Consider the following 70,261-nt stretch of genomic DNA (forward strand, 5'->3'; position numbering starts at 1 on the left):
CAAGGGTGATCGGACATCTGGTGTTGAGAAGGTCAAGTAGGTCAAAGGGTGACCGGATACTTGACACGGAGAGAAAAGTCTAAGTGGGTCAAAGGGATTGACCGGACACTTAGCGGGGAATCCTAGCAGGTCAAGGGAGTGACCGAATGCTAGGCGCAATGTACCAACAGGTCAAGATTGACCGGATGTTGGTTTGGACTTGGTTTGGACGAAAACCATGAGCTGGATCGATCTGGAGATCGATCCAGTGATCTTGAGAATATTCGATCGGTCGGTGACCGATCGCTATCGATAGCATCTTGTGTGTTAACGGTGATCGGTGACCGTCGAGTCGTCGAGCGAACATGATCGGCGCAGAGGGGCGATCGGTCGGGGCCGATCGGCTAAATCTGATCGGTCCCGGACCGATCAGAGAGGTTCTGATCGGTCCATGGACCGATCGGGATGGAACAAGCGAAGGCTTCTTTCCTGATCGCTTCACCGATCGCAGGATGTTACTGATCGGTCCGCAGGCCGATCAGTTCTTACGCAACGGCTAGTTTCTTCACTGCTTCTCCTTCACAGGTATAAAGGATCGAGGGCATCTTCCGTGTTACTTCTTCCTTCTTCCTTCTCTTCTGCTGAAGATTTGTGGGCTGCGATAAGAGCTCTGTTGAGTTCCTTCCGAAAGCTTCGCGTGAGCTTCCCCGACTGGAACAGCTACTGCTGTTAGGGTTTTTGAAGCTGCTGCTTCATCCGGACTCCAGTCGACGAGAAAGCAAGTTTGGTAGAGTGCTTGTGTATTCTTACTGTATTTCTTGCTTATTCTTTGTTCTTGTACTCCTTATTGCTGTTGCAAAGATTGTGGTGAGGTTTCTCCACCCAGAAGGAGTATATTGTATTAGCCGGTTCTCCGGGGACTCATCCACCGACGGATTGACTGGACTCGTCCACCTTACGGACACGCCGAGGAGTAGGAGCCCTAATCTCCGAACCTCGTTACATCCTTGTGTTAAGGTTTGGTTTTCTTCTCCTTAGTTTCTTCCTTGTATTTCCGCTGCGACTAACCCTAACTGTAGGAAGAACGCGAGAATTTGGGGCGGCTATTCACACCCCCCTCTCTAGCCGTACAAAGGATCCTAACAGAAAGATCTTCAACTGAGTCATACTTTCACCTTATGGCTGCTAGCACATGGGGCAACTCCTTGCACACACCCGATAGGAGTACCTAGAGGACAAATGGTGCATTTTCTGTAGACAGGAGGAGGAGACACTAGACCATGTGTTTTTCAGATGTTGTCATGTCTGCCAGCTTTGGGGGAGGGTCAGAGCTTGGCTATTGATGTGTCTGAAGATGGCCACAAATTGGTGTATGCTGCGCATATTTAGACTTCAGTATCAGGGGACCTCCACCTTAACCAGGGCACACTACCTCTCTATATTAGCATTGGTGCATCATGTTTGAAGGGCGAGGAAACACAACATGTTTGAGGGGATGCCATTTGGTGCGGAGTTTATCTTCGGAAAGATACATATCCATGTTTACAGGACACTTGACATATACTCAGATCATGTACTCAGGCAAATGTAACATATTTTGGGGGCATGGAATTTTTTAATTACTGTTCCATTATATACTCATCATACTCTTTACACACTCATACATTCCCCCTTGGAAGCATACACTTTGCTATTCATTTAGGTTTAGCTAAGATGGTGAGGACATGCATTTTGGTAGTCTAGGAGTGAATCCATTTGGTAACACATAGACAGAGAACATGTATTTTGTAGTTGATAGATAGCATACATGTAGATAGAGAACATGCATGTAGATAGGCTTCCACTAGACCCCTAGACAAGTTGGGAGACCACATCCTACATACGCATGAAGTTTTGTAACCAAGCTCACATTGAACATTTTGTTACTTCACATAGAGGTCTGGAGAGCGCACACTTCTTTTATTTTACATTGTATAGAACTTGGGATGTTACTTAAGGTTGAGTCTGTGTTAGCCCTAAGTAAGTGCCCTCGGTCAAAAAAAAAAACCTTAATTGGTACCTAATTTGGAGGCTTGAGGCATCTTGACAACATGGATGGAGCTTCATTAGCTTTGGTTGGAGCATCATGTTGGGAGGAGTACATACATCTATGTGAGAGTGTGCATCTTGAGCCTGTGAGTGAGAGATGAGTAGAGTCGACCCTAGAGCAGTCAAGGTGGGGTTGGTGCATAGGGCCCCGCCTGAGGCGAGGCCCTCTTTTTAGTAATTGTTTTATAAATATTTTTTTTTAATACAATGACTAACAAAATAATCTCATGCATGTTCATTGAAAAAAATTAAATTTAAAAAACTTAATTATAAATTCTAAAATATTATAGATATTTTTTAAAGTTTCCAAAAAAAAAGAAAAACATTCATGAGCGGACCTTATCTTTCTCCTTCATCGAACTTTTCCTATTTCTGTCTCCCTAAATCCTAATATTATTGAACCCACTTTTGCTCACTCGCAGACCCTTCACCCACGCTGATAGCCATCATCGCCACCTTCCTAGTTCTCACATTGTGATTTCCAATACCATCATTGTCACATCATCGTGTTTTCGCATCGTCGCTTTTCCTATTTTTATAGTATCAATTTTATTACTTTTTATATGAATATGAAATATTCATTTTTTTCACCGGACCCTTCAAAGTCCAAGGTCGGCATTGGAGATGAGATTATATACAACTTGAGATGGTGAGGAGTGAGAGTATACCACCAGATTGCGAGAGTATACCACCAGAGTGTGAGAGTATGTATACATTGGTGAAGATTTAGGTGAATAAATTCACCTTGAATGATCTATCTAGTTTGTAGTAAATATCTCACTGTAAAGATGTTCCAAATCCGTTTTTGATTAAGGCTTTACCAAAAAGACTATGAGGGTGAATAGATTTATTAGAATGATCTATTTAGTTCGCAATAAATGGTTCACGGTAAAGACATTATAAATCCGTTGATAGCTGACCACTTACTAAAAGTGTGCAAGAGATGGTAATAGTGACTTATGTGCAGTTGACGCTGTTGGTGAGGACATGACTCAACTTGACTCATAGGATGCTGAGATGCGAGCTTATTCACATCCTTCGGCTTCATTTTTGGTCGCATTGGAGACCCGATGAGCTATTTCCAGAGGAAGATGGATAGTAAGGACAACAAGTGAGGATACTGGTTGTATGCGACATGGCAAAGATGGGTGGTGACTGTTTGACATCGATGGCAGAGACCGATTGATGCTTGATCTCTTGTGGTTTGTACGGAAGATAGGGTATCAACTGGAGCACATTTGATGGTATATGCGATGAAAGAGTTGGTACACATGAGAGTACATGTGCGTTGTAACTCAGAGACCCTCTCAAATTTGACACATCGTCAAAGATGACACAAGGGGGAATTTATGATCACTATATGATTGTGCATACTTTTGATAATATATATTTACTCTTTTCTAAATAAATTAAAAATAAAGGATTGAGTTGATTAAAATATTTAAAATGTCTTTTAAATGTTTGTATAGACTCAACTTAATGCTTGTAGGTGATCGATTATGATTTTTTTTATGTGTCCAATTTTTATGATACAATTAATCTTGAAGGGCATTGACCCGACCCTATAGAGTTTCCCACCCATCTTAAGGTAAATCATGGAAGTGTTGCAACAAGTCGTCAGCAATAGAACCCCACAGTCTTTGCGCCCCTATAAGACTGCCCAATGTCGAATCAGTACTTCACTTGCGAAGGCAAGCTCGTGAATTTTTTCCACCCAAGGGTACTTTGTGTTGGGTTACAATGGTTGCAAACAAAATTAGACATTGAAAACATAATGTGTGGAACCATGCAGTCTTTGTCGTCCCTGTAAGACCGTCCAATGCCAAATCAGTACTTCACTTGTGAAGGCAAGCTCGTGAATTTTTTCCACCCATGAGTATTTTATTTTAGGTTGCAATGGTTGCAAATAAAGTTCCACATTGAAAATACAATATCAACAAAAGTCTCCTTTTCGGTAGAGTCCAAAAATAAAACCATGAGAGTTTAGGCCCAAAGTAGATAATATCATACCATTGTGAAGATATCTTAATTCTTTGTCTTAACAATTAGTATTAGAGCTCGGACTGCCGGAAGGACTAACTGTCGACTGTGTACAAGACCTCTAACGAAGGAAGTGGGGCTCTTATATCTGGATCAAGACCACCAGACTCCCGACAGAGAAGTTCTAGTTGCGGCTAGACAAGAAAGTCCTAATAGATCGGATGGACCAAGGGATAAGGAAGTTCTAGTAGGTCGGTTGAATTGAGGAGAAGAAAAGTCCCGATAAGTGAAGAATCAAATGACATCAAGCGGATAGACTTGAAAAAGAGGTCCTTCATTTGAGGGAGGATTGCTGGATTGCAATAATTGTAAATAAAGTCTCATATCATGGTAAAGGAAATATATCTCCATTAATATAAATCTTTTTAGGTAAAATTTAAAATTAAAATTACGAGAACTTAAATTTAAAATAAATAAGATATCTTAATTATTTAGTCCTGACACTTCGATCCGCGGCCATCCCATTTATATTTTTCCATAAAATTTAGTGCTAGTAGAGGATCAAATCGTGACATTCTTTTTTTAGCTACGTTAGACCTTAATCGTTGGGTCATATCCGTGGCGGCACATATCTAAAATATTTAAAAGAAAGTGGGTGGTTTAGTAAATTGCCGTCATTTATTTGTCCAAATATATCTCCATTACCGTGGAAGCCGTCAAGCCGGCTGTATGAATCCATTTCACTAAAATTGGAAGAAAAAAAAAAGGAGAGTGAGAGGAAGACAGAAAGTGTCTCGAATTTATAGAAAGCGCCAGCATTTTTGATCCTGACGGAGGAGGAAACGGGAGGCAGGGATCGGGATTGCCAAATGCAACCCTAGGGCGAGTGACTTGGTTCGTGAAGGTGGGCGTTGGGGGCGGCAGATTGAGCGACAGGAGGAAGAGGAAGGATGGACGAAGTGGTACGATCTCTTTCCTAGACGCGTCGTCATTGAGGTCGTGGTACGGAAGGATGGTGGTGGCCGACTCCAACTCTTTCAACAAGGTGATTCGTCCTCCCTCTTCTTGTTGACGCTTCGATCCGTTTGCTATTTTTTGATCTAAAAATCTAAATGAAATAAGCCGTATAATCGAACGATTATTTGTTTTCGAGCTGAAAGTGGGCATTCTTTTTGGTTTTAAACTGGCGAAGGAAATGTGAATTCTTTTTTAGGTTATTAGCAGTTTTTTTTTTTTTTTTGCATAGCATCGATATCGAATGAACTTTGGTCCTGGTTCTTTAATTTCCACACATGTTGATGCGACGAAGAATCATAACATCGTTCGAGAAATTCTTTTCGGCCTCAAGATTTATTAGATTGGTCCGTATCTTTCTTTTTGTTCCACTTGTCATGATTTCTACATTGTTAAAACTTTCTGTAGCGTTTCGTTTCCCCTTCCTTTTCACTAGCTCCTAAATAATGCATATTAATTTTGTTCAACGATCAAATGAATTTCAAATGAAAGATATAACGATCCAATGAACTGAGATCAAATCTATGTCTATATAATTTGTATTCATAAAACATGCGAACTTATTGGAATAGTTTCCTATGAACCATCTCTCCACAGGAAACGCTGATAATCAGGCATCCAAAGAAATATCCACTTAAGTTATGGGTAGCAGTTGTGGGATTATTCATGTTAAGTGGCATCTACATATTCTCCCTATGTCTAAAGCAAAGAGGCTTCCTAGTTATACCGAACCAAGTGAAGCTGAGAGCAAGGAAACAATCTTGTCATGATCCTAGCACCCTACATTTGGAGCCTCAATATCTACATTATCCAGAGCCTACATCTTACAACAGGTAATGAAGTGTGATTGTTGCAAAAAACTTCTTATCAGCTCCCTGTCTGATGGACACTTGATTTTTGTTGCAGGAATGAATGTGCTTGTACACCTGTTAGATTCTTTGCTATTTTGTCAATGCAGAGATCTGGAAGTGGATGGTTTGAGACATTATTAAATAGTCATGTTAATATCAGTTCAAATGGTGAAATTTTTTCTGTGAAAGAGAGGAGGAGCAATATTTCTTCTATCACACAGACACTCGATAAAATCTATAATTTGGATTGGCACAGTAGTGCATCTAAAAATGAATGTACTGCAGCTGTTGGTCTGAAATGGATGCTTAACCAGGTAAAAATGCTATATGACATGAACTGTTAGCATGTCTAGTTTAGATAAACTCCTTAACAATATAATCATTTTTGGTTTTATAGCTTTTTTAGATTCAGCCGAAGTGCAACATTCAATGAAGTTACAAAGTCCTGTTCATTTGGCTAGAGGCTATTTCATCTAATTCTGACTTGATTACTTCTATAATAAGTTAGCTTGTTGTGCATTCATTTTTTTAATCCATCTACCCTTTTGCCATTTCAAATTGTAGAACTAGGGTTTCAAGGGAACAAAGTTACATCACTGCAAATTGATCCATCAAAAACAACCATGTTAGTTCTAACTATTTTAGGTAGTTTTAGTAAAGCTTATTCCTATATTATTTGTAGATGGAATTGTATTTATTAATGGGAGTAAAAAGGTTGATGTATTTGGGATGAGAAAGATGGATGAGTGAAATTACTAGAATGTATATAAAAGACACTAATTTTTTTGTGTGATAGTGAATTGAAACTGAATGAGAGAAACTAGGTTGAGAGTTGAGACAATATGAACATGTTAAAAGATGACTATCAAATTCTACAGTCAGAAGAACCAAAACTATTAGAGACCAAAGGTGTAAGGGGTAAAGAATGACCATAAAAATCATTGACTTAGATAATATAATGAAAAATGATTTAATTAATTTGAATATTACTAGTGTTATAGCTTTGCATAGATATCAATGGAGGATAGGGTTATGTAGCTAAGTCAAATAATTGCGATAAACACAAGTGATGTTGATGATGATGAAGAATATTATCCTCCATGACCTTATGCAGGCTATATCACTCATGTGGCTTGATTGTTTATGTTTATTTTGTTTCCCTTATGAGGATGATGGCAAAATTTTTGGTGAGATCATGTGATTTTCAGATTTGACTGCGTATGAGATGATTTATCTTTTCCATGACACAACTTGAAAAGATATGGATTTACCTAATTTTTACATCTTTGTTTATTCGTCAAAATTTTTCACTCCCTTGGGTTTTGGAGGAAGCTCAAAGAGAAATATACATTGGAAAGTAAGGTCTTTATGCCGATGTATGTTTAAGTCGGGATCATGCACTTTTATCTCTCTATGGTTCTCTGGTTTATGAAATATCCCATGTGTGATATGGTTTACACTAATCATGGCTAGTGATGTGGTGGTCACTATAGTGACCAAGCACCATAGAATATGCTATCAATATTTTTTAGCAGAAGGTTTTATGATAAGCTAATTAACTATATAATCTACAATGTTTCCAATGTGTTCTATTGTAAATCAAATTGAACTTGTGAAGTCTGTACCTTAATGTTGATTTTTGCCTCAATGCTATGGCAATTCCATTATCTTATTGCATTTGCAATTCAACTTCAGACTAACTGGAATCCCAGTGAAATATGTTGACTTTACTACATGTGATTCTTGCTTCTTAATTTTTAATCTAGTGAGATATCTTGAGACAACTAGTTAGTGTTGAACCTGTATGGTTTAGTTTGCGCGTCATACAAACGTAGCGTCCTATTAAGCTTAGTTAAAGTATTTCCTAGTTATGTTCGATCATGCTGCACCACTGTCAGACTTTTTTGCTCACATACCAGACATAAGTTGTAGTTTTGGTTTCTTGTTGCATGGAAATCTGATAACAAGTTTATTCTACTGGCTGATAATTCCTGGAAGTAGAGGATTGTTTACCGACCAACCTTAAGATGCTTGAAGATAATTTAATTTCTTAGAAAAATGTTTTGGCGATATTCATCTTAAGAAAAACTGAAAAAGAAACTAATGGGCAAAGTTGTGGGCATCTGGTGGACTATTACAGAGAGGCTAAACCCTTTTCTAAGTCAACTCGAATTTGATCTAATGCAGGAGTTGACCAACTTCTGTTTGAGGAAATGCTAAGAATACGAGATATATCTATATCCATGCAGTTGTGAGAAACTCTAAAGTTGTTATCTCACCAAATCAACAACCAATTAGGAATATGACCAAAGAGTCCTATAGTCTGTGGTAACTTCTTAATTTAGCAGACTTTACCATTTGAAAATGGCAACTAAGGTTGCTTGGAAAAAAGCTTTCCTTCCATCTCGCCAAATCATTGACAGGCCTTGGAATTCCCATTCCAGTTTGCCAAGCATTGCTGGGTTGAATATTTTTGAGTGCATCTGCAAGATCTTATACAAATCAGAGATTCAAAATGTTAATCCTATTTTACTTATGCTACTACCAAGAGGGAAATGGCGATGGACTATATTGCCCTATCAGTCTATGCATTGTTGTGTATAAATTTCTGTCCCAGGCTTGAAAGGTAGTAGAAACTGTATGATGACTAAATTTAATCTTGAAAAGACTTATGACAAGTTTAATTGGAGTTTTATCAAGGATAATTTGATTCTTGTAGGTCTTTGAACACTACCTGAATTTAATTTTGGATAGTAAATGCCTCTTTGGGTTCTCTAAAACTAACACAGTTTTAACTTTTAAGTCTTCAAGGGTAGTTTGAAAAAGTTGCTAATCGTCCTCTTATTTGTTCATTCCTTGTCTTGAAAGTATCTCAATCTATCCGTGACAGTGCCTGAATGTTCAAGGAAGGTGTTTAATGTTAGTAGGACAAGAACAATTTTAGCTCATTTTTTTCTTGCTTACAACCTATCACATGCATATAACCGTCCCACGTGCTTGTCTTTTAAGTTACTTTCCAAATTTTTAGTGTCATCTGAGAAAAACTAAATCTGAGCAAATCTGTCATCTTTGTTCCATGGAACATGGTAAAGGAGTTGAAATTGTAAATAATACTAAGCTGGATTCAAAGAAGTGATGAATACCATAAGTACCTAATAAAAAGGTAGATCCACTACCTTAGCGGCCCCCCTAGTGCCGGCCCAAAACCATAAGTACCTAATACTTTCTACTTCATATGGTTCATGCACATATTTTGTATGGCAACTTGAGGCCTATTATACAAGACTAAAATCAAGTTCAAAGGTTGAGCTTCTAAAATATTGTAAATGGCAGGTTGCATCAAATTAATATAGTCAGTTGTTTCCATGTTTCTGAGCTTTCATATACATGCTCGTCTGTTTCCTTTTAACATCTTTAGTGCCATAGAGAAGTTGTGTTGACAATTCTTTTGGGGCAACATAGGTGAAAGAAGACAAATCCATTTGGTAGGATGGAACAAAATATTAGAAGATGGATAACTGGAGGACTCGCGTTCAAGTGTATAGTGAATTTCAATACTACTCTACTAGGCAAGCTTTATAACAGGGTACTGTCTATTGGACAAAATGCTGAAGGGAAGTATAGGAATTTTGGTCTGGGAATTAATAATCATCTTCGGCAGATTCACAAATTTGGTGTAATGTTTGCAGTACATAGAGGAAGATAGCTCTTGGTATTGTTTGGAAACTAGGCAATGGCATATCAACTAGTTTTTGACATGATTATTGGTTGAACAGAAGTGTGATCCTTACTATTTTAGATGTAACTACTACTATTCTTGCAAATTAATTTAGAATCTCAATTGCTGAGACAGTTAATAATTAAGGATCATGGAATTGGGAAATTTTATACTTTCTACCATAATCAGCTTGGTTTTGATTACTTAAATGATTTGTTGACAACAAACTGATATCATGAATCTACTCCCCTTTTAGCCCGGCTTCAATTGGGAAATTTATAGCGCTAAGTTTGGTTGCAGTAATCATTTGGATGACCAACCTTCAATATAGCGCCTTGGGGGCATCTATAAAGATCATAATGCTGCCTTTATTGATGTAGTTTTGTTATGTACAAGCCCACCGAACATTCTTGATGTTAAACAAGTTGGCCTTAATAATGCTTGGCAGATGACCTTAATAAGGGTTGTAGAGGTGCATTCTTTTATTTTGCTAATTAAGTTTCATGAATAAAAGTTTGGTTGGACTTGAGCTCCTTGTTGACCAAAAAATAGTATAAACCTAGAATGAGCCAATGGAACTTATTGATTCAGTCATTTGTCAGATGTTGTGTTAAACTAGAATATATTAGTTAGGAGTGTCAGCTGATCCTGATGCTTGTTGACATACAGGCTATAGAACTTTGTTCAAACTTCCAACTAATGTTTCAGAAGGGACTTATTTTCCAGATTTCTGTCTCTACAAATCCATTAGAAGAACATAGTCATAATGCACCGAGAGACATGGTTGTGTTATAATATCACTGGTGACCAAGTTCCAAAAGATGTTAGAATTGGGAACAAACTTTTTTTTTTAAGATTTATTTAGTAGCTTTTCACCTTGAATATCATTGCCAACTTCTCTTTTGAGAACCAAACACTTGGCAATTTTAACAAGATATTTTTTGTTCCTATTTTGCATGTAGTTGTGCTGCCTCTGGTTAATCTTTTGTGTAATGTTTTGATAAACTTACCTGCTCTTTCAGGGTGTCATGCAACATCACAAAAGCATAAACGAGTATTTCAATAAGAGAGGAGTTTTTGCAATGTTTCTTTTCAGAAGAAATCTACTCCGTCGTTTAGTTTCAATACTCGCAAATACTCATGATCGCAACGTGAAGCAACTAAATGGGACCCATAAGGCTCATGTGCATTCCAAGGATGAGGTATCCTGTTATTGTATATTTGTCCTACTTGAGAAATGTGTGAACTATAGAACCCCACATCTCCCACAAACTAGAATTTTAACAGTTGTTGCTTATACAATATGCAGGCGGACATTCTTGCAAAATATAAGCCCACAATCGATATAACATCATTGATCCCTGAACTAAAGCATGTCGATAAATTGGGTACTGATTCTTTGGGTTACTTCAAGAGCTCCCATCATATTATACTTTTTTACGAGGATCTTGTCAACAACAGGACTGTAAGTTCTCTATTGTTCTTCCTTGTAAATACATAACTTAATACAGTTCAGGCCAGCTCAACTCTAATAGTCATTTGTTATGCAGAAGCTGATGGATGTTTTGGATTTCTTAAAACTTCCCAAGCAGAAACTTTTCAGCCGTCATGTGAAAATCCACAAGAAGCCATTATCTGATCAGATTGAGAACTGGGGTTCTGTCTATGCTACGCTGAAGGGAACACAGTATGAGTCTTTCCTAAACGCTGATTACCAATTGTAGGAACGTATCGCTAAGTTGTTGTAGATAAGTCTCTTAATTTTTTGTTTTCCTTCCCTCTCTGAACACAAGCAGTGTTCACATCCAGCAATCTGTTGGATAAGTTTTGATCCTCTGATTCTCACAGATTCCTAGGTGATTTATTCATCTGTATATCATCCTAACTTTAAATGTTTTTTTAATCTAAATTTACTACGATTGATCGCTGGATCTTGATGGCTATTCAGATCATCATCTTTTCCAGTGACTTTACATTGTCCAAGAATCAATCTCTCGTCTAGTTTTTCTGTTCGTTGTACTGCACAGACTTGCAAACACCACCACCGTTGGTTTTCTGTTCTCTCGTCTGGCTTCGGAATGCGAGTCAATCAGTTGTCCTTTCCCTCATAAAACAAGAAGGAATCCACTGTGTTCCGAAACAAAAATCAAGAAGAAACAAATCTATTAATTCACTAACGACGAACTAAGGATCGCACGCAAGATTGGCTTCGACGGACTCGTTCGAAAAGCATATGCATGGTTAAACACGGTCCGCGAGTTTGAGTTCACGTGGGCTCCCGTGCCGTGTCCCATCGGCCGGGAGAAGGGGACGCCAACGGCATGGCGCAGCGCCAGCGGAGCTATCGGCTGCGAGGGAGATAGCGACGCTGTCGCCGGCGTGGGCCGTCGTCTCCTTCCTTTCGTTGCGCCTCCAACACGTGCTGCACGCCGTGCCGTCAGCTGCTCAGCGTCTGCGTGCTTCCTTCCGAAACAGAGTGTGATTTAATCGTAACGTTATTTGGAAATTAATTATATAAAATAGTGAATCGATCAAATATGAAAACAATTGAAAAGGTAAATGGGAATTTTTCGTCACTCTACTTCGACATGTCAGATTTTTATGCGGGGTTTTCCAATAAAATTGGAGACCGTTCCCATGTGGATGAAAAAGGAATTTTTTTTTCCCGCAAATATAGTAACCAATTCCAAATTTTGTTTGAGGAATCGCGCTCGCCTTCGTCCTATAAATACCTGCCGCCTCTTCTCTCAAAGCCACAAGTGCCGGATCGCAGATTTCCTTCGCTGATTCTGTCCGACGCCTCAAACTTGTGCCTTTGATCATCATTGCGAGGATGATTTGCTCCGTCCGAGCTGCTTCTTCCTTGTCCGTCGTCGCCGCGGCGTCGTCCAAAGCATCGATGGCTCCGACGCCGCGATTCAGCGTGCCACTTCGCTCCTCCCAAGATCCAAGTTCTCGCCTTAACTCTGATAGGCCCCTTTACCTGGCCACTCGCCACGGATTCGGCTCCGAAAAGCCTCGGCGGTCGTCATCGGAGACCAATGCGTACGAGGCAGACCGGAACCCGTCCATCTCCTTACCGGACCAGGACGAGCTCTCGGCCGCGTCTCAGAGACTCAAGATCGGCGTCTACTTCGCTACGTGGTGGGCGCTGAACGTGGTGTTCAACATCTACAATAAAAAGGTGCTCAACGCCTTCCCCTACCCTTGGCTGACCTCGACTCTCTCCTTGGCCGCTGGATCCCTCATCATGCTCGCCTCCTGGGCCGCTAGGGTTGCCGAGCCGCCCAAGACCGACTTGGATTTCTGGAAATCCCTAGCTCCGGTAAGTAATTCTGAATCTTCCACCTTCCTCCGCGATTGAATTCCAACAACGAAGACTCTCGATCGGTTGTAGGTGGCATTGGCGCACACGATTGGGCATGTGGCAGCCACGATAAGCATGTCGAAAGTGGCAGTTTCCTTCACCCACATAATCAAGAGCAGCGAGCCGGCTTTCAGCGTCCTGGTGTCGAGGTTTCTTCTCGGAGAATCTTTCCCTATGCACGTCTACCTCTCCCTGCTCCCCATCATCGGTGGCTGCGCCTTGTCTGCCCTAACGGAGTTGAATTTCAACATCACCGGTATGCCATCGGAATAAAGTTTCCATTTTTCTCTGTTGATCCTTATCACGCTGTCTTCTTTGCTTACAGGGTTTATGGGGGCGATGATATCGAACCTCGCATTTGTTTTTAGGAACATCTTCTCGAAAAAGGGAATGAGTGGGAAGTCTGTCAGCGGGATGAACTACTATGCCTGCCTCTCTCTGTTCTCCCTGTTGATCCTCACTCCATTTGCAATTGCTGTGGAAGGTCCCAAACTGTGGGCAGCCGGTTGGCACAAGGCAATCTCACAGATCGGCCCCCATTTTGTCTGGTAAGCAAGCACGAAATTGGTAGTCTTTATTCGAATTCGAATTTGAGATTTTCTTTGTTTTGATTGCAGGTGGGTGGTCGCCCAAAGTGTGTTCTATCACTTGTATAACCAAGTATCCTATATGTCATTGGATGAGATCTCACCCTTGACATTCAGCATTGGAAACACCATGAAGAGGATCTCGGTCATCGTCTCGTCGATCATAATCTTCCACACCCCTGTCCAGCCCATCAATGCCCTCGGCGCCGCCATTGCTATTCTCGGAACGTTTCTGTATTCTCAGGTAGACTCTTCCCTTGAATTCTACCCAAACTAGTATATCAAACTAAATATGTGCATCTCGTCTGTTGCAGGCCAAGCTGTGAATGGAGTATTAGCAGCGAAGAAGGTTTGGTTTGCCCCATAATAACTGGACGACGACTGCAATTCTAATCAATACCAGAATCATCGGTCGATTTTCCGGGTGGCAGCGATCATCTGTATAATATTAATGCTAGAGATATTTGTGGATGGAAGTTTAGAGGACTGTGCAAAATTTTGTGCCTCGTGTTTATTTGCTTGCATTATTTTGATTGTCTTGCATGTGTTTCTATTGTATTTTTGCAGTGGATTTGCTCAGCTATTTCATAGAACATCCAATTGATTGTCTTGCTGTCGAATCGCAGGGTTATCGAGGCGTAAATTTTTGGACCCGATATATTTCACCCCACTACTATTTGTCCATTTGGCTATCGTGATTTATCTTTTTCGTGATGACCTGGGGTCGGGTGCGATGGAAACATTGGAGACGAGCGATTTCATCTTTTACCTCATGAGGGATCAATCACCGCTTGGGCTCTGTCGTCAATGTCAAACAATTATGTCCTGTACACGTCAAATTAGATTAGGGTGGAAACTTGTCAATCCGATATGATAGCGGCTCAACCCATCCTACCTCATCATATCATATGATGAGTCAGTCCGTTCCATTGTGACAAAAGGTGAGACTAACATGGAGGAGGTAAATCACGGGTGACTATTAATCTTTGGAATAGTGATTAGCATATAAGGGAGGTATTTACCTCGGCTTTATCGAGATTCAAACCTCAAACCTCATTATAATAACACCTCATATGTTTACCACTAGACTCATCCGAAGGGACTGAATCAGTCCGTTCCAGTACTACGAGTTGGTTCGTCTAATAGCAACCGTGTTAACCGAATAACCTTTTTTAGCGAACTTTGACGGAGTTTTTTTTTTTATATTTTAAAAATAATAGATGTAAAATTCGAAAATTTTCAATCTTATTATTGGCGCACCGCGCACTAGCAATTTTTAAATAATAATAATAATAATAATAATAATTATTATTGATATCATGGAGCGAGAGCGAAACGAAGACCTGATATTTTGTCCCATCCTCGCTCCTCTTCTCTCTGCTAGATTCCGATTCCGGTGTCATTGGCCTCTAGCGCGGACCAAACCATCGGCGACCTCGTCTCATCCCTCCACGGCGATTCGTCGCGATCAGGATTCCCTCTTGTGATGGAACTCGGCGCCGACGCCGGCGATGACTGTGACAGGGCTCGGATGCTGGCCCAGCTATTATGATGATCCTTTGCTTTCTCCTCTTGATGCTATTCGCTCGTGTAAATAGTCAGCAAGGTAATCGAGCATGCAGCTTTCTACTCCTCATCTTGGTTTCGTGTTGATTGGGATTTTGTTAATTTGGCCTCTGATTTAAAGAGCACATTCTTCCTGCCGATTGTATTTTTTAAAGAGTCGCCTCTGATGTGTACATAGTCAACTCATCTTCTCTGCGGGATCTATGTCTGATACATAGAAGTTGAACTGTGGACAGGCAGGGAAAACACGTAACTTTTCTGAAGTTGATAGAGAAGATTACGATTAGAGCCCTAAAAGCTTGGTTGGATGGTGTAAATCATTGGTTGCCTAACATTTAATAGGTTTATTTGACTATTAAATGATAAAATTCCATTATCGCATTACCATTGAATTTTTGTAAAATTTGGCTTATGGGGAAAGAGATTATGGACGACTCAATAAATGTAAGTGATTCCGCTAGGGGCTTTTCAGAAGGAACATTTTAGTGTCCAAATTTTCTTTCTTTTCTTCTCGTCTCTATTTGAGCTATTCATGGCCATCGAAACAACAAAATGATTAATTAACTTTTTAAAAAATCTTTTAATTTGTGTCATTGATGATGTCCAGCATTGGCTGGGACGACAGACTATTCTTCAATATTGGCACATGCTAGTTAACTTAGCTTCACTATGTAGTTGGATTTACTTGTGGTTGCCAACATTGGGCAAATAACTGAACAGCCATAGAAGTTTTTTACTCTAAATAAAATTAGCTATGTATCATCCAAATATGCTTCCTTTAGTATAAGGAGTCAAAGAGAACCTGATCTGCTAATACAAAACAAAAAAAGAACATCTATCTGTTAGTTGTTTCTAGGCTACTTCCATTCTTAGAGCTTATTCCAATATATTCTTTTACTTTCAATAGGAATTATAACTAGACATTTTCCTATAATGTCCACTAAATTAGTTAGCTTCACAATACCCTTATGCATGATATTATAGAGAAGCCTCCTATAATTTCTTTAGCATACTCACAATACCTCTTTTTTCCTGCAAATAAGACAAATTGATTCCTAAAGGTGATAACTCAATTTTGGCGCCTAATAATTCATGATATCTAGGCATGCCATCCAAATGATATCCTTATTTCGGTTATATCTAATCTTTGAGATACTAATTCTACATGGATCATAAAACTTACTATTAAACGCAGTCAACCTTTAAAGTGTAGGATTGTGTGAATAGATGGTGTGCACCTACTAAAGAGGAGGGTTGAATAGCTGTGGCCTAAAACTGATATTTTCTTGCAAAATAAAGACAATCAAACTTGCTAGATTTAAGTGAGGTGCTCGTTTGTGAGTCATTTAACCATGTTAAGTTGTACATGTAGCAAAAGTATAACAAAAACAATAGAAAATGCTAGTATAGTTTGGTTTTATGTGTTTCAAAAAATCTGCTCCTGATCCATGATCTCTGACTCATTAGGTGAGAATTACAAAGATCTTGTAGAATGAATCATTCACTTAGATTATAAGCCCTTGGATGTTGTTTCACTTGATCACTTGGCCACAACAAACTATGAAACAAGTTCGTTCACCTTTAACCTCCCAAACAACCTACGGATTTTATAAGTAAAGTTTCGACGGCTCTATTTTGTCTGTTTCCAGTAGACTACTCAAATAAATTTAGTCATTGAGTGACTAATGACTCTCTGGGTAGTCAATCGGAATTCTTGTATAGTCAATTGAATAGAGCCTTCAACAAAAAAATATATTTTAGAGCCTTCAATAAACAAAAGATATTTTGTTCTTCGAACCATTCAACTAACTCTAGAGTTGACTAAACTGTTTAGTCATCTTATCAGTCAAGTTAACTCTCTAGTTGACTCATGAGTCAACTGAACTCTCTAGTTAAGTCAGAGTCAACTGAAACTCTTCACTTGCTTTGATTCTAGCCAACTGAATCTACACAAAGATCCTTCCTCAACTTATCCCTTGTAAGCCTATACAAAGTACAATATCGAGTTGAGGTACCGACTACAAACTGAGACCTATTGTCCTTTGATTGAAGATATCTTACAGGCCACTAGGTGGTCTAACCCCTATCAAGTTGTACACATCATCTCCGACGATATTGCTCAAAAGCGAGAACCTTAACATTACACTCCTTTGTAATCTCTCATACCTCACATGACTCCACATCTTAAACCATTGTTGATTCTCTTCATCGTTCTTGAGTTTGTCTCGTATCAGGCTCTCAGTCCCTTGGATGCACTATGTCATCCTTCACCCCTCGCCTATGAGTCCACCTCCTTTGGACTGCCTAGAGTATACCTTGCATTAGGTGTCCTTAGTCCTTTGGACGCACCAAGATCTCTAAGCTTATCCACGCATCATCCTTCATCCTTTGCCCTTCACAAGTTCAACTCCCATTAGGCCATCGAGCCATCAGACTATCTGCAACCAAACAAGTTACCACTCTGAGTCAACAAACTCTGCAAGCTCTGTTGTACATTATTTCACTGTAGACTTAATGCACTTATTAGCAACATTAGGTCAAATATAATTTACCACTTAGTCAAACCCAATCATTTGGGAGCATTTTTGCATCAATAAAAAGTTGAAACCATTTTCATTACTGGTCTTCTTTATTTGCTTGAACAATGCCAGGAGTTCATAGAGCATTTCCACTGTAGGGAGCTTACACCTAGGTGGTTAACTCGTGAGATTAGTTGTGTTCTGTTGAGAAGCAGTTGTATCTATGAGTTAGTCATGCACGTTCTTTAAAGTACATTACATTATCCATTGGCCAAGCAATGCTCTTTATATTCAGAACTTGTAGCTATTTGACTAAATAAATTTCAAATAGGGATAGTATGTGGTTACCATTGGTCAAACAATGCTCTTTATATTCAGAACTTCTAGCTATTAGACTAAATAAATTTCAAATAGGGATAGTATGTGGTTATCAGATTACACCTTTTATCTTGACTGACTGCAACAAATGTTTTGACTTCCTGTTGTTTCCTTTTTTATTATGCTTACATAAAATATCCACAGCTGCACAAACCCGTTCACTGGGATGTTGCTTGTCCATCCTCCTGAATTTCGTTTGTAAACAGTTGGCATCCTATGGTTACACAATATCAAGCATTTCAACTACAATAATGAAACTAATTTTTTAGTGCATATATGCTAGGGTTTCTTCCTAGTTGGCATTTACTACTTGCAAGCATCTAAGCATTTCCTTTGTTTTACTTTTTGTTAGGTGATGTCAAAACAGAGACTTATGTACTGGATGCAGCAGAGCAGCTTAAGAATGAACTTCTCAGGTCGAATCAAGGAAACAAAATTTTTGCAAAATGGTTTGGGGATCCATGCTTCCCTTCCCCATGGCAAGGCTTCCATTGTCAAATGTTAAACCATTCGTTAACTATCACACAACTGTAAGTGCTTTTCATTCGAATGGTCAACAATTCTCAGAATCCTCTTAATTCCTCCACATGGAACATTCTAACTTGCTATCATTTCAGGAATCTCTCATCAAACAATTTGCAAGGATCAGTTCCAGCATGCATCAGTGTCTTATCAGAGCTAAAGGAGCTGTATGTATCACTATTTCATGGATGCACTGCGTTTATTGCTTAATGATATTTGCCTTTCCTCCTTTTGAGTTATGTGGATTCTTGTTTATCAGGTATTTACAGAATAATAACTTCACAGGGTCCATCCCAGAATCTTTTGTGTCACTCCGCCAATTATCAAAGCTGTAGGTTTATTCATTATGGCATTTGTATTTCTTACATCTACTTTGTTGATTAATTCTTTTACCATGCATTCAATTGCAACAAGTCTTATTTCTTCATCCATATACTTGTCATCTCTTCTTCATATATACCCTTCACATTTAAAATTCCAACATTTGTATTATTGTTTCAGGTCCATAGAATGCAATCCACACTTGCAGGATCAACTTCCTCTTGGTTTACTAAGAGGCAATGTTACTGTAAGGTACACAAATTATGCTATGCTTAATCAAAGTTGCTATAACTCTTTAACTGATGTGTTAGTCTTCATTTGACTGTGATATTCAGTTCTGGAAACTGTCCCAGTACAGAAGCTTTCGAAGCCACTTCTCATAACAAAGTTTATTTCATACGAGCTGGTGGATCTCTTTCTTTCATTTGTGCACTTGGTACTTTCTTCAACTGTTTCTACAAACGGGCCCATCGCTCTAGAAGAAGAGAACACCTGGAAATTGAAAGTATGTTTTAAAATTTTCTAATCGTATGCATTTGGTAATGATTTTCAACACATGCATGAGAAATGCGGTCTTTGAGATCTGAGAAAACGTTTCTAACTTGTAGTTTTTGAAGGGTATATCAACAATGATCATGCTATTCCATGAACAAGGACATAAGCTAGTAAATTAATTGAAATTGTAATACCATAGAAATCATGCCCTCAAGTCAACAAGATATAACAATCTCAACTTCATATTTGAAAATTTCTTTAAAGAAACTAATTGAATAAATATTGTACATGGAGTGTATGAACTAATCATTAGCACAATTTGAACACATGATTAATTCACATGCACAAATTCAAATTTTAAATATGAAATTATATAACCAATTTGTATTGTAGAATGGATGTTTAAAAAAAAAAATACATAGTATTGCATTTCTCTCATCATCGTCGTCATTGCCATCATTACACCATGCTTGTCTGCGCTTTAGCGCAAGTACATTGAGCTCTCATTCTGTATCCTATTAATATCTTCATCAATATTCCCTTCATCTTGATACTGAATCTAAGATATTAAACTTTTTACCTATAAGAATACTATACATTTTAATTATTTCATTATTTTTTTTCTGAATATGATAATTACATTTCATATGTTTAATTTTTATTCTTCATATCTTAAAACCTTTAGTTTCTATTTGGCAATAGTCAACTCAATTCATATTTTTAGTTTTTATGCTCAAATGATTCTATTTGGTAATAGTCAACTTGGTAGATTTTTATTCAATTGGAGGCTTGAGTAACCAACCAAAAAAATCAGTCGACATGCGATATAGTCGTTATCATCCAACTATCACATTTGAACATCTAATTGACTGGAGACTTTTTCCACTTTATTGGAGGTGATCAGAAGTGAACTGAACTGTTGGAAGCTTTGTATATAAACTCTTGGTAAGCTTTTAGGCACTAAGAACTCATGTAAACATCTTAATTTCCTGTGCTCAAGTGATACAAGTTCCCCAAAAATAATACAAGATCTTGGAGAAGTATTGGAAGGCTTCAATCATCAAGCTCTTAATAATTATCTCTTCCTTAGTCCTTTACTTTTATCTTCGTACAAAGAGGTAAGGATTTGTTTGAGTGAAGTCCTTGTGAATGGTTAAGCTTATGATAATTTTTTATATCAGAAGCTTGGTTCAAATGTTATCCTTATTTGAGGTTTACCCTGTTACCTTTTGTGAAGGGGTGGTTTGATGGAAATTATTTGGAGTGACACACTAGACGTGTTATAAGCCATGGAGTAGGAGTGGGCTCTTTGAATCATATTATATTTTGTGTTAGCATCATATTCATTTTGTATTCATTTTATTGTCTCTACATATATACTTAGACATGACCAACCAAATACACACGAGCTCACACTACTAATCCTTGTCTTATGCTTTTATGAGAGGAATCAAATTTGTGTGTGCCATCTATTCACTCCCCCTCTGGCCAGGCCACATAGATCCTACACGTTTTTTGTTCCTTATAGATACTATATTTTGGTATAACCAATATTTTACCCCTGTTAGCATAACTTGTTATCTTATAAGATTATGCAAATAATATATTGTGTATTTTTTCCATGACAAATGATGTTAACAATTCTTAATGTTATACATGTTCCCATTAGCACAACTTCTTTCGTAAGTTATTTATATTCTATTAGATTCTGTCATTGTTCCTCTGACAAATGCAGATCCAGTTTTCTCAGAGTTTAGCTTTCATGACCTTTCAATAAGTCTGGTAGTACATCAGTTTACTCTTAAATATATAGAAACAGCAACATGCAACTACAAAATTTTGATTGGAGAGGGTGGTTTTGGATCTGTTTACCGTGGCATTCTCCCACATGGTCAAGAAGTTGCAGTAAAGGTTCGGTCATCCACATCAGTTCAGGGAACTCGTGAATTTAATAATGAGGTAAGCAGGTACAGTTTTTTTTTTCCTTATAAGTTTTAATATGACCTGAATTTCTACTTTCTGATATTATAATCAATATCAGCCACTTGTATTAACTAACTGGATACAATTAGCTTTGTTGTAGTTGGTTTCTCATAGTTTCTAGTGCTTCATCCTCTTTTGGAAGACACCATTCTTCTAATGGAATTCATTTTGTATAAACCTGAAAGAAATGGCAATAACTGAAGTGAAGTATTCCTAATAAAGTTTCAATCTTAATATGGACACACGGTTTCAATAATTTGTCCCCATAAATGGATATCGACACCAAAGTTGTGCTTTTCTTGTTGTAAGCAATTTCTCTTTCTTTTTACAGGTAAATCTTCTTTCAACAATCAGGCATGAAAATTTGGTACCGCTTCTTGGTTACTGCTCTGAAAACGATCAACAAATACTTGTTTATCCTTTTATGTCAAATGGTTCTCTGCAAGATAGACTATATGGTAATTATTTACACAAAACACTATGTTTTCCATTCTCTAGCATCTTTCTTTTCTTTCTCATTCAAAACATGTTTTGTAGGGGAAGCAGCAAAAAGGAAGACTCTTGATTGGCCAACTAGACTTTCAATCGTGCTTGGTGCTGCCAAAGGCAAGTATCACTGTCTCAATTAAGAAGTTGTTGAAATTGGAAAGTATTTTGGTAGAGCTCTTGAGGAGAAATAGATAGTTTTTCTTGATTCTTAAACTTTTGATTACAAAGCCTTTATATAGACTTGAAAGAAACTTAGGGGGCAAGTAACCTAGCAACTTAGGGGGCAAGTAACCTTAGAAACTTAGGGGGCAAGTAACCTTAGTGATGAGTAAACTTAAGTGATAACACATTAACTTTAACACTCCCCCTTAATGTGTTGTCGGATTCCAAGTTTGGCTCGGAGCTGTTGAAATCTTTAAAGTAAACTTGCAGCATACATGAGATCAGGTCTAGTTGCTGTGAGATATAACAAATTACCAATGAGGCTACGGTAATAAGTGACATCCGCTGCTTTTCCTCCATCTTCCTTTTTCAATTTCTCCCCCATAATGAGTGGTGTAGAGACAGGATTACATCCCAGCATGTTGAATTTCTTCAGAATCTTTTCTGCATATATCTTTTGGCAGATAAAGATTGTCTCTTCTTCTTGGTAGATCTCCATGCCCAAGAAATGTCGAAGTAGACCCATATCGCTCATTTCATACTTTTGAGCCATGTCATCTTTGAACTCTTCGATCATCTTCTCGTTGCTTCCAGTGAAAATTAGGTCATCAACATAAAGAGTGACTATAAGAACATCATTACCTTGCTGCTTGACATACAAAGTTGGTTCACTCTTGCTCTTTTCGAATTTTGTTCGGTTGAAATAGTTGTCCACGCTCACCGCACCAGAAAAGCAGCGGATGTCACTTATTACCGTAGCCTCATTGGTAATTTGTTATATCTCACAGCAACTAGACCTGATCTCATGTATGCTGCAAGTCTACTTTAAAGATTTCAACAGCTCCGAGCCAAACTTGGAATCCGACAACACATTAAGGGGGAGTGTTAAAGTTAATGTGTTATCACTTAAGTTTACTCATCACTAAGGTTACTTGCCCCCTAAGTTTCTAAGGTTACTTGCCCCCTAAGTTGCTAGGTTACTTGCCCCCTAAGTTTCTTTCTCCTGCATCTTGGCATTTTCGAAATCCTTGAGTAGTGATTGGAGCTTAATCGCTCTTACTTTCACATCTCCTTGAAATTCGCTCTGCAAGATCTCCCACGCATCTTTAGCCGTGTTGGCTCGCATGATTCTGGGAAATATAGCCTTAGTGACTGCTCTTTGAAGGATTGAGAGAGCACTTGCGTCGGCTTGTCGAGACTTCTCTAATTTCTTCAGACCGGCCTCATTGAGGGCAGTGGCCTCCTCGGGCTCTTGTACTCCATTCTCCACAATCTCCCATTGGTTAAGAGATCGAAAGATGGTCTTCATCTTCACGTACCAGAAATCATAGTCTTCGCCATTAAACTCTGGAATGAGATGGTTGATGTTTGTTAAACTCGAGCTGGCCATGGATTTGGATTGGTAGAACCTGGACGCTCTGATACCAACTGTTGAAATTGGAAAGTATTTTGGTAGAGCTCTTGAGGAGAAATAGATAGTTTTTCTTGATTCTTAAACTTTTGATTACAAAGCCTTTATATAGACTTGAAAGAAACTTAGGGGGCAAGTAACCTAGCAACTTAGGGGGCAAGTAACCTTAGAAACTTAGGGGGCAAGTAACCTTAGTGATGAGTAAACTTAAGTGATAACACATTAACTTTAACAGAAGTGTTGACAAATATATCAATTATTTTCCACTATGTTATTTATGATAACTTATCCAGAAATTATCACACCCTAAATTGTAGAAAGAATCTACTAATTGGGAGTCAATTCCTCTTTTAAGAAAAAAAAAATCTGAACTTGAAATTTCAATTGAAACTTAATGCCATGATAATTATACAAGAAGGGATGATACCATGAACACATAGGTTTAAGCATATAATTCGTTTGGGTTTTAGTGCCATTGCTTGATTCTCAAGACCTAGATTCATAAGTCAGTTTAGTTCTGTTATGTATGCTTTACCAACAAAAGAAGTTCTAATCTACATGTATCTAATGAAACCATTTCAGTATACCCTCCAGTTATGGGATGATAGTTTTGAACTTAAACTGGATCCTGAACTCACCATCAGCTGTACTCTACATAACATAGTATCATGAAACTTAGGGCTGACCAGCTAATACTAATTAACGTAATTTTGTAAGGTTTAGTAATAAATTGGTTTTCAGCTATTTTTAAATTCTATTAGATGTTTCTTGTAATATTGTTTACTTCTGTAAAGAGAAAGCCCCAACTTTCTGAGTATCATCGATGTATGGCCTAGTAAGCTTTCTCTGGATATGCTATCTATCTTCCAGGTTTGAAAGGCTCATTACCTCATTTTCATCACTATTTTAGGTAATGAATGATAGTTACTATTTATTGACACTAATTTCATTAAACAAATGAGAAAACTTAACCACTCTTTTCATTAATCCTTGACCATTTTCAAATTTTTTACTGTCTTTCACGTGTCAGTTTCAAACTTTCAATCTCCTATGAGAATTTCTTAATTTCATGGATTCGTTTCATCACCTCCTTATTAGTTTTTGTTTTTTTGGAAGATCCCATTTGTTTTCTCTTTGTTCAAGATATTGCTTGCACAATTTAATCTTGTGATATGGAAGAAAATTACCTATTTAACCACCTATTCTCTCAATTTGCATCCTAATTTCCTATAAAGATTTGGGATCGAAAATGTAAGGGGTTGTGTAAGACTGACAGACTAACAGGTAATATAAAGCTATATAGAGCCTAGAGTGTGTTTGCATTATATACATTTGTAGATTAGAGAGTATTATATCAATTAAATTCATATTGTGCAATCTTTATGTCAAGCATGTAGTTAATGATCATTATTTTTCTATATCATATTACTTCATTTTGTATTTTGATTTGCAAATGAAATATAAGTATTTATTTTTATTTACATAATTGTGAATTCTTAGTTAATTCTCCTGGAAAATTAATCTATTCTATGTAATCTAATTATTTATGTATTTTATATTTTTATAGTATTTTAGTTTAGTTTTAAATATTATGCTATCCCTACTTGAAAGAATTCAGAAGATGAGATAACCTAGTTAGCTCTGCAATTTTTGTCTGATAGTTCAACCTCTGTGAGCAACATTAGTAGTATGACGCGCGTGCCAAGTCAAATAATTTCATCCAGATAGCTCTTGTTGATTTCCCCCTATTAGGAAATTAAAGAGAGTTGTCATATCTTATTTTCCTTTCTGTATGATTTAGGTTTGTTGTACCTGCATACTTTTTCTGAGCGGTGCATCATACATAGAGATGTGAAATCAAGCAATATTCTTTTGGACCATAGCATGTGTGGCAAATTGACTGACCTAGGTTTTTCTAAGTACGCACCACAAGAAGGAGATAGTGGCGCTTCATTGGAAGTAAGAGGAACTGCTGGATACTTGGATCCTGAGTAAGTTTGTCAATACTTATATATGTTTTTTGTTATTTTTCTTCATTTAAACTCGTGTGCGTGGCAATATTTGTATTATCATCTTTTTCATGTTTTCTGATGATCAAATATTTTGTTATCTGCAAGATTTGAATTGAAATAGTTATGTGCATTAACTACCAATGGTGACAACAGATTTGCATTACGTTATGATGAGATAATACAAAATTCATCAATAAAGGTTATAAGAAAGAAATAAAATATTTATGCTCCAGTGGTAGATTGAGAACCTATACAGTATTCGTAGAGCAACATATTAGTTTGAATTGATGCATTAGAAGAATCTAAAAAAAACAAGAAAAAAAGGAAACATCAACATATAGAATAATAAAACAAAAGGCGATTCTAGTTCCAATTTCTTAATGTGTATAAAGCTCAAATTTCTTCCTCATCTTATTGTGCCCAATGAACATAACATAACAAGTCTTTGCTACATGGAGATATAGTTTAGCTCAGTACGTGTCATGATGGTTTATTTCCATGCTTGTCTATGTAGCATGCCCCTGATGTTCACTTTTCCTAGCTATGTTGCGCTATGAAAGCGTGAAATGTTGTCATAATTATCCTTCACGTATCTTTTCGTTGATTACATATCTAATGTACTGAGTTACCAAGCTTTTTTTATCTGTTTCTTTTAAAATTTAGTTTCTGTATGGATACGAATTACATTGTTATGGAGCATATCTATTTTCAAAAATATTTTGACATTATTATGCTACTATGTGATTTTTACTTCTACCAATTGATTAATTTATTTCACATCAATGCTTAGGTACCCTACCAGCATCATGTAAATATTAGTATCCTTGTGAAATATGCATTCAATAACTTTGTTTTGGATATCTACTTTCATCCATTGAAAAAAACTAATATTCTTATTTAATATTGGAATCAATGAATCCGTTGGAGGCTCTATGCCTCTTGTTAATCATTTTAATTTTAAAAAAAAATGATATTGAGAAGGGTCAAGCTGCTTGTAATATAATGCAACCATTGAATTAAGTGAACAAATGTTTCTAAGTGTTTCTCTTAACGGCTTTATGTAAAAAACCACCCGTGTTTATTCATTATGATTTTGTGTATGCTGGAAATCAAAAGCATTGGCATTTCTTTATTGCAGATATTACTCAACTCAAGTGCTATCGGCTAAAAGTGATGTCTTTAGTTTTGGGGTGGTTCTTTTAGAAATCGTCACAGGAAGAGAGCCTCTTAACATACACAGGCCAAGGAGCGAGTGGAGCTTAGCTGAATGGGTATAATCTCTATCTAATGTATTTTCATGACAGTCTATTGTTCATGTGGGTAAAATTTACTTAGAAAGATATAGATTAGGCATAATCATTCCAAATGGACTAACTGCCAGTGACAAATTCGGCATGACTCACTATATAAAAGCAAGGACATGAAATATCATTTTAGATGAGGTTTTTGCACAATTGTATGAATGTTCTTGACTTTTGGAACATCACCTTCTTTTCATGTGTGTGAACATGTCCTGGCTGATGCAATTAGTCTTTGAAGGAAAAAAGAATAAGAAAAAGAGAGAAAAATGAAGATTGATATCACTAACATCTCCTACATTTTACATTTCAGTATGATTCATAGCTTGTGCGATAAGATTAAATTGACTTGAATAGGATCATAACATACTCTGGCAAGAATAAATGAACATTTAATGTTAGCATTCGCTATTACCATTTTTTCATGCACTTCCAGGAACTTGCATTATATCCTTTGACCATCTTATTTATTTTAGTAAGAAGAAAGAAAACACTAAATGTATCAATTCTCTAGAGCTCCATCTTTATAACCGCCAAGCTAACAGCTACACCATTCTCAATAAAGAATCCTTAATATGCATAATTATGTGGGAATGAAAATTTTGCTATTTAAATTTTGCAACTCATACGCTTTCAGTTCTCCGTTGATCTGATTATTTTTGTTATGTTCATAGGCGAGACCATATATAAAAGAAGCGAGGATTGAAGAAATTGTCGACCCCAATATAAAGGGACAATATCATTTAGAAGCAATGTGGCGAATTGTTGAGATAGCATCTTGTTCCGTTGAGCCAGTTGGGAGCTTCCGACCGAATATGATTGACATCATACGAGAATTAGAAGATGCACTTATAATTGAGAACAACGCATCGGAGTATATGAGGTCAATTGAAAGCATGGGGTCTAACCGCTTCTTGTCACTCGAAAGAACAAGAAGCAATGCTTCTACAATTGTACCAAGCTCAGTTCCAAAGTGAACCATCACCAAATTTTCGCCCCATATCTGAAATAAATAATTCAACGACTATTAAACAAGGATCAGCAATAAATATATGGAACTTGAAAGATTCCTCATACTTTTCCTGTGTTTTGAGACTAAATTAATAGTGTCTTTTGTCTCGACAAGCGATGTAGCTTCCTGCGAGTTGAATTATATAGATGGATGGTTTTCCATGAGTTGTTGCACGCTAAGGTATCTTTTCGTTTGTGGATTTTCTATTCTTATGCCATAAAGAATTATTGAATATTTCTATAGCTCATTTGAAGTATCTCTCCCATGCTCACTCATAATCTTTCCAAGTAGAAATTCATCAAAATGGTGGGAATTCGAACAAAGTTTTTATGTTAGGTTTTTCTAATGCTGTATTCTTATTCTAAAAGTTCATATCTCATCGTTTAAAAAAAAAATCTTAGTTAATTATGAAAATAATAATTATTTTCTTGTATTTTTACTTTAGTGAATGAGAGCCTTAAAGCAACAGTTAAATTGCTACCATGTCTTATTACTTTAAGACAATATATAATAGATTTAATATGGACCGAAACTTCAGAATCTTTATGCATTGAGTTTGCCCTTTGCGTTATTACTATAGTATTTTAACCATTACCATCACTTTGTCCAAGTGTTTTTCTAACACTCTAACTTATTTTAATTGATGACTTGACATTTATTTCACCATGCCCTTAATGACTGTTAATTCTGTCCGAGCACTGGATCAACGGATGTTGGGGACGTGACATGCTCCGCTGTCTCCGACTGGTGGTGTAGATCTCAGGCGAACCTGCAAAGAAGCCGAGCCGGGAGGGGTTTCCCGGCGACGGCCCTCCGACGCTCAAGTCAGGTAACGAGAAATGAGAGAGACAACGTAACTGTGGTTACAGTGAAGATTTGCGCATACCTTCGTCGACGTCTGAGGGTCCTTATATAGGACCCCGGGGAAGCACGGGCACGCTCCTCGATGCGTGCACGCTTCCCCAAATATACTTTAACGAGCTCATGTCAGAAAAGTACCCCTGACGTCATTCCACAATCGTTTGAGCATATCCCGGATATGACGGTGGAAGCTTCCACCGTATGATCCTGTGTACGGCTCGGCCGCCAACCCTGCTACCTGTTGGCGACAGACGTCTCGAGGATAATGTTATTCTCTGTCTCCTTTTGTCCTCTTGCGCCTCCTGTCTGTTCCAGGGCCGAACGGATCGGTCGCTCGGCAGGCATATCACTTCTGTCCCGGTTGTAGGTATCAGTCCGACTGGGAGGACTCCCGGTCGTATGCTCGGATGAGATTGCTCCTGCCTATCTTTGTTGCCTTGTGCCCCGGCCGAACGGGAATCCCGCTCGGCCCTGAAACCTTTTTACCTTGAGCATCGGAAACCCGACCCCTAGTCGGGTTGTCTTTCCTTCGGCTCGGGGGATTCCTGGCCGGTCAGCCTTCTCAGTCCGGTCGCTCGGGTGGCCAGTCGACCCTCTCAGTCCGGTCGGTCGGGTTTCAGGGTTGAATCTCTTGACCTTTGACCTTCACGTGTCGTTGACCTTCCGCCAACGAGGGTCCCCCGTCCTTACCACCGGATCACATGCCTCCCCCTCAAATCTAGTCGAAGGAGGCGCTAAGTCTGACTGACTGGACTGCCGGTCGGCCGGAGTGACACCGCTCTGCCACTTTCTAGAATGTTCCTCCTCACGGCCGCTCGGCCTCTTACTGCCGCTGGCTTTGCTACCGTGCCGACGGTCAACGCTGACGCCCTTCGGATCTCCTCGGGATTCGTGCAAATCTTCTCCATTAAGATCGGGCACGCGTGCTGCGCGCCGTAATGGCGCTCATTGTTGGAACCCCAAGGTTGTTTTGGTGTGATCAACAAGTTAAGTTAGGTCCTGTATGTTTCTAACCTTGTGTCTAAGTGTGCAGGAGCTTAGGAACACAGGTAGTCGAGCGGAAAACGCAGCTAGCGAGAAGGACGACAGTTCGAGGGACGAGGTGCTGCGGAAGAGTACCCCAGTGGACGAGAAGGAAGTGTGCGGTGGTTCCGAGGGACGAAAGCCGGAGCGGAAGATTGCTGGGGGAGCAAGAGACGCAGCTAGCGAGAAGGACGGCACGCGGTGCGTCTGAGGGACGAAGACGGTGCGTCTGAGGGACGAAGACTGCGGATGAGTACGCCGGCGGACGAGAAGGAAACACGCGGCGATTCCGAGGGACGAGAAGCCGGAGGGAAGCCCGCTCGAGAAGACCGGAAGTTGGGTTCGGGTGAGCCCTTTTCCGGATGGCAGAGATCACCCAAGTGAGCGGATCCTGAGGAGAAGAACCGGATCGAGGCGGGACTGAACCAGAGAAGAGGTCCCGGACGAAAAAGTCAACGGTTGTTGACTTTGGGCTCCGGGGCGCCCGGAACAGTCCAGGGCGCCCGGAGCAGCCCGGGGCGCCCGGAACCCTTCCGGGCACCCGGACCCAGTATTTTCACCAGATCGAGTCAAAACTCGATCTGAACGTTGGGGGATAAAATTTATCCCCCCCCCAGGGCGCCCGGAACCCTTCCAGGCGCCCCGACCAAGGCTATAAATATAGCCTTGGTCCAGAAGCTTTTCATCAATTCAGAAATCACGATCATTCTATTTCTAAACACTTGTATGCTTTAGTTGTAGTTAAGCTTCTGTTTTCTGTGCCTAAACGCTGTAAGAGGCTTCTCCGCCTGAATGAGTTTTTGAGCTTAATCTTCCTTGGATTAACAACCACATCGGTTGTAACCAAGTAAACATCTGGTGCCTCGTCTTTTCTTTTATGCTTTTATTTATCTGCTTAATTCATTTTACAAGTGTTAGCTTAATCGTTCGAGGAAGGGTTGTTTGTGTTTTGATTTTTGCAGGACTATTCAACCCCCCTTCTAGCCGGCCCAACGGTCCTACAAGTGGTATCAGAGCCGAGGCGCTTCAGGAGGACTAACCACCGAACGAAGCAACGTCATGGCCGGACCAAGCATCCATCCGCCGAAATACGAAGGGGAATTCTCTACGTGGAAAAAACTGATGCAGGTATTTCTTACAACAGATATTGAACTATTTTTAACAATGAAATTTGGCTTTGAAGCTCTAGAGGACAAGGAAATAGATAAATGGACAAAAAAGGAGCAGACTGACTTCATGGCGAACAGCAAAGCAGAGTACCATCTGCTAAGCGTTCTTCCGCCTCAAGAAGTCAACAGGATCGGTAAATACAACTCCGCAAAGGAACTTTGGGAGAAGTTCCTCGAGCTGCACGAAGGTACGTCCGAAGTCAAACTCGCTAGATGAGATCTGCTTCGCAATCAGCTCACTAGCCTGTGACTTGGGGAAGACGAGACAGTCGCACATCTGCACTCCAGAATAAAAGAAATCATCACCGGACTCACGAATCTCGGAGAAAAGGTAAGTAACCGAGATTCGCTCAGGTACGCCTTAAATTCATTTCCAAGAAATTCAAAATGGGCATCACTAGTAGATGCTTTTTACATTTCGAAGGACTTAGAAAAAATTTCATTAGAAGAATTTTTTTCAACATTTGAAGTGCATGAGACAAGATGTGCAGGAATGAAGGAGCCCAAGAACAACGTCGCCCTCAAAACTTCGAGAGACGAACCTGAGTCGGAATCTTCTCTCGACGACGAGGAAATGGTAATGATGGTAAGAAGATTCAAGAAACTTTGTAAATCCAGATCTACTAACCATCCGCAGGGGAAGAAGAAAAGGACGATCCGCTACTACCATTGCGACGAAGAAAGGCACGTCAAGGACAATTGCCCCAAGCTGAAGAGCAAGAACAAGGAAAAGGGTAAGAAGCCTATCCAAAAGCGAAAAGCCCTAAAGGCGACGTGAGATGATATGTCGTCGGAGTCGGAAGTCGAGGCATTCTCCGGACTTGCTCTAATGCCAAGTCATCAAAACGACGACTGCGAGTCAAGCTCTTCCGAAATGAGCATCGAGAGCATCGATGAAGGGGGAGCGTCGTCAGAAGAAAGCAGCAGTTCAGGGGGAGACACGGAAAACGAACTCGATAAGGTAAGTCAGGTACATTCTCTTCCTCCCGATAAACTTTATAAATTTGTTAAGTTATTAACTAAAGACTGCTGTAAATTAGAAAAAGAAATAAAAAATAAAAAATAATTTTAGCTAAGTCTTGCCCTCTAGAAGAATTAGATAAATCAAAATTGGAAAATGAAAAATTGAAACTTGAAAATAATGACTTGAAAATTCAAGTAGATAATTTGAAAAACCATGCATGTTCATTTAAAACCAATGGTAGAAGATTTAATAATTTAAATTGGTACTTTAAATATCACCCTGGACAAATTAGGAACATTTCAAGAAAATATATTCCTAAAAACGTTTTAGTTAATCCAATAGGTTGGAACCTATATTGGGTTCCTAAATCATGCTTAAACTGAATTTTAAAATTAAAATTAGCGCTTTAAGTGAGAAAATTAAACAAAGAATTTCTTTATGAGGCTTTGTCAAGGAAGTGGTTGTTGCTCCAATAACCAAGAAGGTCTCGTGCCTCGCCACGACCTGGAAGCCAAAATATTGAAATAAATGTTTAATTAACTTACTAATGAAGCATTAATACAAGGATTAATTAGTGCTTTAAAAAGGGTTATTCAAAACATTTTATTTCAATTTAGAAATTGACTTACTTAGAAATTTTTAATTGACTAAGTCATTTATGTGCTTAAAAATTCTCAAAAATCATTCTTTCTTAAGTTAAAAGATTTTCTGAAATTAGAAATTTATGCTCAAATTACTTAGAAATTTTTTTTAAGTTAGAAATATTTATTTTTAAAATATTGGCTTAGATTGTTTCTCTTGGAACCCCATTTTTTTGTGAACAAAGGGGGAGAAGGGAAAGTATAAGTCTAGGGGGAGGTAGATAGATTTAATTTTTTTGTCTATCTTTTTTACTGAGGTAGATAGAGTTATTTTTTTCTATCTTTTTGTACTTAAATTGCAAATTAAGTTAAGTTACTTAATTTTATTTAAAGTCTATTTTACCCTAGCTTAACTTGGGTTGATCACACCAAAAAGGGGGAGATTGTTGGAACCCCAAGGTTGTTTTGGTGTGATCAACAAGTTAAGTTAGGTCCTGTGTGTTTCTAACCTTGTGTCTAAGTGTGCAGGAGCTTAGGAACACAGGTAGTCGAGCGGAAGACGCAGCTAGCGAGAAGGACGACAGTCCGAGGGACGAGGTGCTGCGGAAGAGTACCCCAGTGGACGAGAAGGAAGCGTGCGGTGGTTCCGAGGGACGAAAGCCGGAGCGGAAGATTGCTCGGGGAGCAAGAGACGCAGCTAGCGAGAAGGACGGCACGCGGTGCGTCTGAGGGACGAAGACTGCGGATGAGTACGCCGGCGGACAAGAAGGAAACACGCGGCGATTCCGAGGGACGAGAAGCCGGAGGGAAGCCCGCTCGAGAAGACCGGAAATTGGGTTCGGGTGAGCCCTTTTCCGGATGGCAGAGATCACCCAAGTGAGCAGATCCGGAGGAGAAGAACCGGACCAAGGTGGGACTGAACCAGAGAAGAGGTCCCGGACGAAAAAGTCAACGGCTGTTGACTTTGGGCTCCGGGGCGCCCGGAGCAGCCCGGGGCGCCCGGAACCCTTCCGGGCACCCGGACCCAGTATTTTCACCAGATCGAGTCAAAACTCGATCTGAACGTTGGGGGATAAAATTTATCCTCCCCCAGGGCGCCCGGTGTTGGTGCAACATTCCTCAGGTCAAGGTTGACATGGTTGACCAAGCTTGAGTCTTGGTTTGGATTTCGATGTTTGACAATGCAAGGTTGATTGAAGAAGAGTCAAGTAGGTCAAGGATGACCGGATACTTGACTGGGAAGTCCTAACTGAGATGTTAGGCAGGAGGAAAATCCTGGTGAGTGAAGCCAGGTGAAAGACCTAGTGAGTGAAGCTAGGCAATTGGGAAGTCCTAGTGAGTGAAGCTAGGCAGGAGAAAAATCCTGGTGAGTGAAGCCAGGTGAAAGACCTAGTGAGTGAAGCTAGGCAATTGGGAAAGTCCTGGTGAGTGAAGCCAGGCAAGAGAAATCCAGATGGGTCAAGGTTGACCATACATCTGGTGAGAGTCCAAGTGGGTCAAAGGTATTGACCGGATACTTGGCACGAGGAAGAAAAGTCCAAGTAGGTCTTAGGGAGTGACCGGATACTTGGCAAGAAGAGAAAAGTCCAAGTGGGTCAAAGGGATTGACCAGACACTTGGTGAGAGAGTCCTAGCTGGTCAAGGGTGACCGGATGCTAGGTCTTATGTACCAACAAGTCATGGTTGACTAGATGTTGGTTTAGGGGGCTTTGGGCAAAAACCAAGATCTGGATCGATCCACCGATCGATCCGGTGAGTCCCCGCGAATAGAACCCCTCTGGATCGATCGGTGGATCGATCCAGAGGTCCCAATCGATCAGTGGATCGATCCAGAGGTCCCAATCGATCAGTGGATCGATTGGGACGCTGCTGCTTCGCGCGATAAGCGCTGGATCGATCCGTGGATCGATCCAAAGCCTCCCCGATCGATTGGGAGCATTCCAATCGATCGGGATTCGACCGTTAGCGTCGATTTAAGCCGCAGGCGTTCATTTCCTTCGGCAGCACTTCACCGATTCATTCCAGATTCATCACAGCTCCTCCCCAGCACTCTCTAAGCTCCTCACCGCCAGTTCTTGAAGGTTCTTGGAGGTTCATCCAAGTCAAGAGGCGAGTTGCAACGAGAAGAAGAAGAAGCTAGGGTTTTTACTGCATCTCTTGTAAGCTTTTGCTTATTCTTTACTACCCTTTCTTCTACTTGTATTGAGAGTCTTGTAGGGCTTCTCCGCCTTCGGTAGTTACCGAAAAGGAGTGTTTATTAGTGGAGGTGTGTGTGTGTGCGTGGATCCTTGGACTAGTCACCTCTTGTGAGGTGGATACCAAGTAAAATCCTATTGTTAGCATTGTTGTAGTTTGTTTCTTTGTATTCCGCTGCGCATCACTTTGAAGAAACAAGCAACGAAGCTCGACGAACACGAGCTATTCACCCCCTCTAGCTACTTTTCGGTCCTAACAAGTGGTATCAGAGCGAGGCCGCTCTTCACCGGAATCATCGCCGGAAGGGTCAAGCATAACAAGAAGAGCTAGAGGGTGAAGAAGTTGAAGCAAAATTGTCAAAGTCAAAGAAATTCAAAAGCTCAACTTCTACAATGGAATTCCGAGATGGGCTCGGATTCGACACGAGGGTGGCTCCACCATACACTTCCACGAGCTTCGATTCTTGGAAATCAAGAATCGAAAACTTTCTTATGATGGAGATAGAGCAATGGTTTGCTCTAATGGAAGGATTTGAAGCTCCAACAAACTCCAAGGGCAAGCTTCTCAAGAAAAGCAAATGTTGCTCGGAGCAAGTCCAAAGGTGCGAGGCCAATGACAAAGTGACCAAGCTTTTGGTAAATTTATTGCCAAGCACCATCCTTTGCAAAATTGGAGAATTTGAAGATGCAAAGGATTTATGGAGCAAATTGGCCAAGCTTCATGAAGAGATCCCCTCCACTGTACAAGAGCAAGAAGTATCCAGAGAGGGTGACTCTTTGGAGCAAGACCAAGAGGAGGACTCCAAGGTTGAGAGATGCTCAACCTCCGAAGAAGAAGTCCAAGAAGAAGTTTCATCCTCAAGGGAATGCATCGAAGGGAACAAGGAGGGAGCATACTCCTTGTTTCATATTCAAGATGATGAAGCCTCCACCTCTAGGATTGAGGGGGAGCAACTCTTGGTGACACCGGATCAAGAAGAAGGAGAATCCTCCACATCCGGGTCAAGAGAAGAAGAGGATGAAGAAGCTTCCACCTCCACAAGTCAAGATGAATCAATTGGAGGAAAATCAATTTCGGATCAAGAGGAAGCCTCTACATTCATATCAAATGGAGGAAAAGATGCCACCCTTACAAGCAAAGGTATAAATATTTCAATTAATAATAAAAATTATATTATATGCTTTGAATGTAGGGAACATGGGCACTACAAGAGCAAGTGCCCCAAATTGGCCAAGAAAAAGGGTCAAATGGCACAAAAAGGCAAGGAGAAGCTCAAGGAGACCATCCCCGGAACAAAAAGGAGCAAGGAGTGCATTGTGTGCTTCCTGTGCAACCAAAAGGGGCATTACCGAAGTCAATGCCCCAAGGGGAAGAAGATGATCAAGGCTCAAGGAGGCATTAGTCAAGGGGAAGCCTCCAAGGTAAAGAAGAAGGTAACATTTATTGAGCCTACCCCTTTACATTATGGTAAAAAGCATGATAGTTCAAATTTTTATCATTTTAATGCAATTTACCATAAGAATAGAAAGCATGAGGGCTTTAAGGAAAAGCATGTGGCCCTACATGCCAAAACTACCCAACCTAAGGTTAGGAAGGTAGATAGACACTTGGGCGGGAACACTAAGGATAATAGATACATGCCCAAGAACAAAAATGCTCATGGACCAAAACCTAAGGATTTAATGATAGAAAATCAAGTCTTGAGGTCAAGACTTGATAAAATGGAAAAGACCCTAAAGAGGATGGAAAATATCCTACAAGGGCAAAATGAGAAATACCTAGGGCTAGGAAAATCAAAGCCATCCAATGGCCATAGAGGGTTGGGATACAAACCAAAGGCTAAGAAGGATGTGCCCTCGTACCATAGAGTTCCATATAGTTATGGAACAAACCCTAGGTCCAGTGGTCAAGCCAAGAATACTAGGGAAGTTATCCCTAATAGTATTTTTGCGAAAAATGTGACTAAGACTTCTAAGAAGTCTAAGAAAGTCACTAACAATGTCACAAGGGAGGCTATCCCTAGAGTTGACCTAGAAAATGTGACCAAGGCTTCTAAGAAGCCCAACAAGGTCATTAGGAAGGTATCTAGGGAAGTTATCCCTAGTGAGTACCTAGAGCATCCAAGGAGCACCAATAGGTGTTGGGTTCCTAGGAGCATCTTCTCTACCCCATAGATGGGTTAGAGAGTGTCAACTCTAAGAAGAAGGGCAGTTAACCTAACTTTGAAGAAATTGACACTCAATGAGCATTTTCAAGGTTTTTGTTAACCTTTGAAAATGAAATAGAATTATCATTTACTCTTTGGAAGAGTAAAATGTGTCTAATGATGGAAAAATTGATTTTATCTTAAATGACATAAATTGAGAGAACCTAGAGAAATACCAAGTTGGGATTTTGGTATTCTCTTAGAAATTTAAGGCAATCCGGGCCTTGATTTACGTTTTTACTCTTGAGGAAAAATGGAATATGCCAATATTTGAGGATATGTTTAATTTTTAAGTGGCATAAACAAATCAAGAGATTAAAGAAATGTCAAGTTGGGTTTTGGCATTTTCTTAAGGAAATTGGGCGATCTAGGGTTTATGCTTTTTGATTTAGCTAAGTGGTTAAGGATACTTAGATAGGTAATCTAGGTATATTTTATTTATGCTAAACCTTGCCATGATTGTTTGCCCATCATATGCCATGACATCATGTCTATTTTTGCATTCATGTTTTTATTATGAAAAATCAAAAAAAAAAAACCATGTCATGACATTCATACATCATGTAGCTATAGGATATTTTCTTTTGAAAAATTATTTCCTTTTGATGTATGCCATAACATAATCATGCATTAAGTTTAATTCCTTGTAATTAAGGACAAATGACATTTAACAACACTTATTAACAAGTGACATCCTAGGTGGATGTCTAATATCTCTAAAATGCCTAGATAGATATGCATGATCCTTAGAATAGGGCAAAACCAAAATCTCACATCTCACAAGGACGATAAGGTGACTTGTATGTGTTTTAGTGCACATTAAATACAAGTGAGATGTTAGGATGATGAACAAAACTCAAGATGTTGATTTAGTGCATTCGTTTGAGTTTTTAAGTTCATCAAAATACATAGTTATGTGTTTTCCCATCATTGGGAAAGCTAATGTACAAGTTATGTGCATTAAGCCCAAGGAACATAGTGGGATATTGGTTTGAAAATGTTTTCAAAATGATTTTGGAAAACCTTGGTGAAGGCTATCTTTTGATAGTAATCACCATTGAATAGTTAGACACAATCTTGAAGAAAACACTAAAGTTTTTGCAAGTTTTCAAGTTTGTGTCAATCTTTGAAAATATGAAGTATTTTCATAGAAAACTATTTTTCCTTGATAGTATATGCCCTAAATAATGCCTACACGAAATTTCATGATTTTTGGATTTTTGTAGAATTTTCTAGGGGTTTCTGAAGTTGGCTGATTTTGAAATTCAGCTACTATCAGAGCTCCGATCGATCCATGGATCGATTGGAGTGCCTGAATCGATCCGTGGATCGATTCAGAAGGCAAGTCTCCCGCGAGCAGAAGCTCGCTGGATCGATCAGCCGATCGATCCAGGAAGTTTGAATCGATCAGTGGATCGATTCAGAAAGGTTCAATCGATTGGAACCCAACTCCAATCGATCCAAGTTGCTGATTTTGGCTGGGAAAACCTGATTTCAGCATCTTTAAACCTAATTTAGTCTAGATAACCTTTCCAAACCCCTAAAAATGCATGTGTATACATAAAAAGGGTGTTTTCATGTGAAAACAAGGATGGATTGGTTAAAGAAGGCTAAGTTGAAGTTTAGGTTGAGGTTTGTTTCAGATTTTGAACATTTGAACCTCAAAACTTCTACAATAGGGTTTCCTAAAGTTTTAGGGAATCCAGGTCATTGTTGGTGCAATGACAGAAGTTACCACCATGTCTTTATGGGGAGGGACTCTTTAAAGACATAAAAATTATTTTTTTCATGAACCTTGGAAGGTGGTTAACCTTCCGTTAAGAACATGCTCAAGGTTGAGCATTTGAACTTTAATGGGGAGTGGATATCCTCATTGTTCAAGTGGTTTCAAGTGGATAATGCTCAAGGATGGGCATTTGCCTATATTGGGGGGAGAATATAGGGTTAAGGTTAATGAAGGGTATGAGACCTTCATTATCGTGCTGATCACAACGAGTGAAGTTGTGAACGACGATGAGCAACTCTTCAGGGGGAGAGTTTTCAACAAGTGAATCTGTTAATGTGTGCCCAAAAATGGGGCATGGTTTGATGTGTGCCAATAGGGGGAGAATGAAAGGGAGTAAGTTAGGCTTTTATCACCTAGAGGGAGTTTGCCCTCTTAGGGGGAGAATGAAGGGCTTAACTTATGTATTCATTACCTAGTGGCATGAAAAAGGTTTAGGCTAAGGGATTAGCCTAACTTACATGTGGTATTGTAAGTGATAGTGTTGGTATTGTCAAACATCAAAAAGGGGGAGATTGTTGGTGCAACATTCCTCAGGTCAAGGTTGACCTGGTTGACCAAGCTTGAGTCTTGGTTTGGATTTCGATGTTTGACAATGCAAGGTTGATTGAAGAAGAGTCAAGTAGGTCAAGGATGACCGGATACTTGACTGGGAAGTCCTAACTGGGATGTTAGGCAGGAGGAAAATCCTGGTGAGTGAAGCCAGGTGAAAGACCTAGTGAGTGAAGCTAGGCAATTGGGAAGTCCTAGTGAGTGAAGCTAGGCAGGAGAAAAATCCTGGTGAGTGAAGCCAGGTGAAAGACTTAGTGAGTGAAGCTAGGCAATTGGGAAAGTCCTGGTGAGTGAAGCCAGGCAAGAGAAATCCAGATGGGTCAAGGTTGACCAGACATCTGGTGAGAGTCCAAGTAGGTCAAAGGGATTGACCGGATACTTGGCACGAGGAAGAAAAGTCCAAGTAGGTCTTAGGGAGTGACCGGATACTTGGCAAGAAGAGAAAAGTCCAAGTGGGTCAAAGGGATTGACCAGACACTTGGTGAGAGAGTCCTAGCTGGTCAAGGGTGACCGGATGCTAGGTCTTATGTACCAATAAGTCATGGTTGACTAGATGTTGGTTTAGGGGGCTTTGGGCTTGGTTTTGGGCAAAAACCAAGATCTGGATCGATCCACCGATCGATCCGGTGAGTCCCCGCGAACAGAACCCCTCTGGATCGATCGGTGGATCGATCCAGAGGTCCCAATCGATCAGTGGATCGATTGGGACGCTGCTGTTTCGCGTGATAAGCACTGGATCGATCCGTGGATCGATCCAGGAATTTTTCCAGAGCACAGAGGCGCTCTGGATCGATCCGTGGATCGATCCAAAGCCTCCCCGATCAATTGGGATTCGACCGTTGGCGTCGTTTATAGCTGTTGTAGTGCGATTCCTTCAGCAGAACTTCACCGATTCATTCCAGATTCATCACAGCTCCTCCCCAGCACTCTCTAAGCTCCTCACCGCCAGTTCTTGAAGGTTCTTGGAGGTTCATCCAAGTCAAGAGGCGAGTTGCAACGAGAAGAAGAAGAAGCTAGGGTTTTTACTGCATCTCTTGTAAGCTTTTGCTTATTCTTTACTACCCTTTCTTCTACTTGTATTGAGAGTCTTGTAGGGCTTCTCCGCCTTCGGTAGTTACCGAAAAGGAGTGTTTATTAGTGGAGGTGTGTGTGTGTGCGTGGATCCTTGGACTAGTCACCTCTTGTGAGGTGGATACCAAGTAAAATTCTATTGTTAGCATTGTTGTAGTTTGTTTCTTTGTATTCCGCTGCGCATCACTTTGAAGAAACAAGCAACGAAGCTCGACGAGCACACGCGAAGCTATTCACCCCCCCCCCCCTCTAGCTACTTTTCGGTCCTAACACCCGGAACCCTTCCAGGCGCCCCGACCAAGGCTATAAATATAGCCTTGGTCCAGAAGCTTTTCATCAATTCAGAAATCACGATCATTCTATTTCAAAACACTTGTATGCTTTAGTTGTAGTTAAGCTTCTGTTTTCTGTGCCTAAATGCTGTAAGAGGCTTCTCCGCCTGAAGGAGTTTTTGAGCTTAATTTTCCTTGGATTAACAACCACATCGGTTGTAACCAAGTAAACATCTGGTGCCTCGTCTTTTCTTTTATGATTTTATTTATTTGCTTAATTCATTTTACAAGTGTTAGCTTAATCGTTCGAGGAAGGGTTGTTTGTGTTTTGATTTTTGCAGGGCTATTCAACCCCCCCTTCTAGCCGGCCCAACGGTCCTACACTCATTAAATGCGCCCCTATGGCATGGCGCCATGTGGCGCCTCCGCGGGCGTCATCGTACGGCTCGGCGATGTGTCCGATGGGACATCGGCGGTTTGAAATGAACGGCCCGATGTGGGCCTCGGTTCTTGTGACCTGCATCCGACGGTCGAGGTCGATCGGGCCCGACCTTATAAAGCTTTCACCTTCTTCCTCCGCCGCACCTTTTCCTTCACGTGTCCCGCAACCTTCTTCAGTGTTTCAGCGTTCCGGCGACTCGGATTTTCCGTTTTTCGACGATTCCCCGCCTACTTTCTTCGATCCCCAGCTTCTTTGTAAGGTTCCTCCGCCTTTCTTCTTTGTTTCCCTTGTGTTTTTTTGTCAAGTTCTTGTCTTCTGGTCGTTGCCCCCTTTATCATCTTCTTCCTTCTGTCGTGTGTCTTTTTCTTGCCTTTTGCTTTCTTGCCCGGTCGGACAATGGCCAGTTCTTCCCGATCCGCAGATCTCACTTTAGGCCCCTGGTATACTACCATGGAGTCTCGCTTCGATCGGCGCGACGCCGAGGCATTGCTTAATAGTTATGATATTCTGTCCAACTTTGAACTCGTTCTTCCCTCACCATCTGCTCGGCCTCACAAACCGCCGAGCGGAGCTATCTGTTTTTTCTGCGACCAATTCACAGCCGGTCTGCGGTTTCCTCTCCACCCCTTCTTCGTCGACGTTTGCAATTTCTTTGGTCTTCCGCTCGCCCAATTAGTTCCCAACACTTTTCGCCTTTTGTGTGGAGTGGTGGTATTGTTCAAGATACACCGCATTCCTCTCTGCCCGGAAACTTTTTATTATTTTTATTATCCCAAGCAGTCCGAGCTGGGTATCTATCTATTCCAGGCTCGGCCCGGCCTAGTCTTCTTTGATAAACTTCCCTCCTCCGATAAACACTGGAAGGAGTATTACTTCTATCTTCGTCTCCCCGAGCGGGCTCCCTTCCAAACCAAATGGCAGGTCGGGCCGCCTACTTCTCCTAAGCTAAAAAGATTTAAGTCCCGACCGGACTATCTCTAGGCCGCGAACATGCTTGACGGTCTGAAGCTCGATATCAACAAGTTTCTGTCTGAAGGTGTGTTGTACATATTCGGCCTGAGTCCGAGCCGAACTCCACTCCCAAGCAGCTTCAGTAAGAATTTCACTTGGGTATGCACTTTGAGTGCTAACTGATTTTTTTTTTTCCTTTGCAGCGAATATCGTCATGGAGTCCGTGATGCTCGGGATTTTGAAGAGAAAAGCGGAGGCGCTTGAGGCGGCAACCGCCAAGGAGATGGAGCAACTGGGCATTGCTCCGGTCGGCTCTCACGAGGACGAGAGTGAAGCGCAGGCAGGCGAGTCGGCCGCTCAGGCTTCGCCAATGGATGTCGCTGGCAGTGCAACTTCTAGCAAAGAACCGACCGTTCGGGAGGAAAGCTCCGATCCGGAGGACGAACTCCCGCTCGACAGGAAAAGACGACGAGTTGAGAAGCCCCTCCGTTCGGCAACCTCCGCAGTGCAAGCATCCGAGCGGACGGGCACCGCCTCTCCACGCGGCAAAGAACCATCGGTCGAGGCGCTCTCCTCCGACCGGACTGTTGGTGCGGGAAGCATCCGACGATCGAACCTTAGTTTTGATAATGGCAAAGGATTCAAAGTTAAGTTAGTGTGTGATCTAACATGTTTGAATGAGTGTTTCAAGAAAGTCCTAGCTGCGGTTAGGCAGGTGAAAAACCCTAAGGGGAGGTAACCTTAGGTCCTAGGGGGCGGTAACCCTAGGTGGAGGAAAACCCTAATGGGCGGTAACCTTAGGTCCTAGGGGGCGGTAACCCTACGTGGAGAAAAACCCTAAGGGGCGGTAACCTTAGGTCCTAGGGGGTGGTAACCCTAGGCGAAAAGTCCAGTCGGTCTGGAGGACCGGACTGGCATCAGGTAAATCTCCTGAGTGGAGTAGGTGAGGGCGCGTTCCCCGTAGAGGGAACAGTAGGCGTCGAGTCGAAGTCAGACTCGGACAGTCCGAAGACTGTCAGCTCTTTTTCACTTATGAATTATCAGATTCTAACATTATCTTGCAGGGTATGAAATTGCTCGGACTAACCTTGTTTTGCAGGAGAAGCGGCTCCTGGAAAAAGGAGGTCCGGGAGCCCGGGATGGATCCGGGCGCCCGAAACAGGTCCGGGCGCCCGGGACCAAATTTTATCCCCTGCGCGACTTCACCACGTGGAGCAACCTAGTTGGCTGGCCACGTCACACTCCAGGCGCCCGGAACCTCATATAAAAAGAGGGTTGAGGTGCAGCTTCAAATAGAACCATCTTCTAAGCATTCTCCGTGCAACAAGCTGCTAACGTCTCGACTCAGAAGTGCTGCAACGACAATTTGGAGCTTCAGCTTTATTCTTTTTATTGTCGGTACAATATTCTTTTCTGCTTGAATTGTACTTAGCGTGTAATAGATTTTACGAATTATAGTTGTTGCTGATGGGACCGAAAAGTAGCTAGAGGGGGGGCGAATAGCTCTTCGCGTGCTATTTACTTGTCGTTACATTATTTCTTCAAAGATGCGCAGAACAAATACGAGAAACAAACCACACAGCGCTATCAGCTTGATTCAATTGGTATCGAGGTCATGAATCGGTGCAACCACCATTCAAAATATTTTTTCGTGGTATTTTTTTTTTCAGAGTCGATTAGAATTTAGTCTCATAGCTATATTCTAATTCTTTTTCCCTCGAATCGGTCTTTCTCAGAATTGGTGCAACACCACCCGAGTTCGTGATCCATTCTTTTTCCCTACCGCACTACTAAGCCAGGACCAAGTCCTGGGACATTTTTTTTGGGTTGTTTTTCGCTTTAGGTAAAAGTGAAATGACCCTTCAAGAAGGCTACAGTACTGCCCGCCCTCCGCTATTCACCGGAGACGACTTCAGATACTGGAAAGGTCGGATGGAGGCATATCTCCAGACTCACTTTGAAGTCTGGATGATTGTCAAAACCGGATTCGAACGACCATCTGACAGCGCCGGCAAACCACTACCGTACGAGGACTGGGATGCATCTTTGATCAAGAAAGTGGAAGCTAATGCCAAGGCAACCTGCACCCTCCAGTGTGGCCTATCAAAAGAAGAACTCAACCGCGTCGGTCCCTTCAACAGTGCCAAAGAGTTGTGGGAGAAACTAATTGAACTTCACGAAGGGACATCCGACACCAAAGTAAGTAAAAGAGACCTAATTTTTAATAAATTATTTAACATCAAATTGCAGGAAGGTGAAACAGCTGCCCAACTCCATGCCCGGATTCAAGACCTGCTCAATGGGCTTAATGCCATTGGACAGAAGGTAGACAACCGGGACATCATAAGGTATTCTCTAAACGCATTTCCAAGGAACACCTTGTGGGCATCCATGGTAGATGCCTACAAGGTCTCCAAGGACTTATCTACCATTAAATTAGATGAACTTTTTGCAGAATTCAAACTTCATGCACGCCCGACCGAGAAAGGGTTGACTTTGGTTGCAGGAACAGGGAGATCGCGTGAGTCAAAAAACAAGCGGAGAACCGAACCTGAGTCAGAAGAAGAATCAGATTCAGAAGATGACGATGAACTTACAACTGAAATAGTCAACTTAGTAAAGAAGCTCTACAAAAAGAAGGGCTTCAACAAAAAGGATCTCAGAAAGGCCATTCAGTCTAAAGAATCCCAACCAAGCTCGAAGGTTAAATTCGAAGTGACCTGCTACGGATGCAATCAAAAGGGTCACATCAAGGCAAATTGCCCGAACCAGAAGGATCCAAAGAAACCCAAAAGAAAGAAAGCATTGAAGGCAACATGGGACGAGTCTTCTTCCGAGGAATCCGACGACGAAGAACTAGAACAGACGAACTTTCTCGCCTTGACAGCCCGGGACTACACCAACGGATCCGAAAGTGAGGACGAATCGGAAACCGAGTCCGAGAGAAGCCACGGATCCGCATCCGTTTCCGAAGGACCGAACCTCTCTGTAAGTAAAAATCGTTTATATAGCTTAATTAATTATTAAATGCATAAAGTAGCTAAGTCCAAGATTCGAATCAAAACGCTTCTAAAGGAGGTAACACTCCTTAAAGAAACGCCAAACAACGAATCCTTAACTGATCAAGTTCAGACCGGAACCTCAACTCAAGTTCAAAAACTTGAGGAAGAGAATTCCAATCTGAAAAGTCAGGTAAAGGATTTGAAAACTACCCTAGAACGATTCTCCTTGGGATCCAAGAATCTTGACTTGATTCTTGGAACACAAAGGGCAATCTACAATCGAACTGGACTAGGATATAAAAAGAAATATAAATCTTACCTATCCTTAATAAACAAACCAAATAGAAGAATGGTCCAAGCATGGGTTGCCAAGTCCAACCTGATCAATCAAGTTGGACTTGGACATTATTGGGTTCCTAAGGATCAAATACATTACCTCAATAAACCTTATCGAGGCTATGATCCAGGGGGAGCCAAAACAATAAAAATTCGAAATTAATCTAAAACTCAAATTTAAAAAATTCGAAATTAATCTAAAACTCAAATTTAAAAATTCGAACTTAATCTAAAACTCAAATTTAAAAATTCAAAATTAATCTAAAACTCAAATTTAAAAAATTCAAAATTAATCTAAAACTCAAATTTAAAAAATTCGAAATTAATCTAAAACTCAAATTTAAAAATTCGAACTTAATCTAAAACTCAAAATTAAAAATTCGAACTTAATCTAAAACTCAAACAATAAAAATTCAAAATTAATCTAAAACTCAAATTTAAAAATTCGGAATTAAAATTTAAAATTCAAAAAATCAAATAGAAGGAGGGTCCAGAATAGCTGGCAACTCCGAAATCTATTTACCCGACAGGGTAACCGAACTTAATCTACCCGAAATGGGTAAACAAGAGTAGATTACCCGGATGGGTAAATAAGGATAGATCAAAAAGGGTAAAATTTTAACTTGAAGCACAGTACTGGTGAAGTTTTTGGATGATAGTACGTTGGGAAAACTTGGGCATCACATGTCTAGGAAGATATGGCTTCGACCTGGTGCATTTGGCCAAGTGGAACTAACCGAAGCTACCCTTAAATGGATCCTAACTAGTTAGACCAAGGTTTAGTATTAAGCTCAATGGGTAGGACTATTTGGGAAACCTCGAAGGCATGGTTACTTTAATGAGCTCCTTGTGACTCACCATAGCCCAGAAGTTTATCCAAAGAATGCTTACTTGTTGAACCCAAAGCTAAACCCGAATCTAACATAAAGTTAAACAAAACCCTATAAATTGAACTAATTCATCTCACAAAATAATAGGATCCCCTGATTGAAAACATACATCGGGTGAGATGACTAAGCAAATTAAAATTTAAATATTCCTCCAAATTACTTAACAATTTCAAAATTGAATTAATTTAAAATAATTCTCAATTAAACATGTTTAAAATCAAATTAACTTAAACATTTTAAGTTAATTAAAACATTAAAAAAAAACGAACAAACAAGGGTCAAAAACCGGGGCGGGCGCCCCCGGTATTCGGACTCAGGGCGCCCGCAGAGAACCCGGGCGCACCGCCTCACACGACTCCGGGCGCCCGGACTTCCTTATATATATGGGGCAGGGGGCGCCCCCTACCCTTGCACCTTCAAGTCTTCCTTAAGCTTTGTGGCTTCCCTGCGAAGACTTTCAAAATTTAAATTTTCCGCAGTTGATACGGAGTCGTGACTCAACCGAGGTCGTCAGTTCTAAAATTTCTTACAATGGCTCCTCGGTAAAATGTCTATCCCCTCCTAAACTTTATTTCTTATAATGCTTGTTTATTTCTTAGTGTAATATTAGTTTGAAATTTAGGAAGCGTTCTAAATCTGGTGCTGGGCCCTCTACACCTAGCATTGACCCTAGGTTTCCCACCGACGAACTTAGGATTAAGTTTATGTCAACAAATTACATGGTCATTAGAACCAAATGTATAGATAGATCGTTCTTTCTACGCTCTTGTATTCCAGTCACCGAGGCTATAAACCACTATAGGTTGCAAAACCTTGTTGAGTGCACCAGCCCAATAAACATAAGTTTATGTGCCGAATTTTACAACAACCTAGTAAAAGTAGACGACTTCACCTATATCACTAGGGCAGCTGGCACGGATATCACATTATCTCCCACTACCATTCGTGAGTTTCTAGGGTTACGAGAGTCACCCTGCACCTTTTTATGCTATCCTCCTAGGGAGCTACCTTTTGGAGATCCCTACTCACATATTACCCTCGATACGATCAATTCATATTTCTTTGAGGACCAGCGTGATCCCACTGAGACCCAGTTTAGGTCAGTTAACCTTAGAATTCAGGACTACGCCCTTTATAGGGTTCTAGTGCTTTGTATTCTACCGCTGACCACTCACGACATTGTGGTGATGCGTCCATTTCACTCCTTTCTTCTCTATGCCCTGTGTCATAGGTTAGACATAGACATCAGCCTACACATCTTTTCCACTATTATTTACGCAGCTGGATACGTGACCAGCAGACGAGTACATATGCCTTACTGTCACATTCTGACAGCTTACATGTCCTCATTGCACATTGATGTCACCGGAGGTGACATCCGCCACATGACCGAGTTTGACATCATAGGATCTAGGAACTTTTCCCTAGCAAATATCCATATAGACGATGAGGGTACCATGTCCTGGCGTAGGGGGGCACAGCACCAGCAGGCGGGGGAGGCAGAGCAAGATGAGTTCATGTTGGCACTATTTCCTGAGGAGGCTGCTCCTGCCCCACCACCACCTAGAGCACCACACCCAGCTCCCCGCACTCTAGCTGATCGAGTTTCCGGACTAGAGAGGGCTATGTCGAGTCTCCAGAATAAGAGCTCCGAGTTTCATCAGGCCATGCGGCGAGAGGTCTGCGATCTTCGACGAGAGGTCCGATAGGAGGTCTCCGACTTACGACGAGACGTACGGCAGGGGCTCTCCGACCTGCGCCGAGATCTACGAGAGGACGATCAGGCTCGTCACACTGAGCTCCTGACACTACTCCGGTTGCTGGGTTCCGGACCACCTCCCTCATCATCTCAGTAGCTCCGACTGTAGCTCTATTATGACTCTAGTACAACATGTAGCAGCTCTATTATGACTCTTTTATCTATGTCGATTGTTTAATCTAATAGACTGTTTTACTTCAGACTTGATTAACTATACCTTAATCTAATAGATCAGTCTTTTAATCACATTTTTGAAATTCTAGACAAACTTTGATTTTTCAAATCCCTACTTTACTAGACTTTCAAAAGTTGGATTTAGCCTAGGATTTCCCCCTAGAAATCATGCTCCCCCAGAACTCAGCCAGAGCATCTCACAAACACCTAGGTTTACCTTGATTGTGTTTGTAAAACATAGAACGGTGTGAGATGCATAGGGTACAGTCTGGACTCGAGAATGCTAATTTCTGTGCATCAATATGAGTCTGGGCGTTAAATACGTGATTAAAAGTAATCAAATCAAGTCTTCCAGCCTTAGTCAAATCTAACTGGATCAATTGACTTGACTTGACTAACCAAGTGAACACTGTTGCCCTCTAGGCAATCAGCAAGTAGCTAAACGGTTAGACAGTTGGTGAAGGAAATAATAAGTTTAAGCATGTCTGTACTTAAGGGATCTGATACCTGATCAAAACAAATCTTGATTCATGCTTGGACTTTAGGGCTCTGATACCTTACTAAAACAAATGGCAAGCTATTAAAAGATAAGGTTATCGCTTCTCCTTTGCCTTAAGTATTCTTGAAATTCATTTCAAAAACATGCCTTAAGCAGCTTTCTCAACAACTTTCTCCAAATTTAAAACTTTCAAGTGTCTTCTACTTTGAAATTTTTTGTTCTTGTTAGAAAGGTATTTAAGCTGAAACTTTTTCGAAAATACGTTAAGTTAAAAAAAGTTTTTTAGAAAATTATTTAAAACTTTGAAATTTTTTTTTAAGTTAAAAATTTCTTTTCCTTGGAAATTTTCTTTAAAAACCTGAATATTTTTTTTTCAAGATAATTTCTAAAGTTGAAAATCTTGTTTGAAAATTTCTAAAGTTGAAAATTTTGTTAGAAAATTTCTGAAGTTGAAAATTTTGTTCGAAAATTACTGAAGTTGAAAATGTTGTTTGAAAATTTTTGAAGTTGAAAATTCTGTTTGAAGATTTCTGAAGGTGAAAATTTTTGTTTGAAAATTTCTAAAGTTGAAAATTGTGTTTTGAAAATTTTCCTGTGAAAATTTTGGAAACTCCTCAAAATACACTAAGTTAAAAAGAGCTCCTTTTTGCTATATCTCTTTAAGCAAAATCAATTCTAAGGTGTTGCCTTTCACTTGCTCCTTGCCTAAGTTAAAATGTTTTCTGCTAAATTCTGTCTTGAAAAGTTAAGTTTTTCAAAACTAGCTCATTTTTTATATATGGCAAAGGGGGAGAGTAGAGAAATTCAAAGAAAAATTCAAAAAAAATATTTTAAAGGGAGCTTGTATTAAGGGGGAGCTATGACTATTAATAACTTATATTAAGGGGGAGCTATGTTTATGCTTATCTTGCTATCACGCTTATCGTCGTTCTTGTGCTTATACATAACTGCATATTTTTTACTTAACATTGATTTTCGGTTGCTATTATCAAAAAGGGGGAGATTGTTGGTGCGGGAAGCATCCGACGATCGAACCTTAGTTTTGATAATGGCAAAGGATTCAAAGTTAAGTTAGTGTGTGATCTAACATGTTTGAATGAGTGTTTCAGGAAAGTCCTAGCTGCGGTTAGGCAGGTGAAAAACCCTAAGGGGAGGTAACCTTAGGTCCTAGGGGGCAGTAACCCTAGGTGGAGGAAAACCCTAAGGGGTGGTAACCTTAGGTCCTAGGGGGCGGTAACCCTAGGTGGAGAAAAACCCTAAGGGGCGGTAACCTTAGGTCCTAGGGGGTGGTAACCCTAGGCGAAAAGTTCAGTCGGTCTGGAGGACCGGACTGACATCAGGTAAATCTCCTGAGTGGAGTAGGTGAGGACGCGTTCCCCGTAGAGGGAACAGTAGGCGTCGAGTCGACCTAGGGTTTCTGGTTGGGAATTCGAAGTCAGACTCGGACAGTCCGAAGACTGTCAGCTCTTTTTCACTTATGAATTATCAGATTCTAACATTGTCTTGCAGGGTATGAAATTGCTCGGACTAACCTTGTTTTGCAGGAGAAGCGGCTCCTGGAAAAAGGAGGTCCGGGCGCCCGGGATGGATCCGGGCGCCCGGAGGTCCGGGCGCCCGGGACCAAATTTTATCCCCTGCGCGACTTCACCACGTGGAGCAACCTAGTTGGCTGGCCACGTCACACTCCAGGCGCCCGGAAAGGTCCCAGGCGCCCGAAACCTCATATAAAAAGAGGGTTGAGGTGCAGCTTCAAATAGAACCATCTTCTAAGCATTCTCCGTGCGACAAGCTGCTAACGTCTCGACTCAAAGTGCTGCAACGACAATTCGGAGCTTCAGCTTTATTCTTTTTATTGTCGGTACAATATTCTTTTCTGCTTGAATTGTACTTAGCGTGTAATAGATTTTACGAATTATAGTTGTTGCCCACCGGAAGCGATCAAGGATCGCGGGCCTTCGTGTAGGAGTCATCACAGGCTCTGAACGAAGTAAATCCTTTGTGTCTACGTTATTTACTTTTCCGCTGCGTTATTTCTGAACAAGCTTTTACGATTTCGAAAAACGAAATAGCCACGAGCGCTATTCACCCCCCCCCCACTAGCGCTTTCGATACGGATTCTTCCAGTTAACATCTTTCTGGCCGGCGTCTGGATTTCTTCTGCTTTCGTGCGTGCTGATGCTTTCAGCCTTACTCAAATAGGGGGTGGCGTTATATTCTAAACTGAATCATGGACTGGGCTCAATCACTTTCTTTCTATAGAAAAGGGTTCGAAACTCTTTATTTAGTGGCCCCAACCTAGAATCATCGATTTTGTTTGGAGGCCCCAACTTGAACCTTCGAGCTTGGTTGGGATTCTTTAGACTGAATGGCCTTACTGTCACATTCTGACAGCTTACATGTCCTCATTGCACATTGATGTCACCGGAGGTGACATCCGCCACATGACCGAGTTTGACATCATAAGGTATTCTCTAAACGCATTTCCAAGGAACACCTTGTGGGCATCCATGGTAGATGGCTACAAGGTCTCCAAGGACTTATCTACCGCGTGGAGAGGCGGTGCCCGTCCGCTCTGATACCAATTGATGGATCGAAAGCGCTAGAGGGGGGGTGAATAGCGCTCGTGGCTATTTCGTTTTTCGAAATCGTAAAAGCTTGTTCAGAAATAACGCAGCGGAAAAGTAAATAACGTAGACACAAAGGATTTACTTCGTTCGGAGCCTGTGACGACTCCTACTCGAAGGCCCGCGATCCTTGATCGCTTCCGGTGGGCAACAACTATAATTCGTAAAATCTATTACACGCTAAGTACAATTCAAGCAGAAAAGAATATTGTACCGACAATAAAAAGAATAAAGCTGAAGCTCCGAATTGTCGTTGCAGCACTTCTGAGTCGAGACATTAGCAGCTTGTCGCACAGAGAATGCTTAGAAAATGGTTGTTCGAATCCGGTTTTGACAATCATCCAGACTTCAAAGTGAGTCTGGAGATATGCCTCCATCCGACCTTTCCAGTATCCGAAGTCATCTCCGGTGAATAGCGGAGGGCGGGCAGTACTGTAGCCTTCTTGAAGGGCCATTTTACTTTTACCTAAAGCGAAAAACAATAAAAAAAAAATGTCCCAGAACTTGGTCCTGGCTTAGTAGTGCGGTAGGGAAAAAGAATGGATCACGAACTCGGGTGGTGTTGCACCAATTCCGAGAAAGACCGATTCGAGGGAAAAAGAATTAGAATATAGCTATGAGGCTAAATTCTAATCGACTCCGAAAATAAAAAAAATACCACGAAAAAATATTTTGAATGGTGGTTGCACCGATTCAAAATGACCCCGCTCTGATACCAATTGATGTCCCGGTTGTCTACCTTCTGTCCAATTGCATGAAGCCCATTGAGCAGGTCTTGAATCCGGGCATGGAGTTGGGCAGCTGTTTCACCTTCCTGCAATTTGATGTTAAATAATTTATTAAAAATTAGGTTCTTTTACTTACTTTGGTGTCGGATGTCCCTTCGTGAAGTTCAATTAGTTTCTCCCACAACTCTTTGGCACTGTTGAAGGGACTGACGCGGTTGAGTTCTTCTTTTGATAGGCCACACTGGAGGGTGCAGGTTGCCTTGGCATTAGCTTTCACTTTCTTGATCAAAGATGCATCCTAGTCCTCGTACGGTAGTGGTTTGCCGGCGCTGTCAAGGCGAGAAAGTTCGTCTGTTCTAGTTCTTCGTCGTCGGATTCCTCGGAAGAAGACTCGTCCCATGTTGCCTTCAATGCTTTCTTTCTTTTGGGTTTCTTTGGATCCTTCTGGTTCGGGCAATTTGCCTTGATGTGACCCTTTTGATTGCATCCGTAGCAGGTCACTTCGAATTTAACCTTCGAGCTTGGTTGGGATTCTTTAGACTGAATGGCCTTACTGTCACATTCTGTCAGCTTACATGTCCTCATTGCACATTGATGTCACCGGAGGTGACATCTGCCACATGACCGAGTTTGACATGATAAGGTATTCTCTAAACGCATTTCCAAGGATCACCTTGTGGGCATCCATGGTAGATGCCTACAAGGTCTCCAAGGATCGCGGGCCTTCGAGTAGGAGTCGTCACAGGATCCGAACGAAGTAAATCCTTTGTGTCTACGTTATTTACTTTTCCGCTGCGTTATTTCTGAACAAGCTTTTACGATTTCGAAAAATGAAATAGCCACGAGCGCTATTCACCCCCCCCCCTCTAGCGCTTTCGATCCATCAATTGGTATCAGAGCGGACGGGCACCGCCTTTCCACGCGGAAAAGAACCATCGGTCGAGGCGCTCTCCTCCGACCGGACTCCCTCTCAACTGGATGCGCAAGCGGCCCCCCTCGAAGCGGTGTCGGTTGCCTCCCTTCCTCCTGCACCACGGCGAGTCCTCCGCTCGAGCATTTTGTCCACGTTGTCCAGCCTGACCTCTGATCCTTTGGCGTCCGCTCAGACGACTCCGGGCCAGCGCCGCACTATTAGGGCCACCTTGCACCTCCCTACTGAGGCGTTCATGGCCGAGTCCGATCGGCCGACAGCCCCCGAGCATATGATTACTATGAAGGGGCCTCTCGCTGAGATGTGGGCAGACGCTCGGGCCCGTGTGACCATGATACCACTCGACAAGCTGGCTGACAGCCACATGCAGCAGTCCACAGGAGTAAGCTCTATTTCCTCTTCTTTATATAGCCTTCCCGATCGGCCTTTTAATCTTACTGTGTACATCAGCGATGGGTGGAAGAGATTACTGTCTCCAACCGACTGGCCATGGCGGATGAAGAGCTGAAGAGGCTAAAGAGTTTGGGCGGCCCGTCCTCCCAAGGCCCCTCATATGCCGAGCTGCAGAAAGAGCTCAAGAGGACCAAAGATTTGTTGGAGGCCGAGCGAAAGAAGACAGCCGACCAGGCCTATACGCTGGCCGAACTCGAAAAATAGGTCAAAACTCTTGACCGGAAAATAAGCCTGGCCACTGATCGGAAGAAGCAAGCTATCGCTGATCTGGATAAGAAAAACGTCGAGGCGCGGGCCCTGGAGCAACGAGTTAAGGAGTTGAAGGAGCAGCTGGACGGCGAGAAGGCGGGCCACTCGGGGGAGGCGACCAAACACAAGGACGAACCGAAGACCCTGCAGGAGGCTCTTGAAGCTTCCCAAGCTGCCTTCAAAGAGTATCAAGAGGCCGAGCCAGGCCGAGTCGCAGCCCTGAAACTGCAGGACACCCGCTCAAACGAATTTTCTGAGAAAGTCTGCGAGCGGATGTATACTGCCTTTGAGTTGGCCATTGCCGCCACGACGGACTATCTGAAGTCCAAGGGTCAGCTTCCCGACTCCGCTGCCATCCCGGCCGAAGACTACGCGGCGCTCCTTTCTTCCATCCCGAAGCACGTTTATAATTTCCTTGAATGAAGTGTTTTTTGTAATCACTCCGACCGACTCTAATGCCCTGAATTTTAATGAAGATATGCCGTCCTTTTGTAAGATTACTCTTTTTTCGTCAATACCTGTGTCTTCCGATCGAAGCGCGAACTACTGCCGTTCGCGTCCCCCACCGACTCGTTAATCGTCTCTCGTCTTGACTTCCTTGCTTTCAAAAGGAATTTTTCACGAAGTATTTTCTGTAACTGGGCCACTTGTCTAAACACATCCATCTCTTTAAATGGAATTCCTGTTGGATGTTCGCGAAGTACCTTTTGTAACTTGACCTTTTGTAACTTGGCCAATCGGCCGCTCGACTCACAGGTCGACCTTTTTATTATCTTCTTCCAGCCGGAGGGTTTATAGTCGCCGGTTCGACTCTAAGATTTAACGTCGTTGCTCGACGGTCTTCAGGCCGGAGGATTTATAGTCGCCGGTTCGACTCTAAAATTTAACGTCGCTGCTCGACGATCTTCCGGCCGGAAGGTTTATAGTCGCCGGTTCGACTCTAAGATTTAACGTCTTTGCTTGACGGTCTTCCAGCCGGAAGGTTTATAGTCGCTGGTTCGACTCTAAGATTTAACGTCGCTGCTCGACGGTCTTCCGGCCGGGAGGTTTATAGTCGCCGGTTCGACTGTAAGATTTAACGTCGCTGCTCGACGGTCTTCAGGCCGGAGGGTTTATAGTCGCCGGTTCGACTCTAAGATTTAACGTCGCTGCTCGACGGCCGGAGGGTTTATAGTCGCCGGTTCGACTCTAAGATTTAACGTCGCTGCTCGACGGTCTTCCGGCCGGAGGGTTTATAGTCGCCGGTTCGACTCTAAGATTTAACGTCGCTGCTCGACGGTCTTCCGGCCGGAAGGTTTATAGTCGCCGGTTCGACTCTAAGATTTAACGTCGCTGCTCGACAGTCTTCCGGCCGGAGGATTTATAGTCGCCGGTTCGACTCTAAGATTTAACATCGCTGCTCGACGATCTTCCGGCCGGAAGGTTTATAGTCACTGGTTCGACTCTAAGATTTAACGTCGCTGCTCGACGGTCTTCAGGCCAGAGGGTTTATAGTCGCTGGTTCGACTCTAAGATTTAATGTCGCTGCTCGACGGTCTTCAGGCCGGAGGGTTTATAGTCGCCGGTTCGACTCTAAGATTTAACGTCGCTGCTCGACAGTTTTCCGGCCAGAGGGTTTATAGTCGCCGGTCCGACTCTAAAATTTAACGTCACTGCTCGACGGTCTTCCGGCCGGAAGGTTTATAGTCGCCGGTTCAACTCTAAGATTTAACATCGCTACTCGACGGTCTTCAGGCCGGAAGATTTATAGTCGCCGGTTCGACTCTAAGATTTAACGTCGCTGCTCGACGGTCTTCAGGCCGGAGGGTTTAAAGTCACCGGTTCGACTCTAGGATTTAACGTCGCTGCTCGACGGTCTTCAGGTCGGAGGGTTTATAGTTGCCGGTTCGACTCTAAGATTTAACGTCGCTGCTCGACGGTCTTCCAACCGGAAGGTTTATAGTCGCCGGTTCGACTCTAAGATTTAACGTCGCTGCTCGACGGTCTTCAGGCCGGAGGGTTTATAGTCGCCGGTTCGACTCTAAGATTTAACGTTGCTGCTCGACGGTCCCGGTTCGACTCTAAGATTTAACGTCGCTGCTCGACGGTCTTCAGGCCGGAGGGTTTATAGTCGCCGGTTCGACTCTAAGATTTAACGTTGCTGCTCAACGGTCTTCAGGCCGAAGGGTTTATAGTCGCCGGTTCGACTCTAAGATTTAACGTCGCTGCTCGACGGTCTTCAAGCCGGAGGGTTTATAGTCGCCGGTTCAACTCTAAGATTTAACGTCGCTGCTCGACGGTCTTCAACTATGAGCTTTTAGCTCGGATAATATACGCCCGGGCGAACGGCACGGGGTCTTCGGCATCGAGCCTGTGGCTCGGATAATATACACCCGGTCGAACGGAACGGGGTCTTCGCCATCGAGCCTGTGGCTCGGATAACATACGCCCGGACGAGCGGCACGGGGTCTTCGCCATCGAGACTGTGGCTCGGATAACATACGCCCGGCCAAGCGGCACGGGGTCTTCGCCACGCCTTTATGCAACTACCCGCTTGGCGCACAATGCTCATGCCTTTGCTTTGTTCTTATAACTTTCGTTCCTGCAGCCAAATGATACATCCAAACGGAATATTCATGAAATATATTACGTCGGCGCACCTTTCATCCGGCCCGATAGGGCTGGAGGTGGTTTGCGCTCCATGGTCTCTCTAGCTGCCGTCCATTCTCATCCTCCAGGTAGTAGGCTCCCGATCGGAGCTTCTCGACGACTTTGAAGGGTCCTGCCCAGGGAGCCTCCAGCTTGCCTACCTCCCCGATCGGCTTCACTCGACTCGCGGCACTTTCCGAGCGAACTTGGCTTCGGCTCGGACCATCTCCACATAGCATCTTCGAGCTGCCAGCTGGTCTCCCCGCACCTCCCCTACTTGATCTTCCACCGGGATTTTGATCTTCTGGCATAAGGTAGAGACGATCGCCCGGAACTCGTTGAGAGCCGGTCGTCCCAAGATAACGTTGTACGCAGAAGGAGCATCAACCATGATGAAGCTGGTGGTCCTTGTCCTTCTAACCGGCTCCTCTCCCAACGAGATAGCCAGTCGGACCTGGCCGACCGGCAAGACTTCATTCCTAGTGAACCCGTAGAGGGGGGTTGTCATTGGCAGTAGTTCAGCTCGGTCGATTTGCAGTTGGTCGAAGGTCTTCTTGAATATTATGTTGACCGAGCTGCCTGTGCCAATAAAAATACGGTGAATAGTATAGTTAGCTATTACCGCTCGAATGATCAGGGCGTCATCGTGTGGGACTTCAACTTCCTCGAGGTCCCTAGGCCCGAAGCTGATCTCGGGTCCGCTCGCCCTTTCCTGGCTGCAGCCGACCGCATGTATCCTCAGCTGCCTTGCGTGTGCCTTTCTGGCTCTATTGGAGTCTCCTCCGGTCAGGCCTCCGGCAATGATGTTAATTTCGCCTCGAGATGTGTTGCCCCTATTTTCCTCCTCTCGAGCGGATGGTCGAGGTCGTTCATGCGACGCCCGATAGTGGGCTCCGGTCTGCTGACGATGCTGCCGCTCGGGGGATCTCCTTTCTGTTCTTTGAACGGGGCTCCGTTGTCGATGTCGCCAGTCTGGTGAAGGTGATCGGCGGCGGTAGCTCCTTGACGCAGGATGAGTGATGGGGGGGGAGGCTCCGACAGTCGCAAGTGTTGTGAGTAGCCAACTGATGGAGTGAACAGAACATCGGGGTTCATACCTTCCCCTTGGGCTTGGGCCAATCGGCCGCGACTTGTTGGATGGCGTGTGGCCGAGTGTGCTGATGAGGACGGGCGGCTTCAACTCTCGGTCCTCTCGGGGGCTGGTGACTGACGGGCTGCTTCCGCTCGGCGGAAGTTGGTTGGTCATTCAGGGCTTCCTTTCTTCTCACCGCCTGGGCTTCTTCCACATTGATGTACTCGTTGGCCTTATGCAACATATGGTCGTAGTCCCGGGGCGGCTTCCGGATGAGCGAGCGGAAGAAATCACCGTCCACGAGTCCTTGCGTGAACGCGTTCATCATTGTTTCCAAGGTGACCGTTGGAATGTCCATGGCCACCTGGTTGAAGCGTTGGATGTAAGCTCGGAGCGACTCCCTCGAGCCTTGCTTGATGGCGAACAGATTGACGCTGATCTTCTGGTGGCGCCTGCTGCTCGCAAAATGATGAAGGAATGCCGTTCGAAATTCTTTAAAACTCGTGATAGATCCGTCCGGCAGCCTCCGGAACCACTGATGCGCAGATCCCGAAAGGGTTGTGAGGAACACTCGGCACTTCGCACCATCTGTGTATTGATGCAGAGTGGCAGTACTGTCGAACTTACCCAGATGGTCGTCTGGGTCGGTTGTCCCATTGTATTCCCCGATCGCAGGGGGCACATAATGCCTCGGTAGTGGATCACGCAGGATGGCATCTGAGAACTGTCGGTTGATCCGCTCGGGTGACGCGTCCGTTCGGGGCGCTTTTCCTTTTCTGACTTCCCGGACGGGTGCTTCGTCTGATGAAGATCCTTTGTCTTGATTAGCCTGCGCGACCTCCGAGGGCGTCTGGAACAGAGCCCGGTGAAAAGGTATCGGGGCGAGCGGCACTCCCATCTGGGTGTCAGTCGGTCCCTTATTTTGCCCCTATATTGAGAGCTGCTCCGACCGCTCTTCGGGTGCCGCTCGGCCCCAGATGTTGATGTCGCCTGTTGCGCTACCCGCTCAACCTGAGCTTTCTGCTGCTGCTCCACGATTTTTGCTGCTCGCGCTTGGATGAGTGCTTCGAGCTCCTTAGGAGAGAGCGTTACCAGGAGTTGACGTCTAGCTTCTTCCATCTTCTAGGCTCGGATTCAGGTGCGTTCCCACAGACGGCGCCAATTTGATCCTGTCCGAGCGCTGAGTCGACGGACGCTGGGGACGTGGCACGCTCCGCTGTCTCTGACTAGTGGTGTAGATCTCCGGCGAACCTGCAAAGATGCCGAGCCGGGAGGGGTTTCCCGGCGACGGCCCTCCGACGCTCAAGTCAGGCAACGAGAAATGAGAGAGGCAGCGTAACTGTGGCTCCAGTGAAGATTTGTGCATACCTTCGTCGACGTCTGGGGGTCCTTATATAGGACCCCGGGGAAGTGCGGGCACGCTCCTCGATGCGTGCACGCTTCCCCAAATATACCTTAACGAGCCCATGTCAGAAAAGTACCCCTGACACCATTCCGCAATGGTTCGAGCATATCCCGGATATGACGGTGGAAGCTTCCACAGTATGATCCTGTGTACGGCTCGGCCGCCAACCCTGCTGCCTGTCAGCGGCAGACGTCTCGAGGATGATGTTATCCCCTGTCTCCTTTTGTCCTATTGCGCCTCCTGTCTATTCCACGGTTGAGCGGATCGGCCGCTCGGCAGGCATATCACTTCTGCCCCGGTTGTAGGTATCAGTCCGACTGAGAGGACTCCCGGTCGTATGCTCGGATGAGATTGCTCCTGCCTGTCTTTGTTGCCTTGTGCCCCGGCCGAACGGGTGTCCCACTCGGCCCTGAAACCTTTTTACCTTGAGCATCGAAAACCCGACCCCTAGTCGGGTTGTCTTTCCTTCGGCTCGGGGGATTCCCGGTCGGTCGGCCTTCTCAGTCCAGTCGCTCGGGTGGCCGGTTGGCCCTCTCAGTCCGGTCGGTCGGGTCTCAGGGTTGAATCTCTTGACCTTTAACCTCCACGTGTCGTTAACCTTCCGCCAACGAGGGTCCCCCGTCCTTACCACCGGATCAACTGTGTATCTGTATTTATCTCTCTTCATATTTGTAGGTAGAGATGTAAACGAGTCAAGCTACTTGTGAGCTATTCGAATCTCGATTTAAAAAAAAGTTCATTCGAGTTCGTTCGATTAAGTTAACGAGCCGAGCTCGAGCCTAATTTCAAACTCGAAAACATTATCGAGCTGAACTCGAGCTTAACAGTATTTGGTTGTGAGCTTGCGAATACGTTCGTTTAGAATCTCGCAAACGTATTTGTTAAGAGGCTCGTGAACATGTTAAAAGTCTCGTTTATCTTATTATATATAAATATATAATTAATTATTTTAAACGAGCTCGAACTAAGCTCGTTTAACTTGTAACAGACTTTTTTTGAGCTGAGCTCAAGTCGAACTCGAGCTATTTAATTTTATTACGAGCTGAGCTCAAACTTAAGAACTAAAGCTCGAATCGTACTCGCACTTAGGAATAATGAACAGAGCACAAGCTCGAATATCTTATTATTCGGTTCAGCTTAACTCATTTATAGCCTTATCCATAAGACAGGTACTAAAAAAATCGTTAAGATAGCAGATTTATCTTTCAACACTTTTAACTTAACAAATGTCTATAAAGAAAGGCCAAAGATAAAAAAAAAGATATTGTCATAATAGAAAAACCCTTATACTTTAATTTACGTGTGGGACGGTGGATTGTTCTAGCACAAGAATATAAGATAGGATTCTAAAAGAAAAGCTTCCAATCTCCTCTCATAATATCCATCTCTTTTTCTCCATGAACTGGTGCAATTTGCCTTCATGTTTTTGCATAAAATATTTATAAATTCACGTTTGTAGAAATATGCTGCCTCAAGCCATCCTTTTTTTACAATTCAGACTGTTTTATCTATTAATTTTAAAGATGATCGATTTGATCTAAAAAATATGAAAATTTTTCATCAACTATCAAAATAAATCTAGTAAATACTCGCATTATTGGACATCAATAGCTGACCTTCACAGGTTTATTCCTCGCAATAAAAATCATGCTCCACTTGAGTGCTTAACTATGACTCGTAACATGACCACTTTGCCAATGAGTCTATGCCCATAGATAACCAGCCCAGATCTTCTGATCTATTTCTACAAGTGGAGTCATTGTTCTCCATCAATATAAACAAGTAGTCCTCTTCTTATATGTAAAAAGTAGATCGGAGGATTCGTGCTCATGGATAATGGATAATTGTACTTCACGCTATCCTATAGCTTAAAAGAAGATCATCTCAAAAGTGAAATTAGAATTCTGAAAAATGGTCGCAACAGACTTTTTCGACTATTTAAATCCGTGACTTTTAGATTAATTTTACCCCTTCACCAGGCTCTCCTTCGTCCTATAATTTGTTGAACAAAAAAAAAACAAAAAATAAAAAAACAAAATTCTTATGAACTAGTTGCCCACAATTAATTCTTACATGGCATTTGCCACCCAAGGAATTCTCAACTACTCCAATAAACCCAAAAAATTTCAACTCCCCATCTCATTTCTTTCTCAAGAGGTTCACTCAACTTCTTCTTCTTCTTCTTGGTTTTTGTTTTTCACCTCATTAATCATCGCCTACATTTCCCACTGCCACGAAACCTTCCAGCACCTGCCCCGATCTTTCAAACTCTATGTGTAATTAAATCTTTACGGCAATGCATCAAAAAGAAAAAAGAAAAAAAAAACAGAATTATTGTCAAACCAACCTCCATTGCTGAAAAGTTAAACTTTTAGCAAGTTTACGAGCAACTGCAGTCCCCTTCCTGAAGGAAACAGTGGCTTATAAGCCCGTAGAGAGCTCTCGCGAGTTCCTGCAACAGAGATCAAGGCGGAAACGATCATGGATTTGAGGTGGGCGGCGGCGGCGGCGGCGGTGTGTGCCATGGCGCTCGTTATTCGCAGCGAAGCCGCGGAGAAGCTTGCGTTCCCAGGTGCTTCCTTTGTGTTCGGCGACTCGCTCGTGGACGCCGGCAACAACAACTACCTTCCTTCCCTGTCACGGGCCGACTTGCCCCCCAACGGCATGGACTTCGCAGCCTCCGGCGGGCAGCCGACCGGGCGGTTCACAAACGGGAGAACCATGGCGGACATCGTCGGTCAGTAAGAATTAACACTCGATCGATCGACCATCCCTGCCCTGTTTTGATCCTGAAACCTTCTGAATCTCTGCTCCAGGCGAATTGCTCGGGCAGCTAAACTACTCGCAGCCGTTCTTGTCGCCTGAAACCAAAGGACCGGTCATTCTCAACGGAGTCAACTACGCGTCCGGCGGCTCCGGAATTCTCAACAGCACCGGAAGAATTTTCGTATGCCTCTTCTTAATTAATTCATCTTCCATCTCCACCATCCTTCACGCCATTACTATCTCAAGCCCCCACGATTCGATCGATCTATGCAGGTGAATCGGCTGGGAATGGACGTCCAAATCGATTACTTCAACGTCACCCGGCGGCAACTGGACGAGTTACTGGGAACGAAGGCGGCCAGAGAGTTCTTGTGGAAGAAGGCCATCTTCTCCATCACCGTCGGATCCAACGACATCCTCAACAACTACCTCCTCCCGTTCTTCTCCATCGCCGAAAGGGTCAATCAAACGCCGGACGCCTTCATCGCCGACCTCATCGCCGCCCTACGAGGGCAGCTCATCGTAATGATCAGTGAGAATTTCGTTAATGAATAATATTGTCCTGTTCACGATCGATCTCTGGTCCGTGCATGGCAGAGGCTCTACTCCCTCGACGCCAGGAAAATCGTGGTGAGCAACGTGGGGCCGTTGGGATGCATTCCCTACCAGAAGACGATCAACCAACTGAACGAGAACGAGTGCGCCGGCTTGCCCAACCAAATGGCGATGAAGTACAACGCTCTGTTGAGGGACTTGCTCATGGAGCTCAATCGCCGCCTCCCTGGAGCTGTGTTTGTCCTGTCCAACGCATACGACCTGGTGACGGAGTTGCTCGCCAACTATCGAGCTTACGGTGAGCAGTGATCTCCGAACCACCTGATCGTATCCTTTTCACAAAACATTAAAAAAAAATAATAATGAATGTTGCAGGGTTTACGGATGCAAGCACGGCGTGCTGCGGCAACGGAGGGCAGTACCGCGGCATTTTTCCATGTGGGCCGGCGTCGACAATGTGCGATGACCGATCGAGGTATGTGTTCTGGGATCCTTACCATCCGAGCCAGGCAGCGAATGTGTTTTTTGCCAAGCATATGGCCGATGGAGATACCAGGTATATATCTCCGATGAATATTCGACAACTTTTGAAGCTCTGAGATTCATGTGACAGAGATTGTCCATTTGTTTTGGGGAATGGTGGAGTTTTTTTTTTTTTTTTTTTTTTTTTCTCTCTTGTCGATTTAGTGTGTCATTCTACTTGTATCATTGTTGTTGGTATTTATTATTATTATTATTATTATTATCATCATCATCATCGTGAAAATATGTTTTGCTATTGGGTGAGGTAGCAAGGAGTAAGGGTAAATTGTATGGAAAAGATTAAAGATAACACGATGATGACGATGGTGACTCAAAAAATTACTACAAACAAAGATTTGAATGGACGCCGATGTTAGACACAACGTGCCAGATGCTTAAGTATAAAAGAAGAGTCTAAAAATATCTATGTGAGTGTATTTGTGTCCGCAGGAGTAGACTACCTTTTAAAGAATTGTAAATGTGTCCTTACGTTGCACACTTGTTTTAAGATGAACGCTTATGTTACCCATGTCTTCTGAAGGAAACGACTACATTCGCCATATCTTCCGAAGGAAATGACTACGTTGTCCACATCCTTAGGAAAAACGGTTACATTGCCTACGTCCTCTAGAGAAACAGTTTAATGAGGTATGTAGGATGTAGGTCCCAATCAAAGATGACTGAGCTGAAAGAGCCTGTTGATCAAGTCGGAGTCGAGTGACAAAGCTTAGAAATCGAGTTGGAAGAGTCAGGTGACACCATGCTGAGGGAGTCCAAGGTGACTTGGCTAACAAAGTTTGGTGGTTCGAGTCGGAGGAGTCTGGTGGACCGATCCCGCGGAATCTAGGAAGACGGGTTGGAATGGCTGGGAGACCAAGTCTCGAGGAGTTTGAGAAGTTGTGCTAAAGAGTCTGGGGGACCGAGTTCAGAGGAGTCTAGGAAGCCGGATTGAAAAGGTCTGGTAGACCGAGTTCGGAGGAGTCAGGTAAGCCAGACTGAAGAGGAATGGTAGACCGACTCTGAAGGAGTTTGGAAAGCCAAGCTGGTTTGATAGACCGAGTCCGAAGGAGTTAGGAACATGGCAGAGCTTGAGAGGTTTTGCTTGACTTCCACCTCGTTAACCTAAACCTAAGTTTGACTTTTAACCAAGTGATTTGACTGTCGACCTGGATCTGCCGCATGTAGACTCCCATATCCTCCACGTCATTCTATTTTTGCAGTTGACAGTCATTTGAACTGTAAAAGCATGACAATTGCAAGTTTTAGTAAACCTCAGATTTGCAGAAACATGTGAGGTCTTGGGATATCATGATGGTAAGTATCAAAAAATAATGTCAGACTGCAGAATCATGCAGGAGAAATAAACAAGGATCAATTTTACCTATAATTGTTCCTTCAATACAAGTACTAGAACAACAAGGGAGCTACCAGGCTCCCTGAAACAAAAAAATAAATGAAACTCTACTCCCTCCCCTTGTCCTTTTTCTTCTTCTCCTTTTTCTTGTGAACTGCATCGCCCATTGCCTGCTCTTCTTCAGCGTGTTTTTTCTTCTTTTCCTTTTTGCTGGGCACCTCCTCATCCTGATTCACATCCTTCTTCTTCTTAGTTTTCTTTTTAATCTGCTCTTCCGATTTGTCGCCAGAAACTGGATCATCAACTTGCAAATTGGTGTTCTCTGACTCAGAGATCTTTCTCTTCTTCTTCCTCTTCTCTCCTGCATCCTTGGCCTCGCTCATGGGTGTCGCATCAACTGTTTTTTCAGAGGGAGGCAATTCAGCTTCCCGGTGCTTCCTTTTCTTCGGAAGTGCTGCAACTTCGCTGGTTGTATTACTCCGAGTTGAATCAGTTGCTTGCTCGAGTAGAAGATCTGCTGAGGTATTATATGTCTACACAGACAAAATATAGCATATAGACTTTCAGTCTCAGTTTCGATTGTGCTATATGGAACATTAACATCTTCAGTGCAAAATGATATAAATCTACTAATAGGTGTTGAAGCAGTGAGATTGTTCATACCTTTGCCGGAGTAATCAGAGCCCCAGCACCTTTCTTCCGATCTTTGTCATAATACTCAATCTTGGGCTTTCCTTTGGTAGAACCAGCAGACTGACCCAACTCTCGGCCCTCAAGAACTCTAAGGCGGGTTTCAAGCTATTCAAAAGTTTGAACAATGGCATGTCAGAATAAATTCCACATATATCCAACAGTGATTAGATTCCATATCAATGTTACCTTAGCTCGATTTTCCAATCCCATACTGTTGTCCTGACTATCGCCAAGAGCATCGTACCTAATAGCCAAAGCAGTCTTTGCAGCAAGAGAACGAGAAATTTTCCCCTTGATTTTAGGAGCTGCCTGACCGACTAAAGATGCATGGAAAATAAGCCCATACTTTGGTGTAGCGTGTTTGGTTTTCAAAGCTCTAAACAAAGCCTGCATTTGAATAAAACATTATGGTTAACCAGTTTACTGCTAAAATAGAAAAAACAACGAAATTTTGTCATAAGAGACATGATAATTGATGGTCGTTTCTGCAATATAATGAGTAGACGAAAATTCACAGGACCAATCAGTTTCATCTGATAAGGATATACCTAATACTAAATCACGAACCTTTCACAAAAAAAAAAAAAAAAGCATGATTCACAATTGTAGCTTTGTGATGTCATGGGCCAAATCATGTAAATTTAGTAATTTACTCGGTGTCTAAGAACATGAATCACTTGTGGCCTGCCTACATGAATCATCAAGACTCTCCACATTTAAATTGAAAAAGAATTAACAAAACTCGTTGCTAAAAGAATGATGCAGCTTTAGTTGATGCATAGCTAAAATTAACATTTGTTTAAACTACATGGAACCAAACAAGCAACAACGGATACGTCTTATAGGTGGTCTGAAGGTTTGAGAGTTGTAAAAAACATCACTAATCTCGTACTAATTAATATCAAATAACAGATTACAGCATTTTTTTTCATAAGCAATTTAGGCAAAGTCCCAAACAAACAGAAAATGGTCATAAGAAATAAATGTGTAGTGTAAGTCAGATGCAATGTAGACAAAAACAGTCTCATTATCACAGTCTCATATACTAGTCATGGCATCTCCACTGACATTTAAGATAAGGGAAAGCAAGTAATCATTAAGATAAAAACGTTCTAGAAAAAAAACCTTTTCTGCACCAAGTATCTGAACAGTACTCCCAGGTTGCTTTGCTAGATTGAGTAAACTACCACCATGAGCAATAAGACGAGCTCCAACAAGCTCCCCAACGAGGGCAGTCAAATTTGGTGCAATTGTGTTCATTCTGCTTTTCAGGTAATCATAAAGCTGAGCCCTGTACTCTGAAAGTGCTAGAACCTGGTCACAGAGCTCTTTGATGTTAGCTAAGTCTAGATCGCTAACTTCAGTACCCATTGATATGACTGCTGCTTCTTTCAGCTCTGCTTCAGTCTCTTCAGATAGTACCTGTTAGCATGAACACAAATTATTTGCATTTAATGGGGAACAAGTTCATTCGATATTTTTGATAGAGTTGATTCAGCTGACATTTTTACCTCGGAAAAATCAAGAGCAACAGCATTTGTACGGTTGCCCATTAGCTTTACTACCTTTGCATACTGAATGTTGTCTTGTACAATTTTTGAAAGCTCTGGGAAATGCCATCCATACCATTCTCGAACTCTCATGGCATAGGTATTGAGCTCTTTGTCTAAATCATCTAACAAACCAATGGCTTGAATGATCATTGTATCCACCTAAAGGGTTGTGAAAAAGAAATTTTAACAACCATAGGAGTGGTACAGTTTGTGAAAAGTGGAAACTATATTGACATGGGGAACAAGTCTATATAAAAAAAGCTTGTCTAAATAATACAAGTACAGGTTGGACATGTACATATATCCGATACTAATGTTCTTCCTTTCATGATTAGAAGATCATCACTAGAAAGAATTGAAGAACATAGACATTTTCCTTCAATAATTTGTCACAGAAAAGTAGGATTAACCTTATCAGGGCTGAACTTCAGTTTGTATCTGGATAAGCTGTGAGATAAACCCAAGCTCATTGGAGCTAGATCTTGCACAGCTAACCCGGAAATAAGTTCTGTCAGCTGGTTTCTAAGTCCTCTCATCAGCTCCATCACAGCATTGTTGTGGAGGCAATCAATTTTCTATAAGATACAAAATGCGCAAGTGAGAATGCATAACAATGCAACCAAACATGACAATCACTGAAACTAACCAGCTTGTCCTTAATAGCATTCCCAAGCTTTGAATCAGCCACAGCCAATGTCTCACCATCACAATGAGCACGTAAGAACTTCCTAAGGCCCTTGCTGGGCTTGCTATCTATCAATAAGGTTGCAGCAGATAATGCGTCTGAAGTATTCTCAAATTTATTAAAAGCTTGCAGCTTCACAATCTAATGATACATTAAAAAGCATTAGCGCTACAGATCAATAATGCGAATAATAAGGATGATCAAGAACATTACACTGGTCTGAAGTGCGATATAAGATGGAGAAAACACAAACAATAATTGAGCATTTACAAGGGGAAAAAGGGGAAAAATAAGAGCAGAAAAAGGCAACATATGACCGACCTTTCTAGCTGACTCTGCTGATGTAAACTCTTTCCACAAATCCTGAAATGGCAAAGGAAAAAAAATAGAAATAGAAATAAGCAAAGGCAAAAAAAAATGATCGGACAAAAGAATTCAGCAAATGGATGATGGGAACACCGAACAAGACGTTACCTCGACTTTGTCAAGCTTTCCTTCATCCAAAACCTTGAATAGGGCAAAGCCCGCAGGGGTCTCGAACAACACCAACATCACTAATCCGTGTATCGCACAGCTATTTCACCTGATGAAAATGCACGATCAGCACAAAACGCAAGACAGAAAACAATGGAACAAGATGAGATCTCAACAAGAGAAAACATTTACGAGGGTTGCAAAGATTCCGGTTCCACGACTGAGCAAACAAAATGGCGAGAGCACAGGACGGTCAATGCTAAGTGGAAGGGACAAGGAAATGCAAGGTGCAAAGGGCAACGACTCCCGATCGAACAGTGAGATCAGAAAATGGATAGGAGGAAGAGGATCCCGAGAAGGATGAGGGAAGAAAAGGGAGGAGCCTTCGTACCTCTTCCGTCTGAGGAAGGCCTGATGGGCTGCGCGCCTGCGCTGCTGAGACTGGAGGCGGCGAGGGTGGTCGAGGGAAGTAGGGGTTTTGAAGGGTTTTAAATAGGTGAAGGAAGGAGTCGTGGAGTTCAGAGGAGAAGGAATTGACCGTTGATATATCAGTTGAGAAATCCTGATCGTAAGATATGGGTTGTCCATTTAACATCCAGATCCGATTAGGATAGGATCCATTGGTAAAAACCTGACCTGCATCCTTCTCTATTGATTGATTCTAGGAGTGTAATCGAATCGTGTTGAGTCGAACTTCTGAATGTTTGAATTTGAATCGTTTATAATCAAGTCGAGCTCAAGTTTTATTTAACGAATATATTCATAACTTACTAGTTTATTCAATTTTTTATTGAATTTAAACGAATTTAATAAACATAAATTATAAATTTAAATATTTATTAAAAATTAAATTATATATCCAGAGAAAATTATAATATTTTTATTAAATTTATAATTTTATTCTAATAAATAAATTTAATATATTTATCTATATATTTTACATATAGAGTGTAAAATCTATAAATTTAATCTCAAAACTATTATTTTTTTATTTAAATGTTGATTTATGAGTTTAACGAACATGTTCATAAGCTAATAAGTCGAATATTTTAAAGTTAAAGTTTAGTTTATTTATCTTAACGAGCCTCATTAAATAAGTTCAAACGAACTTTTATCGAATCAAGCTTCGAATAGTTTATAAGCGACTTAGTTCATTTACCCCTCCCTAATTGATTCCTAACAACTCAATTGGCAAGGTTTACTTTCTAAAAAAATTTTCAAAAAAATAAAATAAGTTTACTCTGTACTTTACCTCCCAATTAAACGCCACCTAAGAATATTGATCATTTGCCAGATATCTATGAGTACTTTTTAATATATTTTAATGGTCGAAAGAAAATTTTTGTGGGATTGAGTTAGTCACCTTTAAAATTAATCAGTTCACAAAACTAAACACCTAAATTATAAAAAAAAAACAATTACTCTCTACTTATCTTTACCAGTATAATCGAATTGGTACTTACAAAATAAATTATCATCACAAAGTAGAGATTAAATCTCTAAGGAATAACTTCTTAAAAAATAAAATTTCTATCACCTATAGAGGCGCTGTTCAATTATCATGATTTATTAACATTTTACCGTTTACTCTTAATTTGCACCAGTATTTTCAGAGTTATAGTATCACGGTAAGATATTCAGATTGTCATATAAATATTCATGATTCAAATCCTAACTAACAGAATTTTTTTCTCTAAATGAAGGATGTGACCAAAAGACATTAAGCTTTTAGATTGGTCATTATGGCTGATAAAAAATTTTCATAGAATGAGATGAATCATATTTAAGGATAATTAATAAAACAAACTGAGATTATTGTTTTTGTACTTGCACAAGTGAATAGACCCTTGCTAAAGAAGGTTGACACCTGATGAAATGCTCTGCTCGTTGACACTCTTTGGACGCCTTAGCCCACTTTTATAGTTGATCGACGACTATGTCATTTACTTTTGTTTGATAAGTCAAATTGGGCAAAAGGCGATAACGCTCGCCCCCAGCGCCCCCCGTGGACCTCGCCCAAGGCTATCATGAGGGGGGTTAATCACGGTAGCCGAAGGAGTTAAGGCGCAGTGGGCTGAGGGACACGGGGATAAGGGATTTATGCCCTTGCTGCCGCCTCGATTCGAATCCACGTGCTCATTGGGCAAACTTCTACGCCTTAACCCCTTCGGATAATCCGGTGGGGCTGTTTGATAAGTCAAATTGAACCACTGCTAGTGGGTGAGCACATCAGTTAAACCGAATTAATTCAACGTATTAGTCAAATTTAAAACTTCAATTACTTCAAAATTTTAATTATTTTTTAAAAAATATTAATTATTTTAGATAATTTAATTTGATCTCAATTTTCAAAATTTAAATTAGATTAAATAAAATAAACTGACATTATCAATCAACTACTAATTTCAGCTATCGATTGATATACTTAAAAATCAAGTAAAATATTTCATAATTGATCATTTGAGTCGATGATCTATTATTAGTTGATTGTTGAAAATCAATAATTGACTGATAAATTTCGAACATCGAACAGTATACTCTTAAATTGACGGTTAAAATCGACGGTGTATAATCAATTAATTACTGAAAATCATTAGTCGAGTGATGATGGAAAAATTAGTTAATTTATAATCAATATTTTATTGGTTCAGTTTGTTTAATTTTATTAGAAAATTTAATGAGTTTAGTTAGTTTAAATATATTTTGATTGTTCAATTTCTATTGAATCGATTCTCTTATTAATCGATTATTCAGCTCTACTTTTGCCTTTTGTTAGCAATTGGTGTTAAGAAGGTGAAAGGGCGTCGCTTCCCCTTCATCTTCCAACTTTTTCACCTTCCCTCATTAATGGAGGTAGAGGAAGAATCATCTTCTTCTATAAAAAGAGCGTTCAAGGTGTTGATACAAATATCTCCTGGGTTAGGTTGACCAGGTTGACTAAGTTTGAGTTGACTCAAGCTTGAGTCTTGATATTTGAGTTTCGATGTTTAACAATATGTGGAGATTACAGGTGCAATCATCCAATTGGGGAAATTATTGGTGCAATTCTCCTCTGGTCAAGATTTGACCAGTTTGATATGAAGAAG

At 41.7% G+C, this 70,261-nt stretch overlaps 5 protein-coding genes across 6 annotated transcripts; 4 read left to right on the forward strand and 1 right to left on the reverse strand.

Moving 5' to 3' along the window:
• Positions 1-5,058: 5,058 nt before the first annotated feature.
• On the forward strand, positions 5,059-11,603 carry LOC122021708 (nodulation protein H-like). Its single transcript, XM_042579865.1, has 6 exons — positions 5,059-5,092; positions 5,659-5,894; positions 5,968-6,226; positions 10,653-10,832; positions 10,940-11,095; positions 11,181-11,603. The coding sequence occupies exons 1-6, from the start codon at positions 5,060-5,062 to the stop codon at positions 11,352-11,354; spliced, it is 1,038 nt and encodes a 345-aa protein (XP_042435799.1). The 5' UTR covers position 5,059; the 3' UTR covers positions 11,355-11,603.
• A 753-nt stretch (positions 11,604-12,356) lies between these two features.
• LOC122021828 (glucose-6-phosphate/phosphate translocator 2, chloroplastic-like) lies at positions 12,357-14,204 on the forward strand. Its single transcript, XM_042579993.1, has 5 exons — positions 12,357-12,955; positions 13,028-13,253; positions 13,323-13,545; positions 13,615-13,828; positions 13,899-14,204. Exons 1-5 carry the CDS (start codon positions 12,464-12,466, stop codon positions 13,908-13,910), a joined length of 1,167 nt encoding a protein of 388 aa, XP_042435927.1. The 5' UTR covers positions 12,357-12,463; the 3' UTR covers positions 13,911-14,204.
• A 701-nt stretch (positions 14,205-14,905) lies between these two features.
• Positions 14,906-27,925, forward strand: LOC122020121 (nodulation receptor kinase-like). Its single transcript, XM_042577884.1, has 12 exons — positions 14,906-15,190; positions 18,400-18,577; positions 18,665-18,736; positions 18,829-18,900; positions 19,071-19,142; positions 19,226-19,395; positions 21,121-21,344; positions 21,700-21,826; positions 21,906-21,974; positions 25,232-25,421; positions 26,581-26,713; positions 27,415-27,925. The coding sequence occupies exons 1-12, from the start codon at positions 15,133-15,135 to the stop codon at positions 27,715-27,717; spliced, it is 1,668 nt and encodes a 555-aa protein (XP_042433818.1). The 5' UTR covers positions 14,906-15,132; the 3' UTR covers positions 27,718-27,925.
• A 33,096-nt stretch (positions 27,926-61,021) lies between these two features.
• On the forward strand, positions 61,022-62,642 carry LOC122020733 (GDSL esterase/lipase At2g23540-like). The gene is made up of 5 exons (XM_042578752.1): positions 61,022-61,310; positions 61,390-61,520; positions 61,613-61,861; positions 61,937-62,192; positions 62,270-62,642. Exons 1-5 carry the CDS (start codon positions 61,055-61,057, stop codon positions 62,491-62,493), a joined length of 1,116 nt encoding a protein of 371 aa, XP_042434686.1. The 5' UTR covers positions 61,022-61,054; the 3' UTR covers positions 62,494-62,642.
• Positions 62,643-63,693: 1,051 nt separating this feature from the next.
• LOC122021802 (probable nucleolar protein 5-2) lies at positions 63,694-67,652 on the reverse strand. Of its 2 annotated transcripts, none has more exons than XM_042579958.1 (10): positions 67,567-67,652; positions 67,176-67,284; positions 67,023-67,064; positions 66,663-66,842; positions 66,427-66,591; positions 65,975-66,175; positions 65,589-65,885; positions 64,650-64,850; positions 64,434-64,568; positions 63,694-64,303 (listed from the first exon to the last, which is right to left on the reverse strand). In XM_042579958.1, the coding sequence occupies exons 2-10, from the start codon at positions 67,251-67,253 to the stop codon at positions 63,878-63,880; spliced, it is 1,725 nt and encodes a 574-aa protein (XP_042435892.1). In that variant the 5' UTR covers positions 67,254-67,284; positions 67,567-67,652; the 3' UTR covers positions 63,694-63,877. The 2 variants fall into 2 exon arrangements, with proteins under 2 accessions (XP_042435892.1, XP_042435893.1); XM_042579959.1 differs by having other exon boundaries at positions 67,368-67,627.
• Positions 67,653-70,261: the final 2,609 nt, after the last annotated feature.

Source organism: Zingiber officinale, chromosome 9A, assembly GCF_018446385.1.
Source record: "Zingiber officinale cultivar Zhangliang chromosome 9A, Zo_v1.1, whole genome shotgun sequence".
Lineage (NCBI taxonomy): Eukaryota > Viridiplantae > Streptophyta > Magnoliopsida > Zingiberales > Zingiberaceae > Zingiber > Zingiber officinale.

What these genes read in the sequence shown, in the direction of transcription:
- LOC122021708 (XM_042579865.1), top strand. Translation starts at nt 5,060, where the DNA reads ATGGTGGTGGCCGACTCCAACTCTTTCAACAAG. An exon ending in ATGTGCATTCCAAGGATGAG is followed by an intron (nt 10,833 to 10,939) that starts GTATCCTGTTAT and finishes TACAATATGCAG; the next exon opens with GCGGACATTCTTGCAAAATA. An exon ending in ATCTTGTCAACAACAGGACT is followed by an intron (nt 11,096 to 11,180) that starts GTAAGTTCTCTA and finishes TTTGTTATGCAG; the next exon opens with AAGCTGATGGATGTTTTGGA.
- LOC122021828 (XM_042579993.1), top strand. Translation starts at nt 12,464, where the DNA reads ATGATTTGCTCCGTCCGAGCTGCTTCTTCCTTGTCCGTCGTCGCCGCG. An exon ending in GTTGAATTTCAACATCACCG is followed by an intron (nt 13,254 to 13,322) that starts GTATGCCATCGG and finishes CTTTGCTTACAG; the next exon opens with GGTTTATGGGGGCGATGATA. An exon ending in ATCGGCCCCCATTTTGTCTG is followed by an intron (nt 13,546 to 13,614) that starts GTAAGCAAGCAC and finishes TTTTGATTGCAG; the next exon opens with GTGGGTGGTCGCCCAAAGTG.
- LOC122020121 (XM_042577884.1), top strand. Translation starts at nt 15,133, where the DNA reads ATGATGATCCTTTGCTTTCTCCTCTTGATGCTATTCGCTCGTGTAAAT. An exon ending in AGAGGCAATGTTACTGTAAG is followed by an intron (nt 19,143 to 19,225) that starts GTACACAAATTA and finishes TGTGATATTCAG; the next exon opens with TTCTGGAAACTGTCCCAGTA. An exon ending in AGTGGAGCTTAGCTGAATGG is followed by an intron (nt 26,714 to 27,414) that starts GTATAATCTCTA and finishes TTATGTTCATAG; the next exon opens with GCGAGACCATATATAAAAGA.
- LOC122020733 (XM_042578752.1), top strand. Translation starts at nt 61,055, where the DNA reads ATGGATTTGAGGTGGGCGGCGGCGGCGGCGGCGGTGTGTGCCATGGCG. An exon ending in ACAGCACCGGAAGAATTTTC is followed by an intron (nt 61,521 to 61,612) that starts GTATGCCTCTTC and finishes CGATCTATGCAG; the next exon opens with GTGAATCGGCTGGGAATGGA. An exon ending in CGCCAACTATCGAGCTTACG is followed by an intron (nt 62,193 to 62,269) that starts GTGAGCAGTGAT and finishes TGAATGTTGCAG; the next exon opens with GGTTTACGGATGCAAGCACG.
- LOC122021802 (XM_042579958.1), bottom strand. Translation starts at nt 67,253, where the DNA reads ATGTTGGTGTTGTTCGAGACCCCTGCGGGCTTTGCCCTATTCAAGGTT. An exon ending in TTGCTCTTGATTTTTCCGAG is followed by an intron (nt 65,886 to 65,974) that starts GTAAAAATGTCA and finishes TCATGCTAACAG; the next exon opens with GTACTATCTGAAGAGACTGA. An exon ending in GATTGGAAAATCGAGCTAAG is followed by an intron (nt 64,569 to 64,649) that starts GTAACATTGATA and finishes ACTTTTGAATAG; the next exon opens with CTTGAAACCCGCCTTAGAGT.